Genomic DNA, 58,685 nt, shown 5'->3' on the forward strand with positions numbered 1-58,685 from the left:
CCAGCAGCTAGAATTGTATTTGCAAAAAACTAGAAAAATGAAACAATACCAAAATAAGAAGTTATTCAAAAAATAATGGAGTGTGCTGAAATGAGTAAATTGACATTTGAAATTGGAGATCAAGAAGACGAGCCATTTTATAAGATATGGGATTTGTTTTATCAGTGGCTCGGGGGGAAAAACCTGGAAATGAAAAATGTTTTTCTTATGTTTTAATTGAAGGAGCTAAGTGATAATAAAATTATGCTGTGAAATAATTAACAATGATACACATAGAATTGAATACTTTAGAACTTTTTTGTTTTTGTTTTAAAATGCATAAGGATAACAATGAATTTATGTATACTTGACAGAGGATGGGTGATATAATGCAGTGTTTTTCAACCACTGTGCCGCGGCACACTAGTGTGCCGTGACATAGTGTAAGGTGTGCCGTGGGAAAAACACTTTATATATAGTCAATATAGGCACAGAGTTAATTTTTTTTAAACATTTTCTAATGGTGGTGTGCCTCGTGATTTTTTTCATGAAAAAAGTGTGCCTTTGCACAAAAAAGGTTGAAAAACATAATGTATAACCCTAAGAATATATTATAAAGATATGTTGTTGATGAATAATTTTAATAAGGAAGTAATTAAAAATATGCAGTGACTATTTAGAATACCTTGTTGAAAAACGAAGGAATAACATCTTTGTTTGAATGTATGATGTACAAGGACGATAATGAACATAAACATACTCGATAGTTGATTGGTGGGATTATACGTAATTGAAAAGAGTGATATACAAATATAAAGGATTGGTAAATCTCTTTCATATCGGGATCTGTGATTATATAAAGGTATATTATTATTAAACAGACAATCAAGAATGTAAGGGAATTAGGTTGATTGAAAAAATATATTAATTGTAATTGAATATATGTTGTACAATGAAAGTGAGGCGTTTAGTTAGATGAAAAATCTGTGATTGTAAATGTAATTGAGAATATGGATGCAAAAACACTTGTAACCAAACGACATGCTGTGTGTAATGGATGAGATCATCCTTTTTATATTGTTTTTTGTTTAAAATAAAAAAGATTGCAAAAAAAATGTATGTTTTAGATACATTTATCCAATTCGTGCCTGTTTTTATACATAAATGGTTTTTGCCATAATAAACCTCATGTTGCCAATAGTATCTATCAGGCTTCTTGGCTAAATGTAACGCTGGATAATTAATAAAACCAATGACTTACCTTTGATGTCTTCAGTTTTGACTGATTTTACTCAGTGGGTGCCTCTGAAATAAATAAAAAATCAACATCACCAAATGTCCACCTGGTGCTCAAAGACTAGAAAACTAATTCAAGAATTTGACAAAGGAGCTTTTTATGTGCTTTATCCTATCAGTGAGAAAGGCAAGATACAATGAATTGGAATGTTGTGCCCTTGAGTATACCTCAGACTGCATTTTTCTACTGTTCCCAAAGACATGCCTCCAGCCCCTGGAAGTTTTCTTTACTCTCCAAGAACAGGAAGACATCCTTAACGTTGCCTCAGGCCTTGGTAGTTTACCTTCCAGCAAGAAACATAGGTCAGTTCCTGGGACCTGAAGCAATTTTAGTTAATAACCTCAGGCTCCGCCAATATTTTCTTTTACTCCCTAAATACTTGGCTAAAAAACAATTCAGCACCCAGAAGTTTGCCTCGTTTCCCCTGAGGGAAAAGCACTTTTCCTGGGACTGTGTGAGGTAACTCGCCATAGGTGAGCTGTGGTAATTTGGAGTCCTTTAAATAAGATGCAGAGATATTGCCTCAGCCATTTCTGGCATTTTGCTCCTAAGCGTAGTTTACTCCTAAGAGTATTTTTACTCCTAAAAACTAACTTTTAAGAACTAAAATTACCACAGGTGCTATCCTTACTACCCGAGAATAGGCTATTCCTTAGCGCCCCATCCAACACCACCTCTAAGCCTCTGCTAGAATTACCTCAGGGCGCAGATGGGAGAGGGGTTTGGGTTTTTCCCCCCTCTCCCGCGCCCCTGCAGCGGCCTCTCTTTCGAAGGCGCGAGAGACGCAGGGTCTCCGGGAAGTCTCGGTAACCCAGGTCAGGGTTGAGTACCATGAACCTGGAGTTTGGGGTTGTTGTCTTTTTTGTTCTTCCTCTCAAGAAGAGGAAAGTGGACTTTCTGCTTTTTAAAAATCAAGCTTTTGAGGACTTTGGAGGCAATTTGGAAATTTGCAAATTGAAAAACCCACGAGGGGACACGACTGGGGGAGAGGGGGAAGGGATTTCATCCTGGTATTTCTTGCTTAAAAATCAAGCTTAAACGTGGGTGCTTTGGATTGGAGCAAAAACATTTTTGGAACCCAAAAATGATTGCCTACGTAGGATGAAACCCTCGACCTTCCGAAAAAAAAATGATTATTTTGCCCACTAGACCGCCCTGCTGCTACTTAGAAATGGTAGCGATGAGGTGCCTTAAAGCGACAACCGGAATCCATGATGCTAATGTGCGGTAATAAAAAATATGAGCGAGAAAGGGGGGGGCAAGGGGCATTTCCAAAAGGTAACGTACCATTAAAAAGATTTCGACGCAACAGCGCCTGCCGTATCCGCTTTCGCCGTGTGAAACGCTTCCCTGCTCTTCTTGAAAGATAAAAAATGTAAGGGCTGCTGTTCCTTCTTTCACCACCAGACGGCGATATTGTTTGTAAATTCACCCGCCGTAGGCAAACTGCTCTGAAATTCTCCAAACAGATAAAGCTCTTCCCTTAAGTTGTGGCTTTGGAAATTTCTTGTTCTGTTAGCATAAATCGTGCGGATGTGTTGTGTATTGTATTTCTTGCTCTTTTTAAAAATAACGCTTTTGGGGGCTTTGGAGTGTTGAAAGAAATGTCCTTCTGGGTTCAGCTCCAAGTGGGGAAGAAGACACTGGTGACATGGAGGCTGCTTGGAAAGATGGTTTATTGTTGGACAGGACCACATGGCTTGAGCCCTGAACAGAAAGGTGATCACATGCTTTGATGTAGGTGAAGAAGAATAGAAGGACTGAGGAAGGGGCTTGCTAGGCTTTTTATACCCCGTTTAGTCCCACCTCTCTGTTTCCTGTTCCTGTGTAAGAAATGTATTCTGATTGGTTGTCAGACTCCCATGGTGCCATGCAGGGGGCTACTCTCTAGGCTGTGATGAGTTCTCAGATGCCTTGTGGTCAGTTGAGTATATTATCATGCCTTTCTGTAGCTGCTGGTGAAGTCTTTATTATGTAAAGTGGGCTAGCCTGGCTAGTCTTAATGGCCCATTAATTGGGGGTGGGGCAGAAAGCTAGAGGCAACTATTCTGTCTTTTAAAACATGTTTCTTTTCACATCCACAGGAATATTCTGCCTTTTCAATATTTGGAGGCCAAAGTCTTTTGGAGGCCAAATTGAAAAAACCCATCAGGGACTTCATTGGTGGGGGGGGAGGAGAGATTTCATGGTTAAACGTTACATTTCTTGCTGGTTTTTTTTTTTTAATCAAGCTTTCATCACCCAGGGGAAGAAAACTCCTCACCCCGCGGTCACAAAAAGGGGTGGCTTTGGAGGCCAGATTTTTTTTTGCAGCCCAAATTGAAAAACCCATAAGGGGAATCGATTAGGGGGGAATTTCATCCTGGTATTTCTTGCCGTTTTTAAAAAGCAAGCTTTTCGCACAGTGCACCTACAGCGACAACCGGAATCCTATAATGCTAATTTATGAAAATGAATCCTCCGTACAGCTAACGATGAAGTCATAAAACATATTAAAAAGATTTAAACAAAACACGCCTGTGATATCCGTTTTCACCCTATGAAACGCTTCCCTGCTGTTGTTGAAAGATAAAAATTTTAAGGGCTGCTGTTCCTTCTTTCGCCACGAGACGGCGATGTTGTCTGTAAACTCACCTGCCATAGGCAAACTGCTCTGGAATTCTCCAAACCGATAAAGTTCTTCCTTTTGCATTTTCTTGTTCTACACTAGCAGAAATCTTGTGGATGCGTTGAGTATTGTACTGTATTTCTTGCTCTTTTTTAAAATCAAGCTTTTTTGCACCCAGAGGAGAAAACTCATGACCCGCTGCTTTGGAGGCCAAAGTTTTTTGGAGCCCAAATTGAAAAACCCATCAGGGGACTTGAATCAGGGAAGGGGGGATTTCATGCTTAAAAATGGTATTTCTTCCTTTTTTAAAAAAAAAAACAAGCTTTTTGCACCCAGAGAATAAAATTCCTGACCCCGCACTCAGAAAAAGGGGTGCCTTGGAGGCCAAATTTTTTTTAGCCCAAATTGAAAAACCCATGAAGAGACTTGATTCGGGGTGGAATTGCATGCTTAAAAGTGTTGTTTCTTGCTGTTTTTAAAAATGTGGAATTTTCCGGAACAGGATTTTCCCATGTATTTTGACCAGAAATGCACATAAAGCTGGCCCGAATGGTGTGCCCCCTCCTAACCGTATTGACGGGCTCTGAATCCAATGGCGATGTCAGTTTTGCTCTTCTAATTAATGGAGAGCGTGTAAAAATTTTAAAATTCGGTTTATGGTTTTTGAACTGGGATTATTTCTTCTGTGCCTCCCTTGCGCTATTAATATTATTATTAAGGCGTTTAATAATAAAGATACACAATAATAATCTTTAAATGCCATTAAACTTTGTGCCTGCTATACCACCTTGGACCACAGGAGGGCAATGTTTTCTGTTCCTTAGGTTTGAAGCTATCATGCGTAGTTTTAACTCGGTTTCACTCTTTTGAAGCGGGATTCAAAAGTTGAGGTTGGATGCCAGAGAAGGGCACAAAGGAAGTCGGCCGTACTGGGAAGATCGTTCAAAACCCTACAGGCACGGCAGTCGGCAGCCGTGCGAAGGAGAGCGAGGGAAATGGATGGTCTCCTTAAGAGGAGCGTACGATAGCGATGGTTTTCCTGCCGCTCTGCACTACGGGGCTTTTTTTGGCTGTTGTACCAGCTTGGACCACAGGAGGGCACTGTTTTCTGTCCCTTAGCGATAGCGCTGAAGCATTCGTAGGGCTTTTTAAAAATAGGTTTAACTCTTTTGAAGAAGGATTCCTTCTTCTGTGCCTCTGTTGCAGTCCCTGGGCCTCCTGTTGCCCTATAAATGTTAATAATAAGGCGTTTAATAATAAAGATACAGAATAATAAACTTAGAATCCGTTGAAAGGGGTTCTTTTTGTGTCTGCTATTCATTTTGCTCTGGGGCAGAAAACTGTGCCATTCTGTGAGCAAAGCAAGAATTGTGACCGCAAAAAGAAACCGACCTTTTAAATAGGATTTTAAGGCTATTATCCTGTACGTTATTAAAAACCTTATTCGTATTAATAGGTTGACGGGAGGCATGTTTGCTGCAATGCAGGAACACAAAAAGAAATCCTGTTTCAAAAACCCTAAACCAAGTTAAGGCCTATGATGGCCTGTTATAAATGTTTTAATAATAAAGGATAATAACCTTAAAACACCATTAAAAACTTTTTCTTCGGGCTATACTTGCTTTGACCACAAGGACAGCACTGTTTTCTGTCCTTTAGCGTTAGCGTTGAGGCCGTACTAAACCCTTTTAACTAGGTTTAAGACTTTTGAAGCGGGATTCTTTCTTCTGTGCCTGTGTTGCCATTCCTGGTCCTCCAGTTGCACTATTAATATCGCTTTTAATAATAAAGGTACATGGGGACGTGCAGTCAGGGGAGGCAGGGGAGGCAGAGCATCACCACTGTCATCATGAAAAGGAAAAAAATGTAAAAGGAAAAAGGCTGAGCTAGTTGCTGCCAGAGTCACCGTGGATGACTCTGCTTAGTGCTTAACTGTTTAAAAAAGCCTCTAAAAAAGTGCCCTCTACAGGAGGAGGCAGGAGAATGACGTGCCTCATCTAGTCTGGTGTTTTATGATCACTCGAGCAGAGTTAAGCAAGGGTTAAAAGCCGAAAAATTCCTGACGTAGATGAGGCACGTCGTTCTCCTGCCTCCTCCTGTAGAGGGTGCTTTTTTAGAGGCTTTTTTAAACAGTTAAGCAGAATCATCCATGGTGACTCTGGCAGCAACTAGCTCAGCCTGACCTCAACTCTTGCCTTTTCCTTTTACATTTTTTTCTTTTCATGATGGCAGGCAAGAGCAGAGTTAAAATCCTCTCTGAAACAGCTTGAAAGGTACGTGTGGGTCAGAGGGAGGGGGAGGAATTCAAACTTCATCCTCAAGTGTAGATCCCTCCCCAAGTGTAGTTTGAGTGCAGGCAGAGCCACGTTGCCTTTTCAAACACACACACACACACACACACAAACACACACAGCTGGATAAAACTATATAAGCCCAGCTTCACTGATTACAAGTTTGAAAAGGAAACGTGGCTCCGCCTGCAATCAAAAGCTCAGATCGGCTCCAATCCAACTTCTGTGTTTGTGTTTGTTTGAGAGAGTGTGAGTGAGAGAGGGAAGGAGATAGTCCAATCCAACTTCTCTGTATGCGTGTATCTGTTTGAGAGAGGGGGGAGGGAGGGAGAGAAGGAGGAAGGAGGGGGAGGGAGAAGAAAAAGAATGAAGGAAACTTTTTTGCAAAGGAGAAAAACAAATGCTGTTGCTTTAAATTGGAACTGAGCATGCCTGGCTGTGGAATTCTGGGAGTTGAAGTCCACAAGTTTAAAAAAATCTGAAATCCCTGTGTCAGTGCCTCACCAGCCATAAACCTCACCGCACGTCACTGAAGGTACATAATAACATTTTTTAAAAGTCATTAAAAGGCAGCTATAACTGCTTAGACAGTAGGATGGTGCTGTTTCTGTCCCTGAAATGGTATAGGGTTTCTGCTAGAGAAAGGGGTTGGAGTAGAAGACCTCCGAGGTCCCTTTCAATTCCGTTAATTAAAAACTGAACCAAATAGAAGCAAAGAATTTAACCTTGCCCTTGGCTGTCACCAGAGCCTGTTGCGGGTTTTATCCTAACGTTCTCTTAGCAATCTACAGTCCCCTCTGACCTATTTCATACAACACAAACACGATTGTTCTGAATAGCGAAAGGGAAGATAATAATCCGACATCTATTACCTACGAAGATGTATGTGGGCGTTATTTTCCCCTCCTTTCTGAAACCTATAAATATTGGTCCGTGTGTTTTGTTTACGAGTCTCCTCTGATACTAGTGTTTCCATAATAAATGCTGTAGTGAAAATGACAAGTCTCTACTTGAACGCAAATTAAAAAGGAAATGCAAGACGCACAAGGAACGGCTCCTTAACATGTTCACCGCTGAAACAGGGACATCCTGATGATGGGGAGCCAAATGTTTTTTCAAAACACAGGCACCGCAAATATGCATGGAGCTAAGATCCTATTCCCTGAATTTGTGGGAGAAAAAAACTCTACCTTTGCAAAGGGGCTTCTGGCCTACTGAAAACACAAATCACAGACTAATTTAGGTAAAGCAAAAAGTGCTTTACTTTTTCATTAAGGGGGGGGGGGTGAAGTCTTTTCATAGTGTATAGAAACAGAGGATTCGTAGTTTGGTTCCTGTGATAAGGGAAAGCAAATGACAAAACAGCAAAATACACTGATTGCCTGCAAAGTTTGAAAACATTGATTCTAGCTAATGTTCCACAAGTGACAAATTTATGGATTACGTTACTCTTTTCCACTTAGGCTTATATCTTTTGTGAAAGTTACAAGTGCATCCAAAGGCTTTCAAAATATGCTTTCTATTGTAAAGTTGCTGAAAAGGTGAATTCTTGCATAGGAAAGAAATGACATTGGCTAAAAGAAAAACATGCTTATTGATACAGAAGCAGCCTAACTGCCGTGTTAATAGTACCGATATCACCTTTTAAAAATGCTAATAAAGAAACCTATAATTGGAGGCAACGGCGAGGATCGCTCTCAACCCCACCCCCACCCCATGTGCTATGTACACTAACGCATCCCTTAGTCCTACCTTACTTTAAATCCAGCATAGATTTGACCCCAAAATCTTAATAAATCATTCGGTATCTTTGCCCGATGAAAAGTATTCATTGCTTGCATTATTTATTGTAAGTCATTTCCAAATTCACATTAGGTTAGTTTGGTTTCATGTTCTTCCTTATTCGTACATGTTTCTTATGCAAACGTAAAAAAGCAAGGGACGGAAAGCTATGAAGTCTCTCGTAGATCTCAATGCTTTTAAACATTTATCCTTTTCCCCATCTCTTTATACTCACGCGATTCACGCAAAATGAATCACGTAAACACATACAGAGTGCAGTTCTGCCTTCTCTGGGACCAAAGAACTACTGGTACTTTGAAGACTCATTATGGCATGTACCGCAGCTGACCTTGGAGGTAAGGCGTGGGGCTTGCGGTATTAAAACTGCTGAGAGTGAAGCCTGGCGAAGCCAGTCGTTTCCAGGGATCAGGAGCAAAAGGGATGGAACAGAAGATGTAAAGATTATGTATTCGCAACAGTATCGTAAAGTAAAACGATAATTAAATAAACCTAGCAGAGCATAATTAATATAGTAGAAAATAAAAACCACAAATGTACGCTGTAAAAATAACATTGAAAAACCTTTCAAACAAGAAAAAGTAAGTTCCCTGGAATATATTAATAGTGTGTCTGTGTATTTTCCAGAAGCTTGTTTTTTTTTAAAACCCTAAGACTAGCAAAAGAATGAGAAAGTGTCTCATTTTAACAAATCATCACTTCAGAACAAATAATACAATTCTTAAAGAAAGCATGGCAATTAACAAACAAATAATTTCTGCTTAATTCTGCAGAGCCTCCATATAACATGATTGTAATTTAATGCGATGAGATATTTGGAGGAAATAGTGAAAGTAATGCACGGTGTGGCCCCGTTTAGAGGATTCAAACCATTTGCAAAGAACCTTTGGGTTGCTGGCAAAGAAGCAGAATACAAAGCAAAACCCTTTTCCTTTGCTAGCAAGGAAAGTTGAATGGCATGTCAACTTGGCAAAAAGCAGCATTGTGAAGAAGTATTCCTTTTATTTTCCATGCCCGTTCCATTAGGCTGAGGTATTCAGAGATTATCTATACAGTAAAGTCTAAAGAGGTCAAAAGTGGTTTAATGCTTTGGTTCAAGCAAGGCACTGGTCCAGTTTAACGTGATTTGCCATCTGGTCTCATAGAGTTTTATTGTTCTGTTATTGAAGGAATAGTGTTGTAAACATGTTACCGCTGTACGCTTACTAAAGTAACTTTACAGATAGAAAATGCGAGATTTAGCAGCACAAGTTCCCTTTTCATATGCAGGCAATGCATGAAGAAAATCGTTGGTATTCATCAGTGTAATTAAAATCACCCATGGAAAATGGAATGAGGTAGCATCTCTGTTTCACATGATAAATAGCATGGGGGTAACACTTTTCTTCTTCTCCTTCTCCTTCTCCTTCTCCTTCTCCTTCTCCTTCTTCTTCTGTAGCCTTCCAGGCTGCTCTTATTAGGCCTGTACGAAATGCAAGCACGGCCCCTACTTTCTGAAAAGGATGCCCCAAGTGGGGATGAGCAGAGTTCTGGATGGAAGCAACTCTGAATAGCAACTCTTCTGAAGAAAGTGCAGGGTCACAATCTGGGTTTGCTGATTTTCTTCTTTCCGCAATTTAGGTATTGACTTGCTTTTCTTCTACCATGCTTGGCCTTTGCTGGAAAGTGATGTCAGATCCACATATAAGGAAGTCAGCAAATAAAGAAGCTTCGTGTTCTACAGCAATTGTAGAAAACCCTGCAGCTTAAGGTCAAAATCACCCTCTTGCTGCTTCTCCTAAGAACAGCTAACCAATGCCATAAGTTGGTTTAATGTTATAAGCGATATCGACTAACTGGTTTAAATATTTTATAATGGGCGGAGAGGGGCAGAGAGGCCATCGGGTCCTTGCCGATCCTTAACTTTCACAAAGAGCAAAATTGTTTTTTATACTTAGACATTTTAGTGACACCTACGAGATTTGTCAGACCTGAAGACTACAGTGTTATCTCGCTGAACAATTTCCCTACGGCCTTCTCGCTGGATGAATTGCTTTCCTTCCTGCGGGCTATATAGGCAAAAACTGAAACTGAATGTATATCCTAGTGTTCCGCTTATAAGTATGATGGAGCACAAAATTTCCATTGCTAAGCAAGCCGGTTTTTAAATGAATTCTGTCCCGTGTTGTGACCTTTTTGCCACAGTTGGTAAGTGAATCGTGCGTGTTAAGCGGATCTGGTTTCCCTCATTGACTTTCCTTGTTGGAAGCCGACTGGGAAGGTACAAGTGGTGGTCGTGTGACCCTGGACAGTGCAACTGTCATAAGTACATGCCAGTTTCCAAGTGCCCAATTTTGATCGTGTGACCGTGAGGATGCTGCAACGGTGGCCACAAGTGTGAAAAACGCATCATGCCACATTTTTCAGTGCCGTTGTAACTTTGAATGTCACTAAAGGAACAGTTGTAAGACAAGGGCTATCTGTCCCAAAGCACCGTGGGGACAACCGTAACCTGGATGACTGAGAACCTCTACAGACTTCAAGGACTATCTGTATATACAAACTTAAATGCCAAAATTTATATTTATGCAGACAAAACCAGCTTTTAAATTCCCCTTCCTACTTCTCTGTTTCTTTTTGACCTGTATTTGCCATGAGTACTATTGTGCCAGAATAGCTATCGATCTTGCACTGTAATTAAAAGGTTGCTTGTTGCAATTTTGTAAAAAATATGTTTTATTATTTTTTTCCTGAGTTTCCTACTGTGCCTTTTTTCTAGTCACGTAGAAATAATAGATATTTGCCCCAAGTTCCCAAATATCCCACAGGTTATTTGAGATGATTGGAAGTTAAGGATGAAACCATCTTACTAATTGAGATGACTCCTTATATGGCACACCGCTGGACTTTAAAAAAGTAAGAGCAGAGAACATGATGCGCATTAGCATGGTTGAAGAAGTATCCCTTCCGCTGTAAAGTAAGCAACAGCCTGCTGCCTTAGCCTGCAACAAACTGAGAGAAGGGATGAATTAGAAATGAGTGAAGAATGCCAGTGTTAATTTCCATGTGATAATTTTCTGCTAACTAAATAAGGAAGTTACCGCTTAAATTTCAGCATGTTCCAATAGAGCAGCACAGCTTGTCATCTGTATGACTTTCTGTATAAGAAATGGGATGCCAACGTTGGCTTCCTTAGAAACATGCCCCTAACATACAGATCACTTAGTGGGCAGAAGAGCAGACGGTTCCGAAACTAACACAACATCACTGCATCTCAGCGGAGTAAACCATATTGTACAGCAGCCATCTTCTTTATCCTACCTTTATGGCGACAGATTAAACTGGTCTTCTTGGATCTCTTGGCTGGAGTTCTGATATTTTTTTGTGGCTGGGTCGTTGTCCGAGATGCCAAGCTGAAGACTTCTTTATGAGGTCCTCTCGAGGAAACTGATATTCATTTTCTTTATTTCTGCAGATATAGTGTGGATACTCCCAAATCCTAATAATATCTAGTTTTAATTACTGGGATGGATGGATGGATGGATGGATGGATGGATGGATGGATGGATGGATGGATGGATGGATGGATGGATGGATAGATAAATAAATAAATAAATAAATAAATAAATAAATAAATAAATAAATAAATAAATAAATAAATAAATAAATAAATAAATAAATAAATAAATAAATAAATAAATAAATAAATAAATAAATGATAAAAGGCTCTAAATCACCTCTTGTCAGTTTGCTGCTCAAAGCTACGGTAAGTCTATGTTCCAGGATTTAGGCATTTTAAATCATACCAATATTATGGGCATAAACTATATAAATGTAAGCATGCATATAAAATGGACAGTATTTGAGAGCTGGACTAAAGTACACTTCTGCATAAGATTAAACATAAAAAAGTTTGTCTGAGATGCAGAAAGACAACCTGTGCTTTACATGGGGATGAGCTATATGTTCTGATCACTTCTGGAAAACAGTGAAAAATATTTTCACAGCTAGAATAAAAGTCTTTCTTGTGTGTTGTTACTATTAATTAGTTTATCCCTAAACTCTGCATAGAATTGAATGTAAAAATAGCTTTGAAGTAGTAAAATAATTGCAAAAAAATACCAGCAGTATATTAAATGTGTTCTTTGGGACTATTTTGATCCTTTTGCAAGATAACCGTAGTTTGGAGAAAGGTAAAGAATAGCTCTATTACTAAGTCAACAAAGAGAATGTAACTGGTTTGAAGGAGAGTCAAAATGTCATTACCTTCTTTCAACTTGCATTCAGAGTTTATACTGGCAGACCGTCAACAGAAACCATATTGTTAAAATGAACATGGACAATTTGCTGCTTTAGGCTTGTAATTGCCGTAGAAAACTTCCTTGCTGCTGTTGCCTCCGCTAAGTGTTCATCTCCGTGGTTTTGCCATTAGGAGCCATATCTGAGGACATGTATTTTGATAACAAATTATCACCGTGCTCCAACATTAGTTGATCGAAGACTGTAGATAAGTGCAAGAATGAAAGTGTAAAAATCAGTTTTCTCCAATGGTGGGTTTCCAGTTTTTTTTTTACTACTGGACCGCTTGTGCGTGTACGCCACACCGCTACTACCGGTTTGCCCGATCTGGGCCGAACCAGGAGCAACCCACCCTGGTTTTCTCCCTCTATTTCCTTCTAACCATTTTGCTTTGCAAGCCATTTTATGAAAAATTGTTATTTAGAGCAAATTCAAAATCAGATGAAATAAGTCTTTGGTTTCTTTGGACGTATAAATAATGAGTTAAGTATAAACCTGCTTTCTTGAGGTCCTGCTCATTTGTTTTAATAATAATAATTATATCTACATATATATGTGTACATGTGTGTATATATATATCCATACACACACACACACACACACCACCCAACTCCCAGCAACTCTGGGTGGTTTTAAAGCTCTTCCACCAAAACTAAATTTGCAGCCCTTCCTTTAAGCTTTGGTACAAGTGCTAGAAGAAAAGGATGAACCGCCTGAGTCGGCACGGCCCTCATCTTGCCATTTGTCCAGGCTTCTCCTTCGTGCGTTCATGAAGAAATTGCTAACTGTGCTCAGCTCCAGCCCCAACTGATGGGAAATGGTGATCTGTAATTCTTTGGAAGGACGTTTATTTTCCTTGAATATTGCATTGAGAGTTCGGCGCTGGACATCAGTAAAGACCAGTCTGGGTTTTTTGAGTGCATTTCCTCCGTCTTTCCCTTGATCTTGCTCCTTCCGTTTGCAAGCTGCAATATTATGAAGAAATCACTTTCAGACTTGGGGTAAATAAGAGAGAGGTGTTTTTTAATAACAATCTATTATATAATAAAAGGGTTTTTAATAAGGAAAGGCTGTAATTTTATAGCAGAATATTTACAATGCAGTCTTAAAGACAACCAAAAAACCATTGGGGTTCAGTGGAATTCATTTTTCCCCAGATAGGTGTATATTACTAATTTCCAAATTGTTTAGGATGTAAGTGACTGTGAATTGAATGGCTACAACGGTTAGGATGGACAGGCCGATCAATATTAAGTGTGGGGAAATGGATTAAAAGGGCTGCAGTGACACGTCGGCCAAAACAATGTGAACCCCACTTTGTGAGATTAAAACAGTTTTTAACACATTTGTTTTAGAAAAACCCAAAATCGTACACATATTACAAGTTTAAAATGTGCATATATTTTCCACTGCTTAACGCTAATTTTGCACTATTCCAGTTCAATAAGACCTGACATCAATCTTCAGATTCAGAAAACCATGAAAAGAAATCCTGAATTAGCACTCAGATGTTTCAAAGTTGGGCTGGTAGGAGGTGAGGATGAAGGGCTGAAGTCCTGGGACATTCTGGATCCTTGCTTCCCAAAGATTTCCTATTCTTAAGAAAGGTCAGGTCTCTTCTTTCAAAGTTAGAACCAAAACCATCATCTGGGAAAGATGACTCTGTCTCTGGATCCCAGGATGTTCTAAAAAGTTTTATACGACTCTTTGAATTGAAACTGCATTAATAGCTAAACCATGCTGATTGCTAAACCATGCTGATTTCTTGCTCGTTTTATTGCAGGGGCCCTGCCAGGCTATCTTCTGACCCCAGGTGAGATGCCTGCTGAAGGAGATGCGGGGAGGTTAGGCTTTGTTCCAATCCCACATCTCAAACTGAGCACTGTACATTTTGCATTTGTGTCAGCTCATTAAGAGAGAAGTGAAAGCTAACAGACAAACACAACCAGTTACACAACCAGATAGAACAATAAATTAGTGGAACAGCTTGCTTTCAGAAGTTGTGGGAAGGTTTTAAAAAACAAATTCGACAGCCATTTGTCTGAAATGTTAGAGGGTCTTCTGCTTGAGCAAGGGGTTGGATTAGACGACTTCCAAAGTCTCTTCCAACTCTGTTATTCTGCTAAACCATTTCCTACTTTTAAGGACAGGTTTATGTCCTGCGTACACCTACAGAAAAAGGCAAGAATTATCTCTTCCTGGCAGCAGCAACAAAGCCGAGCAGCTAACATTAAAAAAAAAAAACATATTTATGGCCAGGTTCTCTTAAAGGACAAATGTCATTTCCTGTGGATGAATGACAGAAGACTTTGTTATGAGTACACCATTTGCATTTGAAATGAATCATAAATCTGATCTAATGTGAATTCCTTAGGAAAATCTGTTTGATATTCCAAAATAATTTTTAAAGGTTCTATCTAGTCAATAATCATTTCCACATCTTAAAAAAGGGGAAATGTGAATTCAATTCTATTTTTTTGACGCAAGTATATCTACGTGCTAATAATAATAATAATAATCACAGTGATAGACACCCTGGCCGTTGTCAGAATGTAATCCTAATATAAATGTACTGATGTGCAATATTCCTCACTTTTTATGCAAGTAAGTGAAATAACTACTGTTAGGTTATTAAATCAAGTGGGCTCCCAATTTTCCATATTACTTGCAACCGCCAGATGGCACTTCATTTCTCAGAATGAGAAAGGAATGCAAGCCTCTAAAGATGAGCTTTGGAATGACCCTTATTATAGTGCCTGGCCAGTGAGCTGGAGCTGAAAATTACACAATTCAGCGGACTAGTCCGTCCGTGCTAATGAAATGACTGCAATATTGATGCCAGGAAAAGCAGAAATAAGTGTTTCCCCCAATAAAAAGCTTTCTCCTGCTTAAGTGAATGAGAGGGGTGGGTGGCCATAGCAAGAGCTGGCACCAACAAGCATCCTCTTTTAGATATGGCCAAGGTTAGAACCAGTCCTCTCTTGGCTTAATCCCATTAGGTCCAAATTGACCATCCCTGCCACAACTGAGACTCCCCTGCAATCCAAAGAATAAAAGCCTCCACACAGCCAAAGGCAGCCCCAGGAAGTGCTTGCAGTATAGTAACAAGCTCAGAAACCCCAGCCTTCCAACTTCCATCAGCTGACACCCTCCACCTCCATATCTCCTGCCCTCCTGAAAGACCCATTTTGCCTAACAGTAGGAGTAAACCCAGGCGCACAGACTTATGTATACAGGTGTCCACCCTGACCAGCCAATCAGATCCCTAGGATCTTCCACCTTGCAGCTTTCAACCTCTCAACCTTTGCTTTTTATTGTCAGGGTCCCTCTTTCATATAAAGCAGACTGAATAAAGAGCTGGCCATTTTTCCTCAGTGTTATGCTTCTCCGCTCTGAATCCATGAGGTTCGGGGCTTAACCTAACTGAAAGGAAAGGGTTAGTTGTTTCTTGCAAAAAGAAAGATCAGCAGAAATTATTTATAAATGAAGGCAAATCTACGTGTATTGGAAAATGTTGCAAGATCCAGTCTGGGTCAGTCACTGGGACCAGAGGTTTACTCTTCCAAGCTTTTCAGACTAATGCTGGAGCCCATCCTCAGGGAGCTTCTCTCTCACCAGAATGTGCAAATGTTTATCTCTTGGGCTGGGTTAGAATCCTGCAAGGAGGCCCCTCAGCAACCTAAAGCCAGAGAACCTTGAATGGACAAAGAGCCTCAGTCCACACATATTAACTCAAGGTTTCTCCACCAAGGTGAGAACACTTCCTGGAGCCAAGAAAACAAGGGCCTTTGTTTTAACAACAGTGGTGTCTCAATTATAGAGCGCCATGCAGGACTGTTTCTCAAATGAAGACTCTCTTTGATGGAAAGCTGTTTTTTTTTAGTAAGATAGGTTGGTGTCATACATGATGGTTTAAATGGCTGGACTTAAGAGCAGGAAGACCCAGGTTCAAATATTCCCCAAGCCAGGGAAATTGTAATTTTGGAGCAGTCCTTCTCCCCAGACTCCTTAACTGAGCCTGCCACGCAGGATGGTTATCTGGTAACCCAGCCGAGCTCCCGCATAAAAAGCAGGACATAAATTTAGTGGCTAATAAATACTAATACTGATAATTAGAATAAGTTAGAATTAGTACAACAAAATCAAATATAATTTACTTGATATTTATTTCTTGCATAATTTTCTTGGGTAAGGAGGCATTCTGTTTTTGAGCGCTAAAGACATGGAATATAGAGGAAATACTTTTCTTGGCCCATTTTAGGGATCTTGACTAGAGATATTTATCTGACCTTATCTAGTCAGCTCCAGAGAGGTTCTTACCAAGTAGCCGTTCACAGGATCGAATACAAGACAATCTTGGTTGCTTTTTGTAAGAACAAATTTGGCCAAGAAACTAGCTGTGGGTAAAAACAGGAGATCCAAGCTCTGCTAAATTCCGGACTTGACGAGCCAAAGAGAACGGAGCACCGCGAAACGCCCCAGGACGCACTTTCACTTGCAGGAGTTTCCACCGCTCGGCCGGGATGAATTCTTGAAGGCCACCGGCGCGAGCGGCAGGAACTCCAGACGAACTCGGTATAGACGCAAACGCAAGAAATCTGGCGAAGCTGCACTTAATTCTAAGAAAAAGCCTTTGTTTGAATAAGCACCACCACATCCACGGGGCTCTTCTGCGGGGGGGGGGGAGGGGGGTTGGTTCTGAGCATTGCTCGCTGAGACAAATGCAGGAAGTCCGGGAGAAAAGGGGAGTCTCTTTTGGGAAAAGCTTCTCTGCCTTCTCTTCCCCGAGCCACTGCAGCCACTTGGGCGCCAAAGGCTCATTTCGGGAGCCTTTGGACCGCCACCCGAGGAAAGGGCGGCGCGAGCGTCTTTAGAAGAAGCCAGCCGGCCCCCACTTGCTTTCTCCGTTCTCTGCCCTTCACGACGGGAAACAGTCGCGAGAGAGCGCTTCCCTCTTCCCCTCCGACTAAGCAGGGTTGGAGCAGCCCAGCTCTGCCCTCGGCGGCGCCTCCCTTGGGAAAGTTGCCCTCCAGCGACAACGGGCCTTCCTCGCGCCCCAGTGGCCGCTCTCCTTAACAGGGGATGGGTCGGCGAAGGGACTTTGCGTGGTTTTCGCTGCTTCTCTGTGGGCCAAAAGCTCCAACCAGCGGCGGCAGCCGAAAACAAGGGAGCCTTCCTTAGCAAGAGCCAAGGAAGTCCTGGCCGAGGAAGGCCGGCGTAGAGCAGCCCCGGGATCGGCTCATCTTCCTCTCCTCTCGGGAAAGGAGAGTTGCTCTCCAGGCCCACGAGGGACAAGCCGTCTTCCCGCCCCAAAAGCAGGAAAACCTCTTGCCGCCTCCTAAAATCTGAGCCCTGGCCTACACCGCTGTCGGCGTCCAGGACGTGGCTGACCTGCGCGCCTCGAGGAAAGCCGTTCCGTCGACGCTTCGATCCCGCCAGCTCAACTGCCTCTGGCCGGGGGGGGGGAGCGGGGTGGGGCTGAGCTTCACAAAGCTCAAGAGCTTCACTTACAGGGCAAATCCCCCCCCCCCGCTTTCTATTTCCCCGCTCCTCCGAAGCACATCACTTTTCAGATCCACTTACTGCCTTCCCACCCACCCAGACGCCCGGAGGCGACCCACAACCATTTGGGAAGGGCTTCTGTCCCTCCCGGGCAAATTAGAAGAGCTAAGCAAACGGTCCCAGATTTGACCGGGGGTCGGGTTGCAAGCCAACTCCCACCAGTTTCCTCCCGGTCTGGAAACGCTTCAGAAAGGCACAAGCGGCATTCAGTTTGGAGGCTGGTTCGTGTGCAAGGAGGCGCGGCCCTACAGGTCTGCAGCGAGGCCGGGAATCCCAGGGCGTCCCGCCGTCCCTGGCACCGGGCAGGATGAGGGAGGGGACTTCGTAGGCGGGCCCGCCCAGCATAGGACTTAGTCCCGATGGTTCCTGGAGGCCAGAGCCCCTTCCCTCTCTTCCCACCGGGCGCAGGAGAGGGAGCGTTGCCTCTTTTGCGAGGTTTCTACAAAGGGGATCCCAGGAAGACGGGTCTTGCCCCTCAGCCTGTGCCCACATCGCTGCCCCTCACCTGCCAATCGGAGCGCAGACATCCGCTGGAATTCGGGTTCCTGCAGCCACTTCCACATCCTGCGAAAGGTCTCCCGCCCGGATTTGAGCTTGCTCCAGGGTTTAGGATTCCTCAACAGGTCGGAAAGCGTCCCCTGCGAGCGGCAGAGGACTCTCTGGGCGAAGATGGCCTGCGGGATGCTGTAGCGCTTCAACTCGGTGGTGATCCGCTCGGCCACGTCCTTGGTGTTGATCTCTTCCGGCTGCCCTGAGTGGTTCCCGGCGCTTCCTTGCGAGGCGCCGGCGGGTTTGGGTTCCCCGGAGGAGGCTTGGATCTGCCCGTGCCCACGGGCGTTCAGGTGGCTGTGAGGTCGGTGATGGACCCCGCCAAGCGGAACTAGGCCGGCCGCAGTCTGGGTGAGATGCTGGTCGCCCGGCCGGGCTAAGAGGGGCGGGTGCTGGGCTTCGAAGCCGCTGGGGGTGAGCATTTTCTCGGCCGGCATGGCGACTCCGGCGTGGGCATAATGCGGCAGCCCCTGCTGGGTGGTGTGGAGTCCGCCCAGCGGGGAAAGGCTCTGCCCCAGGCCGGCCGCTTCTTTGGGGTACGGCGAGGGGTAGAGATTGTCGGAGAAGAGAGGAAAGTTGCCCGCCAGCCGGTCCTGCGCCTGCGGCTCTGACTGGGGATGGTGGGGAAACTTGGCCGAGACGGTGGCGATGGGCGGCAGGGGCGGCTGCAGAGGCGGCAGCGTCGCGTAGTTGCTGCTCCCGCTCAGCCCGGCGGGACTCTGGCAGCTCCCATTTAGCGCGGGGTGCAGCGGCCCGGCCAGCGGGGGTGCCGCGGAGCTCCGGGGATGTGCACGGGAGCGGTATTCCTCGCTGCCGCCGGCAACCAGGAGGGAGGCCAGGGCCATGGCGCCTGCGGGGGGAGCGAAGGGATGCCCGCCGCCCGCTTGCACGCCCGACGCGCAGTCCGGAGGCCCGGTGCTCCGGGGTTCGGTCGCGCGCGCCCCCGCCTCACGGCTGAGTCCCGGGAGCTTGCAGAGATGCGCCATCGCCAAGGACACCTTCGGGCGGGACGGGCGGGCAGTCGCGGGGGCCGCCCACGCATCGGGGCCGAGGACGCGCACTCTGCCGCTGTCCGAAGCAAAGCTGGAGCCGAGACTTGGCGAGGCGCAAACCCGGCAGCTCTGTCTTCGGAAGAGGCGCGGCGCAGCCCACGTGGACGGCCTGGCCCTCCGCCGGAAGGCCCGCGGCCGCCCTAGAATGGTCCCCCGGCGGGGGCCCGACGCCTGCCCGGCCCTCCTCGCCTCAGGCGCCGCGCTCTTTCTGCGGAGGCTTCGGACGCGGAGCGCAGCCGGGGCTGGCGGGCATGCGCGCTGAGGCTCCCTCGACCCCGCCTCCCTTTCAGCCTCGCTCGACACCCCCTCCCTCCCGCTCTCCACCGCCGGAGCTTTCCAGGCTTGGGGGCGAGCGGGCGCCCGGCCCGCCGCCTCTACCGGGAAGAGCCCGGCGGGAACGCAGCTCGGCCGGCATCTCCCTTCTAAAGGACGGGACGGTTTTCGGGGGTTGGCGCGGGCGCTACCCAGCCAGCCAGCAGCCCCCCCCCCCCCCCGGGAACTGCGAGCTCGCCCTGGGAGCCTTGTCCGCTTCACTTCCGGCTTGGCGGAGTGCAGGAGGTCGGCGGGGCCGGGACGATCCTCGCAGAACAGCCCTTCGCTCGGGATGGCATTTTTCCGCCTGGCATTTCTTCGCTCCTGTTCGGTCCGGCCAACAACAACACTGCGGTCAGGGCAGGTTGTGTGGTGGCCAAGACGCATCCCAGGTCATCGAAAGCGTAATAGGTTTCACAAATAAATCCTTATTTTATTATACACTATATTGCCCAAAGTATTCGCTCTCAACTGCTTCTGATTATGTGGATGGGTGAGCGAATACTTTTGGAAATATAGTGTACATGCATTTATTTCTTACAGTTTTATTGCGCCCCTGTTGGAGCCATATCTGGCAGCGACCTCCCAACCCAGTTGCTTGCCGTCCCCTTCAGTTCCTACTTCTCGGGCACATCCGCTCCTCGCAGATTTCCAGACTTCGGCCTTTGTCTCCCCTTCCTCCCCCGCCCCTATATTAAATAACCAGTTCAGGCTCCCCAGCAAGGAAAAGGGGAGCTCCGCTCAGTTCCTCATACTGAGCCTGTTGGAAAAGATTTTCTCTTGAAAATTCAAATAAATTGAATTTAGAGAAATTTCAGAAATATGGAACTTTAGTAAGATAATTCTTCCTCGGAAGAATAGGAACCACTCAGCGGTGCTGCCCTGCAGTGATTATCTACTGACAATAACAGTGTAAATAAATCACAGACATGAACATACACCCTGGAAATGAAGGCCAGGAAATTGCCTAGAGACAGACAGAGCTGTCTGTCTCTAGGCAAGTATATGCAGAAGTATAATTCCCCTCCCTGCAAAGCATTCTTTTCATAATCTTTTTGAAGGAGAGGGCATGCTTATTTATGCAATTTACGTAGCTTACATTTTGCTCAATGTTATGCAAATGGCATTCCTGTTCCAGGAGTGACTGAGCCCGAGCTCCTCCATTAACTTCTCAAACTCTGGGAACATGAGGATCAGGACCAGCCCAAAGCATTTGGCAACCTGAGGCCAAGCCTAAGTTAAACCTTCCCCACCGTCTCTTCTAAGCCACAATCATGTCCCTGTTCTCAGCTTCCCACATCCAGTCACTCAAGTCTTCAGTAGCTTACATGAATTCACTGTTGGAACAATTTACTTTGCAGAGGTTTCTTGGTTTGGTTGCATTTCATGAGTTCTAATGACAGCCTGAAAAATGAGAGTTACAGAGTTACGGTGTTTAGTGACTTGAAATTCAATGAAAGCAATGCCAAGTATCAGATGGCCATTGGTTGCCAATCATGCTCAACAAGACTGAGAAGTAATCATTTTAAAAAGGAGCAAAAAGGGCCATGAATCTATCACTTGTCTGCAGTTGTATGTGATAAGATATGGGGATGTTTTTATCACTGGACAGAAAATATATATAGACAAAAAGAAACAGAAAATTGAATAATTTGAAAAAGAACGCAGAATTATAGGGGAGGAGTCGAATTAAAAGGCAACTGAAATGTAAATCTAAAGGTAAATGGAAGATAAAAATAGATTTAAAATGATGTAACTGTTAACCCATATGACACGCTGTAAGATTACTGATGTAAGAGTAAGAATTTAAAAAAAAACTTAAAAAAAAACAAACCACAACCTTGACTATGTATCTGAATGGTCAAATAACTGGCAACTCCAAATCTCAACCAACAGATGCTCTGTCTTACACATTGGGGGAAAAAATCAGAACACCAAATACAAGTTAGGTGGATACGACCTCATAGATGACCCCCCCTCAGTCAAGGACCTTGGAGTATTCATATCAAATGAACGAAGTGCCAGAGCTCCCTGTAACAGCATTGCCAAAAAGGCATTAGGAATTGTTAAAATAATATTGCGAAGCTTCTCCTCCAGTAATATTGTACTGCAAACTAGGGTGTACAAAATATTTGCTAGACCAATTCTCAAATACAGCTCTTCTGTCTGGAATCTGCACTATACACAGGACATTAACACAATTGAGTGAGTCCAGAAGTATTTCATGATGAATATGGAGATGAATATCCAGGAAAGGAAACACTGGGAAAGGTCATCTGTTGGTATGGACCAAGTTCTCATAAACATGCTGATGTCAATGTCATCTAGTTGAACATCTTTACCCCAGGCTAAAGAGATATGTTGGAAGTTCTGATCCAGTGCTTGGAACTTAACAAGAACCAGATTCAGCCCAAGCAAGGTGTTGGCTTAAAAGCCAATTGACTCTGGGGTGGCATCAACTTTGGCTTTTGATGGGGTTGTGTTTCTCCATAAAAGAGTAACCTCAAATTTGGAATCCTCTTAGTCTCACAGCTCCTGCTGGAAGACATGATGAAGGCTGTGGTACCAGCTTCACCTGGTATTTCAGTGTGGCCTAGAGCAGGACATGGTAAAAATAGTCTCTCACTGTTTCCACCTCAGGATTCAGTTACAGCAACATGGTCTACCTGGGAATGGGAGTTTGAAGGACAGTGTTGTCCAATAATTCTGTTGCTACAAGAGCTGCACTGACTAACAGTTGGCTTCTGAATACAATTCAAGATACTGGATATTGCCTATATGGATCAGGACCTGGGTACCTTAGAGACCACCTGTGCCAAATAAATTATGTCAACTGACCAGGTAAATGGAAGCATATGCTGAAGGACCACTCCTTTGGGGAAGGAAGACGGGAGGAGGCATGGAAGTCCTTAATGGCTGCTCCCCTCCTATGGAACAGCCTGGCAAAGGGCTCTCAACGGCCTTCCAGAGAATTGACTTCTGGCTTTTCCAGAAGGCCTTTGAAGAAAAATCCATGCCAAATATGGAGATATTATTGTTACTGTTTTATGATTTTAAATGCATCTTACATTATTCTATATTGTACGGTGGCTTTAATTTATACATCTGCTAGTGCTTTAGAGTAAATGGTCTATAGTTTTTAGTGAATAAATGATAATGCTTATTAAAAACAATGTGAAATTAGTATAGCATACCACTCAAGAAATGACAGGCAAAATGTAGACCCCTTATCTCAAAAAAAGAACAATTTCAGCCAACGAGAAATATATTAAAAGTATAATCCCTACCCACACCCAATCAATTACAACTCTGGGTAACTGAGTAGCTATTGCTGCACAAAATGCAGCAATAAAATATTATAAAATAAGCCATCAGATCTCTGAGGGGGGGGGAGCAATCAGAACATCAGAAAGAGATCACCACCTGCACTAAGCCAAGGTCTAGAGATTAGGGAATTTTTTTTAAGGATAGGACTGGAAGGGGGTATGAATTTTTGTATCCTGTACTTTAGAAGGAAAGTTTTCCTGTGATGGGTGACAGAAGAACTTGGGTTGTCAAAACAGAATATTTAACCATTAATCGGTGAGAAGAAATGCCAGTGACTCTAGTGCCAATGCCACAGTATGGTAATAGAACAGAGTCTTGTAGATATAGAGACGACATAGTTCCTACAGATGGATGTGGGATGAATGAGGCAACAGCATTCTGATGGCAAGAACTGGGAGAAGAGAGACAAAGTGCCCATTTTTGATGTATTGGAGACATTTTTCTGGAAGATGTAAAGCTGAGTTGGGACTGAACTTCTTTGGAGCATATTATACTGTGCCCGATGGACAGAGCCCAATCGAAATTCTTCTAAAACTCTATTTAGATTAATTTTGAGGGTGGTAGATGAATGGGTGGAGCTTTTATTCAAAACATGAACCACAGAAGGTTTAAACCTGCATTTATTTCTCCATGTTTAGGGCTGTCATCAAGAATGTCTGTAGGATCCTCAGTGTGACACAGCTGTGACTAATTTACATCAGAACCTCACACATGGTATGAATGTTGTGTTCTATTTTAATTATGTATTGTTCTTATGTGTCACTGTTTGTATCCCCTTCCCCATGAGTTGTAAGCCGCCCTGAGTCCCCCCAGGGAAAAGGGCGGCCTATAAATAAACTTTAAACTAAACTAAACTAAACTAAACTAAACTAAACATTACTTTATCTGATTTGTTTTTCACCAAAGGAGAAATGTCATAACCAAATATCGGCTGCCTGTGGCAATTACCTCTTGTCAAAACAGCTCTATCATCTATCTTGGGTTCACAGCCAATTAAAAGTGCTGATTAAAATTTAGGGTGTTCTTTTAGGCAGAATTGGGTGACTTTGTAGACTGAAGCATTCTTTATCAGTTTACCCTCACTTCCAAAATCCTTCAATCCCACCACCACATTTATGGAGCTCTCAAGAATAGTTACTCCCAGGCTTTCGATACTAGTAAGGGAAAGCCACAATTTTCAACCAATACAACGAATAAATTTTAGACTTGAATTGACCGCATTATTCATTCTGGCCCTGAATTCTCAGGAAAGATCGGGCAAATTTCAACTTCACCTCGATGAATGGCTGGTGCACATCTATTTGTGAATTTGGAAGGAAAGGATAAATCAGTGGGGATCCAGAAAGAATAGTAAAATTTTACATTTTAATGAGGGCTGTAGCGCGTAACAATACCATTGAATTTCATTTCATTTCTGCCAAAGAAGGCGTTTGGTAGGAGAAGCTCCAGACTGCAAGCTTTAATCAGGCATTTGGTTATGCCAAAACCTTCAGTTTCACCTGGAATTATCATGAGTCTCAGAGCTTGTATGATGTTATGATTTTAGATTTAGTATGTATTGAAAACAATTTTAAAAGACAGTTTTAAAAATTGTAATGGGGTTTAATTAATTATAGATTGTTGTTTCGTTTCTTTTTAAAAATGAAACAGATCCTCTATTCGGAATCTTTTTTAGTAATGTACACGAGGGAATATATATAAGCGACTACATAAATTATTAGAACTTTGACTGAAACTTCGATTTTAGAATATTGTAACCTGGTGAATATTGAAAAGCTATTCACTTGTATTATTTGGATTTAATGTTTGAATTATAAATGTACTCGAAAGAGAACAAATCCGCCAGGGCCTTTCTTTGGAAGCCGGCAGGCAGCGTAGAAATATCGGTTATCAATACCCAACGCCCAAACCCGCGCCTGCCTCCCAGGGAGCGCTCCTTCTCGACCGCCTCTTCTGCGATTCTGCCTCTTCGGACAAAGCCCGCCTTACGCTTCTGGCGCACTCGGCATCTCTTGCGCCCTTTGACTCGCTGGGGTAACGGCCCCAAGCCCCGGAATTTGGCTCCATGCGGATTTCCCAGTTCGATAGCCTTGCGCTCCAGACTGGATAGGATTCTTTCGGAATACTATCGGAATGGCGGCGCTTTCACTCACTCAGGAAGATCCGCCAAGCGAAAAACATTTGGCCAGAGCCAGCAGAAACGCGAGAACGGCCAACTGCCGGAAGGAACCTTCCCCTTGAAGGGTCGCCCTTCAAGAGGAGCCAAGTCAGGGTTGATCTGGAAAGAAGTCTCACCCGAGACGCCCTTGGCTAAGACTTGAGGGATCCCCAAATCCTTCGTTGTATGGGTCCAGGGAGCCAGGATTTGGGTCTCATAAGCGAAATCCCCACGAACGGCCTGCCCCCGGCGGCGCCCCAGACACGGTGCAGAAATAGACAAGGGATCGTCGCGCTCCAGAGATGTGGTGTCCCAACCGAAGTCCACAAAAGCAGGGCCAGCAGGAAGCAGGAGGCTAACTAGTCACGCATGTCCGGCCATCCCTACCCCAAGGACTGCAAATCATATGCAAATAGAGCGACCGGGCACCTCTGTGCGGGAGAGAAATCTCACAAGCGGATCCAGCGGCCAGATGCCCACGCGGGATCCGCTAACCCAGCCCCCGCCCGCAATCTTTTCGAAAAGGGTTTGAGGCTCTCAGGCGAGGGTTTCTGATTCTACCCCTGAATGCGCTGTGTTCAGTCAGAAAGAAACTTACGAAAACTCGCAAAACGCTAACTAATTTAGCATTAGATTTCGGGGGAAACCAGGATCTTAAATCACTTCAGCGAGCGGTATAAATTGCAGCCTTACGGTAGGGGCCGGGCGGTCCAAGCTCGAAAAGTAGCCATATTCAAAGAGACTGAGAGGCCGATATTAAATATTAATCGGCTGGTGCCTTCCTTCGTTTCTAACTTATTATTAATTAGGCGCCTCTAGTCTTTTTGCAGAAAGCTCCGCAGAGTCAGTTGCAGCTTTAAATATGAATTAAAAGCAATTTCAAGTGACTGTAATGCGAAAATTATTCCGTGTCTTCCAAGGCGGAGATCAAGAAGCCGCAGATCGATCTTCCGGCACTTGGCTCCGAAGGACAGAGGTTATTGATAGCGGGTATTAATGACGTGGATGATAGCAAAGGGGAAACAAAGAACCAACCAGTTTATAAACTTTTTATCTGCTGTAGCGCCAGCCATGAATTACGGAGGCCACGGAGGATAATTTATGCATCCTGAGGGTTCTTTTATCCTCTCTCAGGGTTCGAACATTTCAGTGCACAGACGCAGACTAATGGGGTTCTGGGCAAGCCAGATGATCACAATGAGAAGCAGAGACCTAGGGAGTCCTGACTGAGACCAGAGAAGTGGGGAGAGGGGAGGGAAGGGTGGCGGGGCAGGGCAGGACAGCCGTGGAGCAGCGAAAAGAGCCCCTGCCCACCCACGCAGGAAGAAGCGGTGGGCAAGGTGGCTGGCTGCCTGAATTTTTCCGCAGTCTGAAATGCTGCCCTCTCCACCGCAAAGACTTGGAGGCGGGGGTGGTGGTGGTGGTGGTGGTAAGAAAAGGATGGGCGGGAGGGCGACCCGACCGGGACAATAATCAGTTCATAGGCGCTTCCATCCTTATGCGTGACTGTATTTAATCGCCCGACTGGGTGGGGAGGTGTTTGTTTCTAAATAGCAATAGCACTTAGACTTATATACCGCTTCACAGTGCTTTGCAGCTTTCTCTAAGCGGGTTACAGAGTCAGCCTCTTGCCCCAACATCAATCTGGGTCCTCATATCCCTAAATGAAGGTCGAGAATATCTACAGGACGGGCGAAAATAGCTGGGCTCCCGTCGCCAAAACCAGAAGCGTCAAAAGTAGGTGGATTTCAGTCGCTTGATTCCCACAGAGCTTGGCTCAAGAGCGGTCGTTGTGACCTCACGTCCTGCTGCTAATTAACTGACGAGAGGGGTGGGAGAGGAAACGGCACAAGAAGAGTCAAATAGAAGGAAAAACAGCGGATTATTAAAGAAACAGGAATACTAAAAGCCAGGAGAGAAAGATTAATCTGCATTAAAAGGGATCCTGTGTTCACCAGATTGCTAGGCTATTTTATGAAAAGTTTCTGGAACTTGTAACATTTTACTTTATTAAACTTACAAGCTGCTTGACTCCAGGCAACTCTAGGTGGCTTATTTCTTACAAAGAAAAAATATACTTGATAAACTACAGAAAATGTTCGCTGTCCTCCACTTCGTTAAATGCCGTTTCACCCTAACCCTAGCTTGACTTTGGGGAACGCCGATCTGTCAGAGATTTTATACGGTTCCCTGGAACCAAGTACACAGGGAAATCCAGAAAACGTTTTTCTACATCCACTCTTTCGTTTTCTCTCCTCTGTCAGGAAGTGAATGTCCATTTTGAGGACTGCGTGTATATAATCTTGTACTATTAAAATAATCTGTGTTGCCCACAGGATGCCCCGACTCCATGGAAGCCAACACCAGTCAGAACATAAAACAACTGAAAGAAGTACACAAGGTCAGGAAATGTGGAAGGAGCAGGTGCATAGAATCGCCGGCAATCGGACATGATGAAAGGGGTGCTATTATCAATAGAATAAGCAATCAAACACAAATAGACCATGTGAAGCAGATGAAATTCAAAAAATTAGAATATTGTGCAAAAGTTCATTTATTTCAGTAATGCAACTTAAAAGGTGAAAGTAATATATGAGATAGACTCGTTACATGCAAAGCAATATAGTTCAAGCCGTGATGTGTCATAATTGTGATGGTTATGGCTTACAGCTCATAAAAACTCCAAATCCACAATCTCAGAAAATTAGAATATTGTGAAAAGGTGCAATATTCTGGGCTCAAAGTGTCCCGCTCTAATCAGCTAATTAAGCCGTAACACCTGCAAAGGCTTCCTGAGCCTTTAAATGGTCTCTCAGTCTGGTTCAGTAGGGATCACAACCATGGGAAAGACTGCTGACCTGGCAGTTGTGCAGATACCATCAGAGACACCCACCATAAGGAGGGAAAGCCTCCAAAGGTAATTGCAAAAGAAGTTGGATGTTCCCAAAGTGCTGCATCGAAGCACATTAATAGAAAGTTATGTGGAAGGGAAAAGTGTGGAAGAAAAAGGTGCACAAGCAGCAGGGATTACGGCTGCCTGGAGAGGATTGTCAGGAAAAGGCCATTCCAAAGTGTTGGGGACTTTCACAAGGAGTGGACTGAGGCTGGAGTCAGTGCATCAAGAGCCACCACACACAACGGATCCGGGACATGGGCTTCAAATGTCGTATTCCTCTTGTCAAGTCGCTCCTGAACAACAAACAACGTCAGAAGCATCTTACCTGGGCTAAAGAAAAACAGACCTGGTCTGTTGTTCAGTGGTCCAAAGTCCTCTTTTCTGATGAGAGCAACTTTTGCCTCTCATTTGGAAACCAAGGACCCAGAGTATGGAGGAAGAATGGAGAGGCACACATTGCAAAACGCTTGAAGTCCAGTGTGAAGTTTCCACAGTCTGTTGATTTGGGGAACCAGGTCATCTGCTGGTGTTGGTCCACTGTGCTTCATTGTCCAGGGTCAACGCAGCAGCCGTCTACCAAGAGATTTTGGAGCACTTCATGCTTCCTTCCGCAGAGGAGTTTTAGGGGAAGGGCATCGCGGTTTTGTGGTGGAACCTTAGGGGGATGCTGACTTTATTTTCCAGCAGGACTTGGCACCTGCCCACACTGCCAAAAGCACCAAAACCTGGTTCAATGACAGTGGGATTACTGTGCTTGATTGGCTAGCAAACTCACCTGACCTGAACCCCATAGAGAATTTATGGGGCATTGCCAAGAGAAAGATGAGAAACATTGGACCGAACAATGCAGAAGAGCTGAAGGCCGCTATTGAAGCATCCTAGTCTTCCATAACACCTCAGCAGTGCCACAGGGGCCCAAACCAAGTACTGAGTGCATGCTTATACTTTTCAGAGGTCCGATATTGTTCTACGTACAATCCTTGTTTTAGTGATTGCATGTAATATTCTAATTTTCTGAGATTGTGGATTTGGGGTTTTCATGAGCTGTAAGCCATAATCATCACAATTATGACACATCACGGCTTGAACTACCTTGCTTTGCATGTAATGAGTCTATCTCATATATTAGTTTCACCATTTAAGTTGCATTACTGAAATAAATGAACTTTTGCACGATATTCTAATTTTTCAAGTTTCACCTGTATATTCATGTGTAAGAAAAACAATCCCGCGCTTCTTTCCTTCTCTTAAAAAAAAACACAAACGCACCACCGAGGGAGTCAAACCAGGCCCTGCAAAGCGAAGCCACATCCCCGCGCCACTGGTTAGCAAAGAAGCAGATTTATCGTCCCCGCCGAGCCGCCTCCTTTTCTTCTGCGAAGGATTCGGCACTGGGTTTTTTTCCTTATTTAGCCGGAGGAAATTGCGGGGCCCCGAGGGGCAGCATTGAAATACGGGGACGACAACGGACTGCAGATTTAAGGAGTTGAGACGATTCAACCGCACCGAGGAAGGAAAGTGGTGGCCTAGCGCTAGCCGGTCCCCCATACGAGGCCTACATCGATTAGTATCTAGAGTGCCGTCCGATCTGAATGTAATCTGCCGAATTAGTTATTGCCACCAAGAAGTTACACTTCCATCATCTTAATAAAATGTATTGAATTTAAGCCCTGCTGTAGAAAACATTTTAAAAAGCAAAACTGCCCGGCAGCGTTCAGCCGCGGGACTTCTGCCGCCCCCAGAGGGAAAAGAGCCGGGGCTGATCAGGGAGAGAGAGCCAAAAGAAGGCCAAGGGCAGAGGCCGCAAGCGGACATCCCCCCCCCCGAGCTACCAGGAGCATTCAGGAGAAAACGGCTGACCAACCGGGAACCGCGCGGCGCGTCCTGCCTGCTGCTGCTGCTGCTGGCCTCGGGGTGACTCCCGAAGAGCGAACGCCGAGTCGCTCTCCTCCGGGCAAAAGCGGGCCCACTGTGCGCGATTCACTGCTTGTTCTCCTCTGGAATTCAGAGGGAGGGAGGCCGACTCCGCCAGTGGGGGCGGGAAAGGCGGAAGCCTCGGCCGCCTCTCAGCCCAGTCCGACAAACGGGAGGAAGGAGCGGTTTCCGCCCGGAGGTCTCCCGCAGGCGCTCCAGTCGCCCAGCCCGAGCACTGTCCAGGCCTCTCGAGGAAAAGTACCGCTCGGCCACGCTGCCCGCCACGAAACTCCCGCCTGGCGAGGCCTATAGCCAGCCCCCCCCCCCCTCGGCTGGAAGTGCAGCCGAGCGGCTATTAACCCGAGCAGAGGCCGCGGGGCTGTCGCCCCTTCTTTCGAGTCTCAGCTGCAGTCCGCAGGAGGGGCTGGCCGGGCCGGGTGGGAGCGAGGCAGGTCCGTCCCTTCCGCCTTTAGTTCAGCCGAGCGGCCCTTCCTTTAGGGGGGAGCAGCGGCCGCTTCTTTCACGACGAGACTCCGGACTGGCTCAGGGGACCTGGAAGAGACCGGAAGGGAGAGGCCTCTCCTTGCTCAACCTTTCAGAGGCCGCCGGTCTCAGCCCCTCAGCAAAACACTTTGTCGTCCAGGTCAGAGTCTCTCCTGATCGCCAACCTCCCAACTCCTGGCCCTCCCCATCTCTATTGCCCCACATAGCTTCCACCTCTCACCTCAGTTGTGGGAACTTGCACCGCTAGGGTGTACGGTTGAACAGCGACCAGCCCATATTGTTGGGGAAAAGTGAATAAGTATAAGATCATCTATTTTCAGTTCTCAAAATGGTAAATAACCCATGCTATTTTTATCTTCAATAGGAAGATACTGTCTGACTATAGGAAACTACATACCTTAGATATTTTTCACTGCAGATTTCACTAGGCCTCAATGAATGCTGGGAAACACCCAGCTAAGGTTTAAATAAAAGATGGTATAAGTTGAAATAAGATATTCTCTTCAATATCTTGCTGATCGGGTCAGATGGCGTTTCCTAGGAGGTCATACGGCTTGTCTGTCAAGCTCACAACCTTCCCTTGCCTCAATTGGATGAGAACTGCTTAACCCTCACACTCTCATGTTGTCACCCTGAGTGGCTATCTCCAAACCCAAAGGTCACCAGAGCCACATCCCTCTGGAGCAGACATGCATCAGCCCGATAACCTTTGACAGCAAGATGGGCAGCAAGCTCTTTATGGCAGAAGGCCGAAAGATATGATGGCAGGTCGATGGAATTAAGAAATTTCTTGTCAAGTCAAAGGCCACTTTCATAGAGTGGTTTCCTTGAACCAAATAATATCACTTATGGGGGAAGAGGTTTATTTGGTGTGCACATCATAAACTTCTGATGCCTGCAAATGGAAAAAGAAAAATATTTAAAGAGGTTTTGATTGCTTTTAATCTGGAGATCTTTTGGCCTCTGCTTTTCTATGTAAAATAAATCATTTTCCCCATTTTCCCACTGTAAAAAATGTTTCAATCTGGTATAAGTAGGGTCCTTTGTGGATTGGAATAATTTTAACGATGGTAGCAATCTGTGTCAGACCTGCCACAAATTAAAACTTCTAAATAGAAATGATCCTTGTCTCTATTCGTTGAGAAATGTATAGTTTTATAAGAAGTCAAGTGCATTGCAGTACTGCATAGCCAGAACTGAATATTGCATGTCAAAATCCTTAAGTTTAACTTTTCCTTTCCTTAACTGCTTCCCATTGCTGACCCCTCCATATCAATCAGGTTCAAGCAAAATTCCCACATGCATCCCCGCTCCCCTCCATCCTCCCCAGAGTCCATGGCAGACTGTCACTGCATGGTCACCAAGCACAGCCAAGCATGAACTGGCAGCTGACCCTCTGGCTTCTATGGCTACCCAGAAGAGGCACTGCTGCCTGGAGGACTCCCGTCTCTTGGTACTCTGCAGGGTTCAGTGAGGACGGGGGTACTACAGGCCTCCCACCTGCCCTCTTTGGAGGTGTCAAAGGGTCACGTCAACCTGCTGAAAAGACACTCCTTGATGAATTATTGCTCTTTTTTTTTATTTGCCCTGCTTGCAGTCTAAGTTTATGTCATTTCTGCTAATTCTGCTAATGTTTAGGATGATATGTGGAAAAACAGGAACTGTCTTGTCTTCTCACTGAAGAGATCATCTCAGCTTGGTTGACAAAACACAAAGAGGATGCCGTGGAGAAGACTTTTTAGCATGCAAGAAGTTCAGAACTGAAGTTCCGTTATAATCACCATTTGGTGTGATTTGCTAATTAGGGTATAAAGCCCACTTTTCAGGCTGGCTTTTCCTTCCCCTCTTCCCCTCCCCCCCTCAGCTGATTTACAATAGGAAATAAGTGAGGTCATTATCCCTCAGCAACACTGTGAAATGGCTTCTAAAGTGCGATGAAACTCGTGAATAATTAGGTAACCATTATTAATTCATTTGAATTCATTTTAACAACTGTCATTGCAAGTCTGCTAAGTGGCACTAGGATGAGCCAAAAGACAGATCTATAGGAATTCAGCCCTGGAAGGCTGAGATCACAGGGGAGGCCATCCCCCAGACACTTGTTGTTTCCCCTGCGGGAGTGTGGATGAAAGGGGGGGGGAACTAAAGCAGCAATGAGGGGTTCCACTCAAGACAGTTCTCAAAAAGAAAAATAGCTGCCTGAAAAGCTCAGCTCAAGACACTTAGGTTAACTTTCTGAGTTCAGACAGTTCCAAGAAGCTGCCCAGATTTCTCTTTGCATAGAAGGAGCTGCCTGCCTTTTTGAAACTTATAGGATTCTTGATGTAAGTTTGGGAATGAACTTCCGGTTGGCTCATTGGGGCTGTTTTTCATCCTCCCCAGCCTCTGAAGGCTTTTCTGAAGCCTGGGGAGGGTGAAAACAGTCCCCCCCCCCCCCGGCCCTCCAGAAGGCTGAAAATCAGCCAGTGTGCACATGTGCGCTGGAGCCGACAATTGGCATACCAGCAAATATGGCTCTGTGTGCCACCTGTGGCACGCATGTCATAGGTTTGCCATCGTGGTGTTATAGCATTGAAAGTATACTGCAAACACAAGAGTTACTATATATTGCAACTGTTTTAAGTTTCATAGTCTGCATAGTTGGCTGCATAGTCTTCAAGGGTGCCCCTCAAGGGTACCCCTTCACCCCTGTATAAAGTGAATTTCAGTAATCCAGGAGATTACAGGGCCATGAATAGCCACCACCTTCCATCCCCTGCAGGAGACCTGCAGATCATCGGGTGCAAACTACTCAGTGGAGATGAAGTTTCCTCCTTAGGCACATTCTACAGAGTAAACTGGCCTGCAGAGTTGATTTAAATCCACCAAGGGCTTTGCCTCTGGCAGCAGTTAGTAGTTAGGCTTTTTGAAAAAAAATAAACAACTTTTGTGTTTATACTACATTTTTACAAGCTCTTCCCCTGCTACATTCCATTAGAAATACATTTAGTAAAAAGAAATACATTTCTTGCTTATCAAACATTTGAAAACTTGCATCTGCCCAAGGTGAAGTAAGACTCTTATTGTTTTCTCCTTCCCTCAGAAGGACCTTGAAAATGCCATTAAATAGCACCAGCCTCATTGGAGAATCAAGCAACATTAACTCATTATGTCAATAATTCATGGATCCTTTTCTCTAAAGTGGCAACATCGCACCATCAATCTGCAAAACTGCCACTTCTCCCGAGTGTGTGCAGTGTTCATAATGGGCTTTCTAACAATGTACTTTTGGAACAGGGTCACTGAACACGAACCAGCCAACATAGAGGCCTGACCTGAGTCAGCCAAACTAGCAGCTTATTAAGGCCAATTATGGACTATCAAGATAATGGCCCACCTGAAACCATTTCCACGGGGGACTCTTTAGAAACATGAATATCTTTCTAATAGTGAATATACAGGAAACCATCAGGGCCGCTACATTCAAACCATCGACATTTGAGAAGTGCAGAGGTTTGAAGGGCTAACTTGGCAATACAAGTCTTCAGTTATAATCAGGAAATTATCCTCCGCTGGGTTCAATCCCAGGAAGCAACTGGCCATAATCCCTACGACCTCTGGTTCCTACTTGCCTGCTCTCACTTTTCATATCATTTTCTACCCACGTAGGGTAGATTTGATGACCAAGGTGGATACTAGTCAGTTTCACAGAGCTAAAGTCATCAAAGAGATGGTCGATCCACATAACCTTTCCTGATATTTTCTTTCATCCCCCAAAAAACTCATTTTTTCTATTATAGGTGATCTTTTATATTTACCTGAACATACGTCAATAATGGTTTGTTGTGACAGTCATCCTATCAACTCACTGCCAGCTCTAAACAACCTCTAATGCCAGAGAAAGTCCCCTCATAGGACAGAGCTGTGATCCATTTCATCTAAATGCCTACCTCCTCTTCTGCCTGCCTGCCTGCCTGCTGCCACCACCACCACCACCACCACCACCACCGGGACGTGGGAGGGGGCTCCTCTAGCCAGGCAACACAGCCTTCCTTCTGAGGACAGGCATGTTGGCTTCCACAAGAACTTCGGATGGAAAGACATTTGTGGCTGGGACCTTCTGACTGGAGCAGGTGGGATGATTGTTTGCATCAGTGTGCTAAGTACAGTCAGATCCCGCCAGAGTGCTGCAAAGCTGCCAGGAACAACTGAAAATGAAATAAAAAACACAGGAAGCCAAATTGGTACACTTTTGGAAACATCCAAAGTCTGAACGGAGAGAGGCAGCTAAGCGAGTAGGTTGCTTTGCTTATTCCTCCCTGAGGTTGCCAAAGGGGCATCCATGTATTTCACTCACGGGAGTGAAGCCATCTGGCTCTCCAGAAAGGATAACTTGACCTTGGTTCTCCCCATTCCTTCACTGGCAATATCATCCTGATGAAAGCCGCTGAACAGAGTTCTAGAGGGATGTTGCCAAATCTCTCTTGCAATATATCAGCCCTGGTACTTCCTTCCCTTAACAAGCAGGCTCCTGTCTCCCGGTCCTTCTCTCATATCCTTTGGGAACATGATTTATGATTGTAAGTAGAGTTACCTTGAGGTAAGATGGGAGGCCTATACATTGTATAAATGAACAGACACACAATCAGAAGAAGATAAAATGTGTTAAATCTCCATGAATCTATTATTTCTTTATTTTCTCCTCTCCTGACAGGCCAGAAATAGAAAGAGGGAATATTTTGCTTTACGCCTGGCCAGTTTCACCATCAATGCCTGCCTTACTTACAGAAGACAAAAAGGGCCATGGAGCTCTAATGCCCTGCAGACAAATTGGGATACTGTTAGTCACAGATGTCTAATTTAATTGCAGAATAATGAATTACAATTTACCCTAAGGGGAAGTTGCCTTTCCTTGCCAAGGAGGTGTTTTAGGGCCCATTCATGTCCACTACCTCCTAGACCTTGGATTAAGCAGTGACCACTAAGAATGCATGAGGCCCTTGGTTGACTATGTTTATTTTTTACACTGCTTTTAATCACTTGCAATGTTTTAAAGACCATCAAATGATAAACTACTACAAATTAAAAAATTAACCTTACGCAGTTATTATTAAGATATTCCCAAGCCAGCATCAGCCAAGAATAATGGAGACACTTCTATGTCTGCAACAATTCTTCTCATGGGAAAATTCAACCACTCTTCTAACACACCTTACAGGAACACAATTTGGATACCCAAGGAAGTGGGTTGCTTACACCTGTTGAGTAATAATGATATGAATTATGTTTTTGATATTCCAATTTGAAAGATACAAACCTGCTCTGTGAGAATTTTCTGACCCATGGCCACTTCCAGCCATGAGTGTTTACCATTTTCTAAGGAAATCAGCTCCATGCTTGAATCATTGTTACAATCATAGATTCCCCCCCCCCGATGTCCAACCAAAATCTGACACAAAAGCTGCTGAAACCAGCTGTAGGTACCTGCTGGCATGATGGCTCCACCGATCAGAAGAAACTCACCTGGAATCCCCAGTTCCTCTGCAGAACCTTCCCCATCTTCTTCGACATTTGGTGTGGTTATGCAGTTCTCACACTTGATCATGCCTATGGTGCCTGGGAAGAATAGCAAGATATTATAACCTTTCAATCGCAAGCCCACCCTTCCAAATCTTGAGATTAAAACCAATTCAACAAAAGTCAACATTAAAAGAGAAATGCCCTTCCATGTGTTGCTTCCACTCAGTGGAGCTTAGTTCCCCAATTTTTTGCCTACAATCGAGTAGCAAATGCAGCAGCACTTCTAAAGTGAGTGGAATTCTTCTTCCCTACTACCATAAAATTGGTGTTTTCCAGCAGGATTTGGAAGAGTGGCTGTGAAAACAGCTCACATTGGGCTAGCTGCACATGGCTGGGTCCTATAAGGTTACAGCTGGACTAGATCAGTGGTGGGTTCCGGGTGGTATGGCCCAGTACGGGCGTACCGGTGGCAGCTGGGAGCAGCGGCTACTGTACCAAAACAGTGTTTTGGTGGGCCCGCCCACCCGCGTTCCTTACCTCTTTTTGAGGGAAACAGGCCAATTGCACACACGCGCACCGTGTATGGCGCCTGTGCGACCTCACCGAGCAGCTGGGCCATTGCAGAGTGGTGGTGTGCGCACACAGTGCGCATGCCCGAGGAGGATGTCCGGCCCCTCCACAGCATACCGGTTGCGACGAGATCCAGAACCCACCATTGGACTAGATGATCCTTGTGGTCCTTTCCAGCCCCCAGTTCTTGGACTCCCCATGCCAGGGGAGCAGGGAAGAAAAGAGGCAGGCTCGCAGAGGTCACTCCCTTAACTATGCACATACCGTAGTGCAATCCATTACAGAGATTTTTTTGGGAGGGTTATGAGGGATGTTCACACAAATTTCGGCAGGAATGGCCTGTTATTACTAACTTGCCAGCACTGCTGCTGCGCTTACGTGGATGCTTAACCATCTCTTCCCTTTTTAAAGGATTCCATGCATGGGCATCCCAAATATATGCTTCCATATGAGGCTTGACCTATTGGAATCTATCCTCCTAAGGTTTGGGACAAACCTGGTATGGCGCCTGGACAATTGGATTTTGTGTAAAATGCCTGGCAAATCTGATTTCTGTTGCATTAAGGAGTTCTCTGCTAAACAACATGAAGCAAGGAGTGAAATAAGCTGCAATTCTACAGGCTCTTCCAATGCGTTTCCTTCAATACTTGACCACTAATGTTAGAGCTACACTTGTAAATGGGCATTGACAAAGTGAGAGGAATCAACTGCAACCATGGGTGGGTGTCAGATGAGAGAACATTAAACTGAGTGTTATGTCTTCACAGGAAAGAGCTGTAACCTGAAGCTCTAATGGACACCAGCTGAAGTGCAGCCCATGGTCATGAGAACAGCCCTCTGGCTAAAGGCCTTGGTCACAGCTGTCTAAGAAGAACCAAGGACAAAACTCTGGTCAAGTCTAGTGGACTCTGGTGGAGTCCTTTCACTCCCTTGCATGAGGGAGCCGGATTCTATCAGGACTCTACAAAGACACAGCCAGTGCCGTCACCAGGTCTCTTTCTTCAAGCACCACTGCTGGAAGATGAGACCCAAATCTACAACTGGCAGCAGTCCTTGGCATAACTCGGTGGGGGAGGGGGTGGCACCATTCAACCAATGCAGGAGACAGGTAAATGCAGGGCTCGTAAAAGTGGCTTTCACCACTTTCCTGCCTCCATAACTAATAGGGATAGGCCTACTAAGAGGCCTCGGGTTGCTCTGCACGTCCTCCCGAAATGACTGTTGTGAACTTACCGAAAGCTGCATCCAGCGAAGGGGGGTTCTTGGTCCGCTCTGACCCCCATCTGGTAGAATTTGTCTGCCCACAACCTCCAGCCAAGGCCGCCTGCTGCATGCTCTGTTCCACTTCGGCCAGCAATGTTGCCTGAGTGGCTTCCATCACCTGCCAGAGACAGAGCGGGGGAATTAAATTTCTGTTGACTAGATTCTGCAGGCCTCTTGGCCCCACTCCTTCCCCAGAAGGGACAAGTATACTTGGGCAATTCAGGGAAGGAGCAAAGAGAGCTGAATTGGGGTCTCCTAGCAACAGTTGCAGGCTGAGTGGAAGGAAAGTGCTGGAGGAGAAATATTCCAAAATATCCCATGCATATCAGGGAAAGGGGCTGGGCACATATTTTCTTCTATATGCAGGGAATGTTTATCCTGAATTGTTCAAAAGTTTTTCCTACAACAAATAGCTTTGACGTGTACAACGAAACAGTCTTGATACCTATGGCAGCCACCAAGGCCTCCCGCTCAGAGATGGGAGTCAGCCACATGGTACTTCTACAGATGAAGAGACCAGCAGGCTGTGGTCTCTTCTGTTCAGCTCCCATTCTAACTGCTGCCCTCCCTTTGGAAGGCTGAAGGCTCAGCCAGAGCAGTCCCCTGGGCACTCTACACATGGAGGCATGACCAGGGACTCCTTGATTAAGCATCAAGCAATTTAGCCGAGTGCCAAGTTGCCACTTTCATACAAAATTCTGTAGATTGTGCCAAAGGAAATGGCCCAGAGCATGGGAAAGAAATGCTCCCCATTCAGGATCAACTTCCACTTTGTTGACCCATGGTCTCTGCAAGACTGTTCCCCCAGCTGAACCCTGGGAGGATTTTAAGTCCTTGGAATGGTGTCCATTTCTTACCTCTACAGATTGGTCTCTCCAGCAAGAAATTAACTTGACAAATGAACGATTATCTGCCTCACAAACAGGAAACCTGAACATGCCTAAAGCAGAGGAAACATTGTCAGCTAGGATTTTGTTCCTACAGAATATAATTTTCTCTGGAAAGGATCCATTTCCTTGACAGTTGCTCAAGAGTGGCATGTGAAATGAAAACGGAAGGGCCTTTCACAAGAATGTTGACCATAAGCTACCAGGTTGGCCCAGTGCGGGTGGCGGGTAGCTGCTTGTCCATTTCTCAGCTGAGGGCTGAGGACTGGCTCAAAATCACTCCAAAGCAGAACCAGAGTCTGGGTCTCCCTCGTCCCAACCCTCCCGCACCCGCAGGGGCACAGGTGCCTTTTCCCCTGCTACTTTCTCTTATAGCTTCTTTCACTTAGTCAATCTATGCTAGGTCCTTCTTTTACTATTTTTGGCCTATGAGCAAATAAAGTAAATTGTTTACTTTAAATGAAATCTTGGTAAATTTTAAAAACAATTTTGTAAGCAATTGCAGTACGGGAAGTTTAATTTTGCTCTGAGGCAAAAGCCTGTAAAAATTAAACATCTAATTAATCTCACCAAAAGATTTTTAAGTGTTCTTTTACAATTTTTTCAGCACTAAGACTTCTATTTCTCTTGGTTTTTTTCTACCTGCCTATATTTGTGGTCATTTCCTATCTTTATTGTGAACGATATTGGGGAATTTATATTTTATTTAATAATGTTCAGTTCTATTGTACCATGTGCTGAAATTATTAAATGAAGGAGAGAGTGAGAGATCTCGGTCCTGCTCAGGTCCTCTGGGCGGCCTGGAGCCTCTGAAGCTTTTAGGGCCTGGAAGGGTTGAGGCAGCCTATGGCTTCTCTTCACAACTGAATCTTCCCTTGGGAAAGAAGGTTTCCTCTCCTCACAACGTACCCCTAAGAAACAGCATGGATTGTGTCACCAGGACTCACCTGGAGAAGACTCCCGGTTAAGATCGTCCAAGACCACAGAGGCTGTGGGTCTCCATTTGTTGCGCTTCATGAGGCTGAAAGCAAAGAGATCGTTTGTATCTCAGGGAACGCCGTTCCCCCCCCCGACACAGACAGCAAAGGGCCAACAGTCAGTCTCTCTTATCTGCCTGTCTATATCTATATCTAGTATATATACAGAGAGAGATCTTCCTTTGTGAAAGAGGAGAGTGGGACACACAATGCAAGGAAGCCTCAGAGGCCACTTTCTCCCAGGAACCAGGCAAGCTCAGGACTTTCAAAGGAATAGGCTGGTGACCAGAATCTGACTGGGGAGAGGGGAACCCCAAATGCATCATTTTAGATTATACGTGAATGACATAGGGTAGGTAAGAACTGGTCATCTGCCCATTTCTTCTAACTATTGTACAGCAATCAATTTTTATTTCAGAAAAAGCTAGATTCAGTCTTACCTGGTCTTTTCAGAAGGCCTGTTAATTATCCTTTGAACTAAAGACATCCTGCTCAACAAATACGCCAAAACCAGCCTTTGCTCTGTAGAAGTAACAGTATTTCTCCATCCATTCTTCTTGCCTGCTTGCTCTTGGGTTGCACTAGAGTATTTACTGTGTAAATGCAGCACTTTGCTAGAAAACAGATTGACTACCTCCTGCTGCTTTTCCATCCTCTCGGGATTAGCACCGTTCCATCCTGGTAACATCAAAGTAAGATAATTGTTTTTTGAAAGCAGTCCAAAGGAGACAGGAGAGAAAAGTCTCAAGATACCTAAATACTGAACACAAAGACCGTCCAACTCTCTGTTCACACCCCAGGGGAAGAAACAGGACAAAAGGAGTTTGGCTGCCTCTGTGGCAACAGTTGGGCTGGTTTTTCTAGAGGTCTGCCTTTTCGTCTTCTTGGAACTCTTGGCTTTCTTGCGTCTTTTGATACCATCACTTGGTTCCACCTGGGTTCCACCTGTATGCACCTCCCCAGAGCCTTGTTCTTCACTGGCCACTCTGCCCTGCCCATCCAGCGGAGAGAGGGAGCCGGAAGTTCTGTTTCTCTTTAACATTAATGTCCTTTTCTCTGTTGCGCTTCTGGCTCTCTTTAAAGTGTCGATGGTGCTGAAGGAATTGGAGGACTTCAGTCCATTGGCCTGAGAGGAGCAGAGCAATTCCACCAGCTTCTCCAAATCAAAAAGGAGCATGTTGACACTCATGGTCTCCCATGTTGCCCTCAATGGCCAAACAGCAAAAGGCCCCTGAGCCCAGCAGAGAGCAGTTAACTGAAAGGTAAATGTTTTAATCATTTAGTTGACGTTACCATAGTCAGTGCAATAACTATAATTAAGTAGTATAACAAAGTATTTATATTCAATTCAGGTGGATGCCACACAACTATGAATGTAATCAATAAGTATGCAAATGTTTCACTTTTGAAAAGAAGTATAAAACAAGCCATTATTGAAAATACTGTAGCAAAACACCAAACAGAAAGGCATGAGGAATAAATGACGTTTCAGTAAGTAAAGAAATGTGGGAAAGCAACAACCAAATGACACAGACATGTTTCCAATGTGTAGTGAAACAGCCATAAAGGAAAAGCTTGGGGAGTTTTAACTGGTCAGAGGGATTTCTAGGCTCAGTTCATCCACAGCCAAGTGGCTGTGGGTCACTGGCCACAAATACAGTCTGTCCAGGGATCTCCCCTCTCTCTCCCCGGGGACCTGGCTCTCTCCCCCCAGCAGGTCCTTCCCACTTGGCAGCAGGTATGCTGAAGCTTCCTCTTCTGAAATGAAGAGCCCTCCCTTGACCCCTTTTCTCCCCTAGCAGCCCCCTCTAATAAGAGCCCTATTTTCCGCTTTGGACTCTAGCAATTCTGCAATGTGTGGGGTCAGCCTCCATGAGGCAGAAATCAGCATTCCAAAGTTGGCCATCCTTAACCTGTAAACAGATCAAACAAGCAAAGAGACAAAGAGAAAGGACAAGCTTGTTTCCAAGGCAAATTTTAATCTGCAGACTCCAAGCCATTCTAAGAGCAGGTAGGCAGGCCCCAGAACAAACAACTGGAAAACCTGAAGGTCTCCTGTGCTCTTTTCCTCAAGCCTGCAGATGCTGCTGACTTGCGTCTTTTCCTGGAAAAGCCCTCTCCTCCCACATTTCTCCCTGTATCACAAAGAAGGGGAGGGGAAGAGGAGAGACCCCTTGAAACATAACACATATGTGCAGCAGCAATAGCCAGGGAGCCTTTTCAAGGCCATCTTCTTGTTTGCTAAACACATTTTTCTTACTAAGAGCTGCTGCTGCTTTTTCTTGGCGAGTACTTCATTTTCATTTGAAAACATTCCTCTAAACTTATGGATGGCTAATAGAACAAAAAAAAGGGTATGACTAATTGCAGAATGCACACTTGACATCTGAAAATGCCCAGACCTTGCACAGGCAGATAGAGAAGCTGTAAAAGTTTGTATGGATGAGGGGGCTAATAAGTATACTGTATGCCCATTTTTCAACACTTGGGCAATTAAAAAGATGCCTTTTTCTCAAGGTTGAATGGATGAAGCCACCAAATATGGTGATGTAGAACAAAGACCACACCTGGCTAAAAGCTATCAATGGGAGCTCTCGGTCCTTGGAAGGGGCATTCCAAAGAGGGAAGAAATGGAGGCAGGTTTCTAAAGGGAGCGCAAAAGAGCCAGGCTTTTATTCACACACCCAGCAACTGCTCCCTTCTGCGTATTCACCTGATGACAAAAAGACCTTCTTTGATGAGCGAGCCTGTTGCAGGAAAAACTGCCAAAGGCCGAGGAGCTGGACAATGAGCCTCCCAGACCTTTCTCTCCCTGGCCGTCTTCTTCCCAGGCTGCATAAAGAGGGTCGGCCATAAGACCAGAATCTTCACAGGAAACGAGGATCGCTTTGGCCGTCTCCCCGCTTTCATGGCGCTCTAGACTTCCTAGGCAAAGGGGGGAAGGAAGGTGGATGTTCACAGCAGCAGGTCTCCACTTCACCTTCCCTGCATTCTCCAGGAACAGGCCACAATTTTTCAAAGCTCATTATTAAAAAGAAGCCAGTATAGACCACGATGATCCTCTGATAGTTCAAACCTGGACAGGTACAGTTCCTCTAAGGCAGTGGTTCTCAACCTGAGGGTCGGGACCCCTTTGGGGGTCGAACGACCCTTTCACAGGGGTCGCCTAAGACCATCGGAAAACACATATTTTCGAAAAAATACGGAAAACATAAAATAATTTTATGGCTGGGGGGGGGGGTCACCACAACATGAGGAACTGTATTAAAGGGTCGCGGTATTAGGAAGGTTGAGACCCATTGCTCTAAGGCTAAGAAACGCTGCCCTCTAGTGGCCGCCCCAATTATTGCAATCGAAATCGGGGTTCTCTTCGGACAAGCAGAGATAAGGATTCAGGGTCCATGGCTATTTGTCCATAAACTTACAATTAACTGAGCTGATAACTGAGATGGCCACTTGATGATGGCATAGATCCCTGCTATCTAATTGTCACCCCCATTTCTGCAGTCTATTTATAACAGGTCTAGGTTTTGGGTGAGAGACAAAAAGCAGATCTATTCGGGCCCAATTTTGCTTCCTGTAATAATCACAAATAGGACTTGGAGGAGGAAGAATAAGGGGCACGTGAGAGTCCGTTTGTTCCCTCCTGCTGATCACTAAAAGAAGCTCCAAAGGACGCCCAGGGGCTGAGAAGGGGCGAATCGGGGCAGGCTCGCTTCCGTCACCTGTTTCAATGTCCCAAACGTAAACCGAATCATTTTCACACCCCACGACCAGCAGATTCTCCACGGGCTGCCACCGTAACGCCGTCACGGGGAAAAGGTGTTTCCTGGCACGCAGAAGGCAGGCGCGCTCCTGCACGTGCAAAAGTACGACGGAGTGGTCGCTACACACGCAGCATACGAGGCGGTGACCTTTCCGCTAAACAAAGCAAGGAAGACTTATTCGGTCGGGCTACACGTGGCGGGCGCCCTCGGGGGCGCTTCCGCTCAGGGCAGGAGCCCCCTCTAGCCCGCCCCGAAACTCCTGGAGCGAAACAGAAGCCGGCCCGCCTGGTTGAGTTCCCAGGGAGCCACCTCGGGCGCCGCGACTCACCCTGCAACTGTCCGGCAAGAGGGCCAGGCGAGCGACGGGACCCGCGTCCAGCGCGAAGCGGTGCAGCGCTTCCCCGGTGAAGAGGTCCCACCAGACGACGCAGGAGTCCCGGCTCCCGGAGAGCAGCCAGCAAGGCGTCGGCCGGCCGGGCAGCACCAGCAGGGCCGTCACGCCGCTGCCGCTGCTCAGCACGCGTGCCGCCGCGGCGTCTGCGAGAAAGAGTTGGGCGGGCAGCGGCCAGTAACGCCAGGATCACCCCCCCTCCCCGCCCCGTGTTTCTGCAGCCCAGGAGCCCCGGCTGAGGCGGGCGTTGCGCGGGGCTCCCGCTGGCCCCTGGGAGCAGGCGGGAGAGGAGTGGGCGGCACAGAATGCTCCCCGAGGGGGAATCCAGCAGCAGGTCTTCCAGATCGACCCCCGGGCAGCCGGAACCGGAGCCGGCCTTTCTAGACCCCGGCGGAGGTAGAGGGGGAGGCCATGTTCATAAAATGGCTGCCCTGTGGCGATGGACGAGCACTTGTTCTGGGCTTGAGGGCCAAGAGGCCAAGCTCAGTTGGACCCCCAGGAAACCCACGGTTGCAGGCGTGGAGGGCGAGGAGTCGAAGAGGCCCAGGAGAAAGAGCTCCTGGCCAAGAAAAGTCAGTGTCCCTGAAGCACTCGGAAGTTGAGGGAGGTTTTGTTCAGGTGAGGGGGGAACCTTAATGCCTCCCCCCCCCCTTATTGTAAAGCTGCAAAGCTGCTCACCTTTCTGCACGGAAGCCTCTCCCAGCAGTCTGGCCTTCGCCGCATGCAAAGCTGGTACTGTGATAATTCTGCCGTCTTTGTATCCACAGACCAACTTCTGGAGGCTGGGGATGTATGTAGAAACCGTGATGGGAGCTCCCCAGGGGCGATCAGGGGTACCTTCAGCTACCGGATGGTAGAAGTTGAAGTTATCCTGCAGAGTCCTGGAGGCTGCTACTGGGATCACTGCGGAGAAAAAAACCCTGAGATGCCAGCGGTGGCACCTTCCTGTTCCTGTCCTTGAGGAGAGTTGGGTCCCGCTAGTTTAGTGTTCAGGGCCTGGCAAAAGCCTTTGGATGGAGAATAAGCAGAAGATGAGTGCAAGCACCCCTCCTAATGGCCTCCTCTAGCCATTGGCACTACCTACTGTCTCCCTTCCCAATGCCTATATTATTTAGCAGTGATATATATATATAGCCAAACCCATTCCACCCTCTGAATACAATAGAGAAGATAAGCAAAATAGCAAGTCTTGGAGTTTACGCTAGGAGGTCCCATTTTCATCTTTTGCAACCTCTAAAATAAAAAAATATTTTAACCTTTTGGAGAGCCATCTAGAGTTGAAACAGGGACATCCGGAACGTGCCATAAAGTAATCCTCCCAGAAGCTTGTCCAGAATAAAGAATCTTATAAAAGGGTTCCTTCCTTTCGTTCATGAAGCCCATGACGTAAGAAAAACTCTATTGAAAATAAAATCCCCGAAGGGGAGGAGCTGTGTTAGCTGGCAAATGATCAACTTCTTCAGCATCTTTGAGGAGCACCCACAAGTCCCAATTCACAGTTTGCAGACCGCTTCTGCTTCTGCTTCTGCTTGTTCCCTCTTCCCACAGTTTTCTCTGTGTTTTCTTGCATATTAGTACAGCGGTCTGAGAAACGCACTCATTTATGATAATGATGCTTCACCTCCACCTGTGTTCCTCTAGCAGTTTGAACAGCCTGAGGCTGAGAGTGGCTTCCACTCACTCATAAATTCATTTTCAGCTTAGAGCACACAAATTTAGAGATGCAAGAAGCATGAAAGAAAGCAAGGAGCCATTTTTGAATCCTTTAACTTCCTACAATGGAATCCATGGAGATCCGAATGGCAAACTGAAAATCCTTGGAGAAAATGCCCTCATTTCCTAGCTTTATGGGTTTTGGTTGGTAATGGTGCTTGCATTTATGGAAACCCAGGGAAGTCTCTAGAAACCCAGCCAACTCACTTTGTTGCCTTGCACCTCAGTAGAAGAAAGTAGAACGGGATGAACGGTTTCTTTCAGCACCCTTCCTTTGGATGGCTGGATGCTCCGTGAAAGCCCACTAAAGACATGGGAAGAGGAAGGATCAGTCCTCTGGCCGTGCATGGGAAGGAAAGCCACTCTGGTAGCCTTCCTTCTGGGAATTGCCCCAAAGAGCATGCCCTCTCGGCCAACAAGGCCATGCGGATGCCTGGCCAAGAGCTCCTTGGACCAAAGGGAGGGTCCCCCAGTCGGGATCCTAGAAATGTGGAGGGTTTCGCCATAAAAAGGCTTCACAGGATCCAGGTGGTGCTTCCGCCAACTCCCTTGCACTTGGTGTGACTCACCTGTTCACCAGTTGATAGATGTAGCCATGCCCATCTTCTGTCCAAATGATCAACCGGTGGGCAGCCAGGATTTCCCCTCCTGCCAAGGCCTGGCTGCTTGGGCTAAACTCAGTCCACAGCAAGCAAAAGTCACAGTAATCGTACACCTGGAGCCAGAGACAAAGAGGAGGAAGGTGACCCCCCCCCCGTTGCTATAAAGAGGGGAATTAAAGATACGTATCTGTCCCTTCTAGCCAGAGCCCTGTCCCATCCTCTACTTCCCTCTCATCAGAGCAAGCAGTTACAGATCATGGGAGCAATGTGAATACACGCGTGAGGAATCTTGGAACAGTGGAAAATCTGGGTGTGATGAAGGCCTTGTGGAAGATTTCTGAGAGGGCCGGGGGGGGGGGGGCTCTTTTTGTCCAGCAAGTGCAGTGGAGAAAAGCATTGGCACAACCAGGAACACCGTGGCCAGACAGTTCATCAGCTCAGGGCATAACAGTTCATTTATTAAACTCATTCAATCACTAAAGTTATCAGAAACATGGAAGGAAACCCCTAGAACGGGGGTCCCCAAACTTGGCAACTTTAAGACTTGTGGACTTCAACTCCCAGAATTCTCTGGGAGTTGCTCTGCTGGCTGGAGAATTCTGGGAGTTGAAGTCCACAAGTCTTAAAGTTGCCAAGTTTGAAGATCTCTGACCTAGAATAACAAAATGCCTTTTGCAAAGGCAAGAACATTCTTTGGATTCATTACTGTAAAGAAATGAAACATGAATGTTCACATTCTGGTATAGCTTTAATTTAGTTTCTCAAATTGGGGGAAATGGATGTGTGTTAAAATCAGTAACATTAGTTTAGTCTGATATGGTTTATGAAACACTAGTCTATTCATGATCATTTTGTATGACTTAATTCTCTATTACAATTTGTATATGATTATTTTTTGGTTTTCGTTCAGTTTCTGCATTTTGATAAGCTCTTAAAGTTATTTGTGAAGAAAGGCCTAATATTGCATGCATTGCTTAACTAAACTAATACCTTCCAGCAGGTGGAGAATACAACTAAGAGCAGCCTCTCCGTATAAGTGCAGAATCGGATTGCCATGCAGGGTGTGCAGCCCAGAGGCTGGCATTCTCTTTCAAAAATCTTTTGCTTCTCCTGCACATTGAAAGAAAAAGGAAAGGTCATTGGGGGGAGGAATGGAAAGAAGAAATTTGGGATTTTAGGAGACCTCCAGGACATTCTCTACCCTGTCATAGGTTAGGCGAAATAAAACCCAAGACCGAGAACACGAAACAAACAGCAAAAGCTGGAGGGAGACTGCACTGACTTTTCCCCAGACTGATGGCAGATTTTATACTGGCGTATCTACGGAGCACAGAATCTACTTTAACTGAAAGTAAAAGTCCCTTTTTTTTTCCTGAGAAAAGAGAGTATTTGTGCATCATGACGTTTCCTAGATTCCTAGAATACCCCCTATGCCCCTTTGTACTCCTTCAGAATATACTAGCTGTGAGTTCTTATGCCAAAAGCCATACAATATCTGATTTAGGACAGTTAGAAAGTTGCCCATATTTTCTTGTTTGGAAATATACATATTTTAAGATTTGGATTCTCTTAGGAAATTTATGCTAGAAATATAATTGCAACCAAATCTTAGGAATTCTTTGTAAGATAAATTATTTTCTAGTTATTCTGATCTGTCTGAGATTCGAATTGGACCCTTTTAAAAAAGCCTGACTTGTTTTTTTCTCCCTGTAAAATCCATGTCAGGTCCAGGAAATTAATTTCTCATCATGTTTAACATCAAATACGATCACTCCTTTCTAGGTAACAACTTGCTTTGCATTCAGCTTGGGGCCTGGATGCAGAACTTTCCAGAAGTTTCAACACCACCTGGGGCCCCTCTGTGTCCACTCACAGGGATGTTGCTAATCCTCCCCCCCCCCTGCATCGACACTGCCGGACTGAAGAGAAAGAGACACCTGGCCCAGGATACGGCCCTTTGCTGCTTCTCACCTGTATCCTGCTGATCGAAGATGACAAATCCCAGGCTTTAAGGTCCCCTGCTGCAGAGACGGCTAGTAGAGAATCCTCTGGAAAAGCGAAACAGGATGGCTGTGGGAGAGTCACAAGCAGGGGGCACCAGGAGTGGCGGGCAAGAAAACGGTGCTGCTGCTCTTGCCTGCCTGAGATGGAAGGGTCAAGACCCTGCCAATGCACCTAAACCCAGCCTCCAGGGGGCGTCTCATGGTGCCCCCCTTTGTGTCTGTGGGTGGGTGCACCCATTTGGGGTCCTTGCAGCTCCTGTTCAAGTAGGCTTGCTCTGCCCTCATTCACTATCCCAGGGTTCGGAGAGTAGGCAGAACTGTCCTTGCACCAGGGCTTAAGAAGTGTGGCCAGAAGAAAAGGAGGCCCAGAGAATCCAGCCTTCCTCCCCAGCAGGTGGAAGGCTCTTCTGGGAGGAAACCACCAGCCTTCTTGACAATGATGTACAGTACTGTATTCTGCAGCTCTGACCAATTCCTGTAATTTCCAAACAGGCATGTGCCCACCCACTCACCAAAGAAATTTTAGGTGATTTCTTTGTATAATTTTACATCAATCCTCCTATATATCACAGTATCTATGGAGAAGCATGGATGATAACTTCCCATAGAAGCATCCAACTTGCATATTTTTGACAGCAAATATACCTTGAATCCTCAGAGAATGCACTAAACACATGCAGCTGATCCAGTCTGAAGTGGAAGAAGAGGTTAATGTGTGAAGTACAACTAGGGTTATCGCATCAATAATGAGGATGTCGTTATATTGCCCACAACAGACCAGCCAGCCGTCTCCTGCCATGCGAAATGAGCTGTGGTAATACTGTACAAAGGAGGAAAGGCAAGAGAGGTTAGCTGGCAGGACCGGAGTCCACTGAGAAGCACACCAGTTATCCCTACTAGACATTAGTTGGGAACATCCTTTACCAAACGGCACGCCAACCCCAGAGATGCATGGATCAGGCCAAGTGCATTCTGCCCTCTCGTGGCCGACCAAAATACTGCATCTGGACAGCTCACAGTAGCATCCTAGACTTATAAAGGGAGCCCCGTGGACCCTTTTCCATTCCCACTTCAATCTCTTATGGGTGCTGTTCCAAAGATGCATGAAGCAGATACTTCTTCACAGAACAGAGAGATCTCATGCACAAGTGGAAGAGAGACGCCTCTCGGCCTCACCTACCATGCAAGCAAATCACATGACTGGGTTCCATTTATAAATGTTTCCTGAACCTACTAATTCTAATTCTAAATTTCATGCACTTAAAGAGACACTGCAGTACAGAAGTAGGTTAGTGCAATAAAACAAAGCCATTGCATTTTGTTTGGAGCTATCTGCAGATTCTGTCTGAAACCAGTGACTTCTCTACCAGTTCCAAGCCTGAAGCCACTTTGCCAGTAGGCTCATGGCCCCACTGCTAGAGAGACCACAGCAGGGACTGAAGATGTGCGCAGCTGCATTTCCGTGGCAGCAGGAGCTACGTACTTTGTTGGTGGCCTGGTCTTATCCAGTTGGTTCCTTCCTTCAAAGAAACAGCATGCCAGATTCAGTCTAAGCGTTCCTGAATCCCTAGTGCTTACCAGAAGTTTGGGACTTCTAAGCATTTGGTGAAATCTTCATTTAGTTGCATCTTTACTCAATTTTTAAAAAAAGATGTAGGATGTATTCACTTTAGTCCTTTCTCACCTCTGGAACATTTTTTCATCAAACTACTGGAGACACCAACAAAACCTATGTAAGAAGAAGCTGCTAGGAGATGGTACTCAAGAGAACACAGGTAAGGATGCATTCTACTTACGCAGATGGCTGTGTGCCGAAATGGAAGCCTTGTATTCTCTACACACCGTCCACTGGTGATGTCCCAAATGCTCATCTCTCTGCCAAAAGAACAATTGATGATGAGCTATCACACACACACACACACACACACACACACACACAAATGGGATTTACTTTGAAATTTAAGGACAGATGGAAGTGGATAAGGTGTAAGTTGCACCGAAACCAGTTTTTATTGAAATATGATTAAATCTGCTTTTTAAAATGGTTAAGGCTTAAACTTCCTCACCTATAGTGGAACAGTTCTGTTCTGTGAGCTGTCTTAAAGAAAGCATAGAAAATGACTTTTGTCTCAGAACAAGCTACCTTGCTTCTATTAGCAGCCAGCATCAGGGGCAGGTTACACAAAGTTTCTCGTGTTGCTGGAGAATGGCTCAAGGCCCCCGTCTCTTCTCTGTATTTCGGAAGACCAATCTTCCCTTTCTTCTTGGGCCTCCCTCTTTTATGAAAACACCTTCTGGGGCTCTTCTACAGCTAGGCCCCCTTTTCACCTGAAATCTCAGAGATGCTCATCCCAGTCCTGACCTACCATAGTAAGAATTACTCTTAAGAAAAGCCACAGGGCGCCTCTACTGTTCCAAAACAGCATGCCTTATTTCCTGCAACTCAGAGCTTTCCACAGATGAGGTGTCATGGGAAATGCCGAGTGACTGACCCGTTCTCAGTAGCACTGACCACGTACGATTGCTTCTCGAAATCTCTTGCCTTTGCCAAACACGTCACTGATGCTGTGTGCCCCAAAAGCATCTGCCTTGATGACATCTGCAAGGGCAAAAGGTTAATTGTATAACAAGATCAAAAGGACTGATTTTCAATCACGGATTAGATGGAAAACAGCATTCTACTGAGAAGGATGAAACCGCTCCTCCCTGGCCTGTGAAAGGGTTAGGGTCTCCCAAGAGGAATGGGCAATTCTGCCCGGGGGAGAGGCGGTCCTTGTTGAGGAGCTTTCCCTCTGACCGGAGGGGTGCTGGGAGCAGGAAAAGGTTTCCCACCTGGAGGTCTGGCAACAGGTCCCAAAGACAGACTTGGCCTTCGTGACTCCCGGTGACGATGGTTCTCTGGTCATCGGTGATGAGGATAGCTGTGATGCTGTGGGGAGGGGCTTCTTTGCCCCACAGGGTCACCATCTGGACAGAATCCCTCATAGTGGCTTCGTCTGAAAAAACAGGGACAACTTTTTAAAAAGCAGGTTGAGAGGAGGAGTTGTTTCCCTTTGGATTGTGTTAAAGCTTTTCAATCCTTCATTTGTGATTTTCCTTACCTGGACTTTTTGCATAGCTTAGGCAACTATCAATAAACCAAGCATAATGTCAGTGTTCCAAGCAAGCTAATTTTCCTCCCTTGACTAAAAACTGACAAAGGAATCAGACAATTGAGAGGGAGTTGGCCTCTTTCTGTTCCACAGGTCTTCCTTGCCTGGATGTTAGAGAGAGAGAGGCCAAGTCTGCAATCTCTTTCATTTTGCTTGAAGTGGGTAGCTTTGGATCCTCTGGCATTCGACAGAGTCAGACAGTTGCAGCTATTTTTAATTGGGCTTCAGTGAAATGGAGATTGTCACTTATCCGCCCATTTGCAATTGTAGTCATCCACACTCTCTTAACTTTCTAGATGGTCAGTGGAATCTGCTATATCCGAGGTTCCCTCTGGGAAAAGTCTAAAAACTTTAATTAGTTCAAACCAGGCTATAAGGTTGTTGGTGAATGATAACCATATAACTCCCGGAACTGACTTTATTGTTGCAACTATAATTAAGATACTCTTGGAAGCCTGGCAGAGCTGCTCTCTCCTCCCCCCCCCCCCCCCGCCCAACTATGCAAGAGAATCAAGGTAGGACAATGCTGAATTTCTTTCTCACTTCCTTCTCTCTTTCCAGCCGAGGCTGGTTTTAACCAAACGCCCGTTGAACGCCACCTTCTTCTACGCCACATCTGTACTCTACTTTACCTGCATTGTGTGAACTGCCTAGAGAGCTGTGACCATCCGCCTATTTAATCAGTCCAGATAAATGTGATTAATGGATGAATAAATAAACAAAGCTTTCAATTCAATAAATTTCTTTGGAATATCCTTTCTAAGTGTAGGGCCACTCATAAAAGATTTTAGAACTCGACAAATATACTGGACACTATGAAAATGTATTTGACAGATATACATATACATATACATATACATATACATATACATATATATACATACATACATACATACATACATACATACCAGAAAACAAATGGTGGGTCAGTGATAACCAACTGGAGTGAAACCAATTAGGGGAGGTGTAGGGGGGGGAGAAATGGGAGGGATCCCCCCCAGGGTGAGCAGCTGGGACTGAGTTTGCGTGCCCTGTTTTGCCCCTCACTCATATACCTGCTCTGATTAGGAGACCAGGCCAGGCAGAGAGCTAGAGTCTGCTACAACTTTTGTTTAAAAAAAGAAAGACTAATTTCACTCTGCACCATTGTACGGACACAGCTGGAGAGGCTCTCCAGCTGTTGATCACAAATACAACTCTGTGCTGCCACTCTTAACTGATTGCTCAGAATCTTTCTCAGTGGGAAATGGTTTTTCTCTGGGATCATTTGCAAGAATTATTTTCTTCATTAGTCAGCAGGGCAATGGTTCAATTGAAATGCCCGATGTTGGTGAAGTGGTCATGTCTTTTAGTGGCCAATCATTAATTAAAACAGTTTATGTTGCACCTGGGGGGAGGCGTGGAAATGGAGCACCTTCGATCATGAAGGAGTACATGCCCACCCAGTTGCCAGAGGTTTCCACAGGCCTCCCTCAGTCTCGGTGCAGTGCGGTCCCACAGAACTGACACAAGGCCTTTGCACACAAAGCACTTTGCTGAAAAGTCAAGCATGGGAGGCTTTCGCCAACTATTGTTAAACATCCTCTCCTTTTTTAGTTTAATTCTCAGGTTATTGGTATGTACAGTATAGGTGGTACCTTGCTCAATAGTAGTAACTGTGAGAGGGATCTTGGAGTCCTAGTGGACCACCATTGAAATAGGAGCCAGCAGTGTGGAGCAGCCGCCAAAAAAGCCAACACAGTTCTAGGCTACATAAACAGAGAAATAGAATCAAGACCATGTGAAGTGTTAATACCACTTTATAATGCCTTGGTAAGGCCACACTTGCAATGCTGCATTCAGCTACAATGTAGAAAAGACGTGGAGACTCTAGAAAGAGTGCAGAGAAGAGCAACAAAGATGATTAGGGGTCTGGAGACTAAAACATATGAAGGATGGTTGCAGGAACTGGGTACGTCTAGTTTAATAGAAGAACTAGGGGAGACATGATAGCGGTGTTCCAATATCTCAGGGGTTGCCCCAAAGAAGAGGGAGTCAAGCTATTCTCCAAGGCACCTGAGGGTAGAACAAGAAGCAATGGGTGGAAACTAATCAAGGAGAGAAGCAACTTAGAACTAAGGAGGGATTTTCTGACAGTTAGAACAATTAATCAGTGGAACAGAAGTTGCCTCCAGAAGTTGTGAATGCCCCAACACTGGAAGTCTTTAAGAAGATGTTGGATAGCCATTTATCTAAAACGGTATGAGGTTCCTGCCTACAAGACCTCCAAGGTCCCTTCCGACTCTGCTATTGTATTGTATTATTGTATTGCCATCCTGAAGGAATTTGTTTTAAACCATTTAAAAAGAGCAAGTGGTTGAAAAAATAGGTTTCATACTCACACTTTTTTTTATAATTCTACTCGGATATTTTGAAAGTATGTGAAATTGATGGCCGACTCTGACTTGGAAGAAGGTGTGCCAATTACTTGCCCTCTACTCAGGAAGGAAGTGGCAACATGTTTGTTCATTGCATTTTTGTACCAGCCCACCCAAAGATTTGGGCTAGGCTGCCGCAGCCTCAAAGGTGTAAAAGAGCCACCTGTATTAATCCAGTCCAGTCCAGGCCCTGGAAGAGTAGCCCACTGGGGCGTCTCCCAAAGCTTGCCTGAAGAGGAAGGCCCGTGTCTGCTCGAATGACAGGAGCTAAAGCATGATCTGGAAGCTCTGAAAAAGCAAGGAGGGAAGAAGCCATACAGCAGAGTAAAAGTCAGCAAGGTCATCGGGGGTGAAATGCTCTGAGATCAAGCCAAGGCTGGAAGGAGATTAATGGGACTCTGACCTTGGGCTCACTTTGTGCCGCTCTCTTGGTATTGCAGAGCCTGTTTTGTTCCTGCCACACAGAAGCACCTACCCCTGTTGCAAGGGGACACAAGAGTGTTGGTCATCAGGATGGGAAAACAAAACCATCCTTCTTCCAAGGTGTTCCTTTGGTCTGGAGGGGAGGGGGACACCACCGTTTATTGCTCTGCTCCTGACACTTCGCACTTCCACTTTTTTGATATTTTTGTACACAAGCTGAGGAAACCCATGTTGCCCCCCCAGAACAACCTAGGCAAGTCCAGGGACTGGGGACTGTACTCAGATCGGCATGTAGGTTCCCTCCCTCCCTCCCTCCTGCCCTCCCTCCCTCTCTCTCTCTCTCTCTCACTCACACACACACCCCTCCCCAGAGTCCCCACCCAGCGGCCCCCGTCCTCCTTTTAACCTGTCCTAATCTGCGGCTGTGCTCAGGGACACCCAGTGACTCTTTCTGGGTAATGGGAAGTCTGGATTCAGGAGGTTATGTGGGACTAGATGAGGAAGGAGAGATCGTCCACTTTCCTTTTCCCTCTTACTCACCAGCACGAAGTTTCCCCCCCTGCAAGTGAGGCTCTTCTGGGCCAGTCCAGGGGCTTCCTTAAGCTGAGCTCTCTGGTACTCAGCCGGTGTCCTTGGGAAGGACCCACTGCGGCTGCTCCTTCCTCCTCCGCCCCCAGTCACGTTTCCGAGGTGGGCTGGGAGCTGCAAAGAAGGTTAGAACTGGACCTGGCTCAGCAGGTAAAAACTCGCCTCTGCTGGCTTCTGTTTCTCTCCCTCTGAGGCCCAGCCCTGGGAAGGGAAGTCCCGAGTGCTGGCTGACAGGCACTCAGGAGGCCTGGTGGAATGGAGGCTCCGGTCATTCTATTCCTTTTCCTTTTAAATCGTAAACTGCGGGTCAATTTCTTCTACATTGCCTCAGCATCGTCTTAAAGTGTTTTAAAACAATTATCTTTAGCAGTTATTTTGCTTGTTTAGCAGGGAAGATTTTCAGTCAATTGAAGAGGATCCAGGGATGTTATACTTTTCCATAAGAGAAAGGTCAAATTTCCTAAAAACGTGTTTGGCTGACTTTAGCATTAACAAGGGCTACATCCTGCCATCGAAGTGATGTAAAGCTGATAAAAATGTCCATTTCATATGAATGTTTTCCTGTTTTGGAAATATACAGAGAATATTGTATCATTCCCTGCCAGAAGCCTCACATTGGTGCCGAAAGAGTAACCTCTCAAAAGAAAGTTGGTTTGTAAGCTGACCACCTATTCAGACAAAACACAAGTAGCGCCTTCCCAGCCACGTGCCTTCAGTGGGTTCAGTAGCCAACTGCGTGGGGCCAGCCAGCATATTGGGCTGTTCTTATGCTGCAGGCCGTCAAATGCGGTTCCCCGAAGGAGCCAGACAACCACCGAGTCCTCCTTGGATCTTCCGGGGTGTGTGTGGGGGTCTGTGTGTGTTAAATAACTAAACATCTTAACATTTCTTAATTTTAATTTCTAACACAGCAAATATCAATAGCTATATAATATAACCCACATAAAGCAAATCTCTTTGGGGTCCTCGGTCATTTTAAGAGTATAAGGTAAAGGGGTCGAGGGACCAAAATGTTTGAGAACTAAATATTTCTCAAGCCACCACCTTCCAGCCATTGGGACTCCCTCCGGGGCCTCCGCCTGAGCCAAGACTGGGAACCCCAGTGGCCCTTTTCCCAACTGGCCAGTTTTGTATACCAGCCAATAGTTCTTAGATTTTTGGGTCAACATTTGTGTACACTACCGTGTACATAAAAAGTGAATGGAAATACAAAATAGAGGGTTTGATCTGGTGCAGAACAAAAATTGACTAAGTATTTAGAGTTCCCTTGGGGTTTGAAATCTGCCAATCCTGCAACCTTTGCGATGCTCAGTTATTTGGGAGTGGGTGGGTTAGAGGGCTTGGTCTTGAATGTTATTGAATTTTACAAACTTTCAGTTACGTTGTCTCAAAATGTTTCTTAAAACAATTAAAATTTATTTCAGTTTCTTCAACTGAAAATTCAATTACATTTTCTTAAATATATTTATGATAGTAAATATAAAGGTAAACTATAAAACTGATATAAAATAACAATATATGTAAAAAGAAAAATCTAAAAGAACTCATTTTTAGAAAAGAAAAATATATTAAAAATAACCAAGAGAAACCAATTTGAAAGAAGAGAGAGGAAAAAAAGACTGAGAATTGGCAAATATAATTAAACCAAGATCCAACCTGGATTGGTCACCGGGGATTTCGGACTCGTGCTGGAGCCCATCCTCAGGGGAACCTCTCTCTCTAGAAGAGAGTGTGTGTATGTTTGATGAGAGAGAGAAGCTCCCTCAGGATGGGCTCCAGCACGGATGCGAAAGCCCGGAAGACCAAACCTCTGGTCCTGGTAACCGACTCAGATGAGATCCTGCAACATTACTCTGGGACACGTACATTGGCCTTCATTCGTTCATTAAACTACTTTTTAGAATCTGATGCAGAAGCATCTTGCGGGAATAATTTGCATTATGAATAATAACAATACACCCAAAATTATTCATAAATTGAAATTTTCTTCCATTTTAATTACAACACCCACATTGCATATTCAGTCATTAACTTCCTTCCAGGGGGGGGCTCAAGGTGGGGAGGGGGGGGGAGGTTTTCCAGGTTTCGCCTGATTTCTCAAGGTAACCTGCTGAAATCACAATTCTCCACGAATCCACAAGAGGGCGCTCAGACATTAGCTTTTTGAAGAGACGTTTGATCCCCGTCCTTTCTGGGAACTGCAGACATGTAGTCCCTCCCACCTCCACTGTCAAGAGGATTTCCCTTTCCCCTTCTCCACAAGTGAGGCTGACCTTACAATTGGGCTTCAAAGAGTGGGGAATGAAATGTCATTTGTAGCTGCTGGTTTCGACTCATTCCTTCTGCCTCTGCTAGCAGTAAAGCCTGTAATAGCCACTCTTTGGGACAAATCGGAAGAAAAGCAGAGGGTGCCCACCAACACCCAGAAGACAGGACAAAAGCTCCTTAATTTCAGAACACGTAGACAGACTCAACCATAGCTTCGACTGGGAAAGTGTGAGTATCCTACGCCTAAGATTAGACCCAGCTAAATTGCCAAAATGCTCAGGGATTCCTAGAAGCTTGGCATTCAGACAAATCAACCATCAACATGCACATAGAAATAAATCACCTTTTCCACATCATTCAAAACAGACAATAAGAAGAGAACAAAAACACCAGAAGACATCTTCTCCAGCTGCTAACAGTCAGATAAGCATGGGTTAATAACCGACAAACATTAAGCAGCAAAAGATATCCTAATCAAGAGAAAGCCACGTTGCTACCAACACCGGCAGGTCAAGCCGCTGTATATAAACAGAGAGCAAACCACAAACTCACTAGCACTGAGATGATGTTGAGTAATGAAACATCTGCAAGCAAGCAACCAAGCTCAGAGAGCACCAAGTAGTCCATGGTTCAACATTGAGCCACATGTTCTCTTTATTGGTACTGGGAAATAACCTTGAAGAGCCTGACAGATACGCACAGCTGAGTATCATCAGCAGGGTATGGCAATGAACTTTGTACCACCCCTGAGGGGTTAAAATTTACACCCCTCAGAGAGGGCCCGCAATTTGGGGGTCCTCCTGGATTCGCAGCTGACACTGGAACATCATCTGTCGGCTGTGACCAGGGGGGGCCTTTGCCCAGGTTTGCCTGGTGCACCAATTGCGGCCCTATTTGGATCGGGAGGCACTCCAAACGGTCACTCACGCCCTTGTCACCTCAAGGCTGGATTATTGCAACGCGCTCTACATGGGGCTACCCTTGAAAAGCGTTCGGAGACTGCAGTTAGTCCAGAATGCAGCCGCGCGAGCGATATTGGGTGCACCGAGGTACACCCACGTTACACTCTCTCGGCCTTCCGAAAAGCCACTAAAACCACCTGGCTATTCCGGCAGGCCTGGGACTGTTGACCTCATGAACGAAGTCCAGCCCCACTTAGATTGAGTGTATGGTGTGTTGCTTTTTAAATCTGTTTTCTCTTTCCCTATTTTTTAACTTTTTATCTTTTTAGTCTTGTACTTTGTAAGCCGCCCGGAGTTCTTCGGGATTGGGCGGCATATAAATTTATTAAATTACAATTACACCTGTCCTCCGCGAGCTGCACTGGCTACCAATTGGTCTCCGAACGCAATTCAAGGTGTTGGTTATTACCTTTAAAGCCCTACATGGCTTAGTACCTTCGAGAGCGCCTACTGCCACATACCTCCCAGCGGCCAGTAAGATCCCACAGATTGGGCCTCCTTCAGATGCCGTCAGCCAGACAGTGTCGGCTGGCGGGCCCCCGGAGGAGAGCCTTCTCTGTGGCTGCTCTGACTCTTTGGAATCAGCTACCCCCAGAGATCCGGACCCTTCCCACTCTCATGGCCTTCAGGAAAGCTGTAAAAACCTGGCTGTTCCAGCAGGCCTGGGGCTGTTGAC

At 45.5% G+C, this 58,685-nt stretch overlaps 2 protein-coding genes across 2 annotated transcripts; both read right to left on the reverse strand.

Moving 5' to 3' along the window:
• Nucleotides 1-11,717: 11,717 nt before the first annotated feature.
• On the reverse strand, nucleotides 11,718-19,620 carry ONECUT1 (one cut homeobox 1). The gene is made up of 2 exons (XM_014058712.2): nucleotides 18,321-19,620; nucleotides 11,718-13,218 (listed from the first exon to the last, which is right to left on the reverse strand). The coding sequence occupies exons 1-2, from the start codon at nucleotides 19,348-19,350 to the stop codon at nucleotides 12,926-12,928; spliced, it is 1,323 nt and encodes a 440-aa protein (XP_013914187.2). The 5' UTR covers nucleotides 19,351-19,620; the 3' UTR covers nucleotides 11,718-12,925.
• Nucleotides 19,621-35,208: 15,588 nt separating this feature from the next.
• WDR72 (WD repeat domain 72) lies at nucleotides 35,209-53,013 on the reverse strand. The gene is made up of 20 exons (XM_087703884.1): nucleotides 52,989-53,013; nucleotides 51,032-51,195; nucleotides 50,692-50,798; nucleotides 49,996-50,074; nucleotides 48,845-49,019; nucleotides 48,168-48,244; nucleotides 47,187-47,306; nucleotides 46,164-46,309; nucleotides 45,802-45,898; nucleotides 45,138-45,279; nucleotides 44,560-44,784; nucleotides 43,819-44,027; nucleotides 43,449-43,644; nucleotides 42,437-42,648; nucleotides 40,164-40,978; nucleotides 39,694-39,767; nucleotides 38,717-38,799; nucleotides 37,830-37,977; nucleotides 36,030-36,122; nucleotides 35,209-35,764 (listed from the first exon to the last, which is right to left on the reverse strand). Exons 2-20 carry the CDS (start codon nucleotides 51,182-51,184, stop codon nucleotides 35,709-35,711), a joined length of 3,207 nt encoding a protein of 1,068 aa, XP_087560010.1. The 5' UTR covers nucleotides 51,185-51,195; nucleotides 52,989-53,013; the 3' UTR covers nucleotides 35,209-35,708.
• Between the last annotated feature and the right edge of the window lie 5,672 nt (nucleotides 53,014-58,685).

Source organism: Thamnophis sirtalis, unplaced genomic scaffold (assembly GCF_051295495.1).
Source record: "Thamnophis sirtalis isolate CommonGarterSnake01/CBP01778 unplaced genomic scaffold, rThaSir2_p1.2 scaffold_2, whole genome shotgun sequence".
Taxonomy (NCBI): domain Eukaryota; kingdom Metazoa; phylum Chordata; class Lepidosauria; order Squamata; family Natricidae; genus Thamnophis; species Thamnophis sirtalis.

Coding starts and splice junctions, on each gene's coding strand:
- ONECUT1 (XM_014058712.2), bottom strand. CDS start 19,350: ATGGCGCATCTCTGCAAGCTCCCGGGACTCAGCCGTGAGGCGGGGGCG. Junction 13,219..18,320: donor GTCTGCGCTCCGATTGGCAG/GTGAGGGGCAGC, acceptor ATAATATTGCAG/CTTGCAAACGGAAGGAGCAA.
- WDR72 (XM_087703884.1), bottom strand. CDS start 51,184: ATGAGGGATTCTGTCCAGATGGTGACCCTGTGGGGCAAAGAAGCCCCT. Junction 49,020..49,995: donor TTCGGCACACAGCCATCTGC/GTAAGTAGAATG, acceptor TCCTTTGTACAG/TATTACCACAGCTCATTTCG. Junction 44,785..45,137: donor TCTAGATGGCTCTCCAAAAG/GTTAAAATATTT, acceptor TTTTCTCCGCAG/TGATCCCAGTAGCAGCCTCC.